Source organism: Chamaea fasciata, unplaced genomic scaffold (assembly GCF_029207755.1).
Source record: "Chamaea fasciata isolate MVZ Bird 193981 ecotype frontalis unplaced genomic scaffold, bChaFas1.0.hap1 SCAF_3, whole genome shotgun sequence".
Classification (NCBI taxonomy): Eukaryota; Metazoa; Chordata; class Aves; order Passeriformes; family Sylviidae; genus Chamaea; species Chamaea fasciata.
In genome coordinates, this window is record NW_027094088.1 from 73,426,667 (window position 1) to 73,493,357 (window position 66,691).

The following is a 66,691-nucleotide window of genomic DNA, read 5'->3' on the forward strand; positions in this document are numbered from 1 at the left end:
TTCCTTCTTGACATGCATACAAGCACACACAGAGAGAAAATCATCAGCTCCATTAAGAAAGGGTTGGCAAGTGGCTTCCCAAGATCTCCCATGTATTTTCACCAAGAGCTCTAGGAACAAAGCACTTGGAACACTAAGCAGAAACAGTCAATCAAAAAAAAAATTCTTTTTCTTTTGTTTTGATCAGAGTTCTGTTTAGACACCAATGATCTGGGAAGTAGTATCTGAAAGCCCACATTAAAACAAAAACAGAACTGGGAACAATTTTGCACCCTCTCTGGCAAAGGAAATCAAATCAAATCTACAAGCCTTTCTGCTTGTAGAAAGCAATTCATCCTGATAGAATTTGTAACAGACAGGAAATTAACTCTAAACAATGAAGCTCGTAATGAAAACACTGTGAGTGACAACATTTACATAATACAGAGAGAGCCTCACTGACCGTCTACCAACAGTTAAGGTCCATCCCCCACTCGCAGGATGCTCAAGTAAGAAAAAAGCAGCCCAGGTTTCCAGCTGCTAATCAGTGTTGATACAAGAGCAATGCACAGCAGCAGAAGAAAAAGATGAGATTAAAGTGAATATTGCACTAATGAGCATGTTCTTCCTGATGAAAGATTTTAATGTAGACTGTAAATCTTTTTTTCACATGCTTATCACAAATGTCTCCATTTGGTAAACTGAATAGCAGAATTATATGGGTAGGTGGCAATGAACACGTATTTAGATCTGCAACTAAAAAGGATTGAGGTGTTTTGACTCTAAATTCCACAAGGTGCAGCTTCAAGGCATCTGAATTTCTCCCATTCCTGTGGAAGGTCTATAGTATTCTACATAGTTACAAGATCTCATTAGGCTACGTCTGTAATAGGACGTATTTCAACCCAACAGGAGCCAGTCTGCAGCCTGGAAGAGTTGATGCTGGGAACCCAGTCACTGCAGAATGTGCATTTTGTGGGCTTACATCACAGCATCCCAGCCTGGTCTGAGAAGAACACCATGTGTCCTCCTGGACCAAGTTCCTGATTTCATTTCTTGCAAAAGAAATCAGATCGAGACTGTGAGAGCATTCTGCAATGCAAAGCAGCTGCTGTCAATGGGGATGAGGAGGAGATTCAGCTCAAGAACACTCCTGATAAAAATTAAAACATTACTGCACATAGTCTTTGCTACCTCAATTCATGCCATTCAAACTGCTCCACGAGCAGTGAACTGCCAGGAAAAGCTGAAAATATCAGATTATTCTTAATTTATCTCACACTGGAGATGAAGTGTTATATTCATAAACAGGTTGATGTTCCTCATTCAGTTTACAGTCAGGGGCCTCCACAGGGCATGGGGACTTCATTGCAATGAAGACTTGTAGAGAAGCACCTCAACCTTTTTATCCAGTCAGCTAAGCAGGATTAGGCTCAACAGAAAGAGACATGACTGATTAGAAATGTAAGTCCTTATATCAGCAGATAAAAGAAGCCACTGAACATAGGTCCTCTCCAATCTGCCTGAGCACTCTGCAAATTGAGCACCTCTGTCTAAAGGAAGAATCACAACTTCTCTTTTGCTGTACTTCAAAGCCAGCTGCTGCTGGAATAATGTGGAACTCAGGATGTGGGTGTTCTTGTGTGTGCCCTGGGAAAACTCCACGAGCTCTAACACTCAGTCTGTGTACTGGGGTATGGGTTTGCAGATCCCAAGAGGGTTTAGGAATAAAGTGAGATCCAAAATACAAGTCTCTACATACTGATATTCAGTACGGGGAAAAAAAACAAAACTAACCAAGAAAATCGATTTAATAAGCTCCAAAAGAATTTAAGGGCTCCTAGTATTAGACATGCATATTCAGGAGCACAAGACTCCAGCATCACTGAAGCTTTTAGAAGCTGACATAGGTATTCAGTGTGGGGTTTTTTTTTTTAATTAAAGCACTCAGGTATACCATAACTTAAATTATTTTTCTGCTCAGGATATAATTTTAGTATCGGCACCCTTCTTATTTCTGCCTTAATCATGGTTTGCAAAGACTTTACAAAGGCTACTTGACATTTTAAATGCATAAATTTTATCCACAACCTGTTAAGCAAACCTGAGATGTTTTTGATGAGAAGCAAAAAAAAAAAAAAAGGGAGGAAAAGCCAGTTTTCAGATCTTTTGGACTCTCTTAGTATCAGACAGCATGTATCCAATGTATTTTTTTTTCCAAATGAGAATACATGAACATAAAACTGGGTGAAACTTCACATTGCAAACTGCAGGGAGCATAGAGTAATGCAATGCAGCTATGTTTTTATGAGTTATTTTAAATTTAATTTTAAACTAAATTTGAACTAAGAACATGAAGCTCCTTTTCTTTTTAATTGTAAAATTAATTTTAAATTAGTTAATTTTTAAAAACTGTATTACTAATATTATATAAAAGAACAACTTGAAACATCCTGTAATCATGCTGCAAAAGATTATTTTGTTTACAAATCATTTAGTAATAAAGACTGAACTTCAACCATGGTAAAAATAGCAATTAATTGACTCTTATTTGGAGTCACATGGTAGCTTACAGAGGAAATTATATGTTTGTGTGACTGAAAATAATGAATAATACACAAAGGAATTCATGCAATTATATGTCTAGTGTCCTGTACAAAGAACCAGTGAAGGCACAAGATCCTTGTGTTAGAAAAGCTACCAAAATGCCATCTGCAGTTGCCAAATGCTGGGGAAAAATATTATTGCAGCCAGAAACTCTCAAAACAAACCTACTTATCTGAACTAACCCTGAAGCATGAGTGTAAAAGTGAAACAAAACAGACATTGCTTGTTGGAAGTACATGTATTTTTAAGCAAAATGTGGATACAAATGTCCAAATTCGGAGAATGAAATTAAGATGGGAACACTGTGAGGAGTTCCAGTTCCATCCTGACCTGCAATGAATCCAACTGCAGTATGTCGTATTGCCCTTCTTTCCCCATCTCAGACCTGTCCAAGTCCTGGCCACTTATTCCAACCTATCTGTTGGCATGCACCCCACACCCCCAGCAAGTGTCCCTATATAAGGAAAGGTGTTTCAATTTACCTCTAGACATTTTAGGAAGTTTACCTAGAATTTTCCATACCCTCCTGTCAGTAGTTGGCTCAGTGCCAGCACAGAGGCATGGATTGGGCTTAGAAAGTGTCACTAAAAGTCTGTTGCTGATTTCATTGGGCCAAGGGCCAAATAGCCCACCTGAACTATTAAGTACTAAAGAGAGAGAACAAAGAAGCTCGAGGTGTTTTCAAGGTGTTGTAGCAAGTGCATGAGACCTAGCTCTATACTATGCTCGGCTTTGCTTTTGTTTTTGTATCATTTTCTTTCCTTATTAAAACCTTCTTGATTTTTCAAGACACACTCAATCATGCCGTCTCGCTAATTAATTTATGCCATTTCTCTGCAAGGGCTGGACCCTCAGAGGTATTGGGAACCCCCATACCTATACATCTTGAACCAGATAGTTTATCAGGCTGCAAACTTATTTTCCACATACACACACAGAGGTTAGTCTGCAGCTCTTCAATGATTTTTTTACAGTCTAAATCACCCTGTCACCAAACACTCATTTCAGTATTATTTTCTAATACCTTCTTGTCCTTCCTAGATTTAACGATGGATCCCACATCTACTAATCTGACAATAAATTAGCAATTTGAAGCCACCACAAGGTAGCCAAACATTGGGTAATCAGTGACAGGGGAAACCTTTAATTCAGAGCAGTTGATGCTAGAGGCCTCAGGCCATCTCTCCTACCACCATAACGTTCATTTTGGCACTGGAATGGAAAAAGGTCCAGGCTTCTCTCTCTAAATGAAGGGAATGGAGAGTTACATCACAAAGGCTCAAAAAAAGAAGGCTACAAAATTTTAAGCTAGGTTTTAAAGATCTTGTTTGCTATAACAAAGGGTTGGACACAGGAGTGCTCCCACTCTGTTCCCAAGATTCTTCACATAAAGTCAAAGACAAGTCCCCTAGGGCTATCAGATAGAATAATCCAGATTCTCTCTGAGGTAGTCCTTAAGCCAGTGTCTTTTGGAAGTTTGTAGGATGTACAAGAGATGGGATCAGTCTACTATAAAAACTTTAGTGTTTCAGGTACACTTTTCCCTAAATATCTACTGCTGGCCTAGAAGGTGGTATGGGATTCACTCTGCCTTTGACTTGACCCAGATGGTGACACTTAAATTTTCATATTCTTGTCTCTAAAAATGCTGCATAATGATCAGAGTTATGGAAATATAAAACCAAGTTGGTGACACAGGTTTAAAAGACCTCTCCCTTGTCTCCATTTCTCCTGTCTTACATAATGAATATTAAGGATTTTTTCTTAAAACAGGAGCTTGGGAAGAAGCTACAATAAGTTTTAGAGCTAAAAGTACATCCTGGGATGAGAACAGGGTATTTTATGAGAACAATGTAAATTAAATTAAACAATAAAGAACTACCGAATCATTAAAAAAAAGGATGCTACAAAAACTACAAGGTAGGATGGATAGGATATGTAAATAAAGATCTTGTCTATCAGAATGAAAGGATTCTTCTGGAGAATCAAGAAAATATCATACAGGAAAAGAAAAACTGGGGAGGGTTCTTCTCAAAAGCTTTCAGTAAAATTCAGCAACAGAGGGACTATTAAGGGATTGACTATAATTTTAAGATTAACAGCTTGGACATTAGAATTTAAAAATGACTAGGAAGATGAAAGAACAGCAAGAGTGAGTTTTCTGTATAACAGGTGATAAACAGATACAATTAAGGCAGCATTGCCTAATATAGGGGGGACCCATGGCAGCTGGCAAAGAAAAACAAAAACAAAAACCGGGGGTTATAAAAGATGCAGACAACATGAAAGCTTGGGCTGTAAACTCACGAGCAAAGTTGCAGAATTAAACCCTTAGCAAGCCATGCAGCAGCAGCTGTGTGCACACATGCAAGCTGTGCATTGGAAAGCCTGAGAATACAGCAGGCTGTACCTTGAAAAACAGGCATGAGAAAATTGTCCTCAATTCACCCAGGGAACAATTTGTACGGTTTGGGGAAGAGCTAAGCTGCTTTTAGAGATTGAGATGTGTACTTCCATCTTTTTAAAAAGGTTTATTTTCCCACCAGGCCCAGTTGATGCAAGTGTGATTGGGCAGCTGCTAAAAGGCCTTGCAGCATTAGCTGAATGCAGCTGGTTTGGGAAACTCTCTGTAAGCAAGGACAGGTTGTGGCACACAAATCTTGACAGAAAGATTTGTGTGCCCTTCCCAACCACTGTGGCCAATGAAAATATGCAGCTGAGGAACAGCAGAGCTTCAGTCTCAATTCTCACAAAAGCCAGATCATTCAGCTGCATTTGGAAGAATATGAAGTGGTATGGGTGTTGTGACAGACCACCCGTACATCCTGAACTCACATTCATTAATTTTAATCAGTTTGTTCCTTTCAGAAAATACTTACAAAATACGCAGCATTCATACAAACTGGGTGGTGTCTCTGTCCTCCAGGTGCAGCAATTCCTGTGTGATTTCCAGCACTTGCTGCAACTGTTCTCATGTCACTGCCCACAGCTGCAGCCAACTAAGGCCCATAAGCCAATGAACCCCCACAAACTGGAGATCACCAAGTACAGGGGCCTGCAGTGGGACCCACACCTGGATCACACACCGCCTGTAAAAAAGGAAGAGCAAGGTAGGATGCAGAAAGGTTGTTATAGAAGCACGTCCTGCCTGCTGGACCACACTTAAGAAACAAGAAAATACCACATTCACAACACCTGCCTGAGTCTGGATCAGCATTTATATTAAACAAGCCTTTCCCAACCCACATAACAAATGGAATAAACAGTGGAGGGGAAGAATTCAACTTCCCAGAAGTCAGCTGAACCCTTCTAACTGCTGGTATTACGAACAGACCACCCTACCTCACTGGCTTTCACCCAGCAGGTAATCAGTTACAGAAGCCAACAGCTTTCCCAGCTTTCTGCTGGGAAAGACAGAGAGTAGACCTGTTCAGAGGGTGCTAGAGCAGAACAGTCAGCATGTTTCTCTTCAAGAGCTGGACATGGTGACTGAACCTCCTTTCCCATGACCCAAAAAAAAATAAGTCTGTGGCCAGGTGTAATGCAAGGTCCGATTGTCCCCCAGGTGATCCCATGGGAGAGTAGTCAGAAGCACATTTGGGGATGCTCTTGGCATGATTTAAGTTTCATTTTTCCAGACTTAAAGATCTGGAAGATGTTTTTTCCGGATATCAACCATGGATCCCTTTTCCTACCTAAAAAATCCATTCTGCTAAAAAATCCACTTGCATTTTATTTAATTTAAATCAGCAGCCAGGAAAATTCAAAGCAAGTATTTTTCCTTTGAATCAAGTTTCTAAACAGCTTTCCTAAACTGCTCCCCCATCATTATCATCATCATCATGTCCCTACTAATGGTCATGTTACCAGCACTTTTTTTTTCTTCTTTTTTTTCCCCTTGGATCAAAACTCCATTTTCCCTTATTCACTCTTCCACTCAGCCAAGAGACCTCCATGGTAACACTTCCCACATCTCCAAAAACGCTTTACGCGACTTCTTCTTAGATTGCTTGTACCAGGGGGAGGGAATCTTGTGACTCAAGCTCCCCTCCTGCTATGCTTCTTCACCAGCACACCAAGGTGCTCCAGGTCCCTCCTTCCCAAACCCACTCCTCTCTAGTTCCCCCCATGACCACCTTCCCAGTTGTTGCCTTGTCTGCCACACAGACTGAACTATTCAACCATACTTCTAAACTGAGTCTGGTAAACATTTTAGTCCCAAGCAAAATAAAACGAAATCTTCCTCCTCATAAGTGTAGGAGGGGTTTAAATAGCTCATTTGGTAGATCCAGCTGAGAACTGGGATGGAAAAACAATGGGAAGTAGGGCAGCAACCTCCCGTGGAGGAGGGTGAGAACGCACAGCTGGGGGAGGCAGAAAAAAGGTAGAAAGCTCTCCAGCCCTGCCGAGGAAATGCAAGGGAGAATTGCACGTGCATCTTACAGGCTGAGTGAAGTAAGTTAAATACTATTAGTGGATAGGTCACTTTAAATAAAGAGCGGAGTGCTAAAGAAAACAATGCAACAGCAAGTGAATAGAGGGTGAGTGTTTTCATGAGGACATGGTTCATATGGTACATTGTTTTCTGGCAGGAAAAGAGGAGGGAATTATTTCATATGTGCTTTGGGTTTCAGTAGCTAGATGCTTCATATGGGTAAATAGGAAAATGTTGTGGGTTTTTTTTTTTTTTACAACTTCTTCCAGTAGTCTCCCTTTTGTTTAAAGTCCTATAAAACTAGGAAAAGACAAAAAGGAAAACACATATGTCCATATAAGAGTGGATATTAACATTACTAACTGAATCTGAATATTTCTCACACAGGAAAAAAATACAATTGGATAAATCAAATCAGAATAAATTTTAATGTAATTTTGTATGAGAATATTTGAGGGTTTTTTTAGTTTTGTTGTAAATTTTGATCACTGTGCTCTGCACTACAGTAAAACCAACACTGTATTAACAGAAAAGAAATCAACCTAAAAAAACCTCCAGATTTTTAGCAAATACAACATATGAAAATGATATGTTTGATTGAAAGTTAGAGTGAGTTCCAGAACTGCAGTTAGTGTTTCCTTGTATCAAAAGCTTTGTCATATAAGGGCAGGAGAACTGTGAGGGTCTCATGTGATTAGTAGCCGCAGTCACCCGCAGGCAAAATTAGTGTAGGGCAAAGAAAAAGTAGTGAAAACGCTATTGTAGAGTCTCCCTGTGGTTCAAAGGCAAATTTTGAAAGTAGCTTCAGAACTTTTAGCCCAAAACGTTTTACAGATGGCCAGTTAGTCTGTACCATATATGAGAAAGAAGACTGCAAAACAAGGCAGTAAAAGTCACCCTTGTTCTCTACCTGCAGACTGGCCTGCAAACCTAAATCAGGCACCTGTAAGCAACCAGAAGAGTTGATTCCAACAAAACGTTTACTTTGCCACGTGGCTAGAGGAACTCTGCTGCTCAGTGAAAGTTTTTCACTGCATGCTGTAGTGCCTCTCCCAAAGGGAGAAGAGCTTGCTGCCACTTGCTCCCTGCCACACAAAAAAAAGCAGCCCACAGCACAATTGCTCCAATAAACAAGCTTTAATCATGCACATTATGCACAACATAATACGTGTGAGCTTGTCAGCAGGCGACAGCTCCATCTCTGAATAAGAGCCCTTTCCAAATTAGGAGGACCAAATTACACAAACAGACAGCTGTTTGCTGACCTACCTAAAACGATTTAGTGGTCTCAGCCTAGTTCCTCATGGGCAGGTGTCTGCTTTGAAGCAAACATCAGCACCATTTGCATTACTGACAAGCTCACAAGCTCACTAGCAAACTCAGCAGGCAACCTGGGGCGGGCCTTGCCGGGGCTTTTTCCGTCCTTGGCCCCAGGGCTAATTCCCCCAGGCAGGGAGGACAGAGAGAGAATGCCTGGAAGGACAGTCAGCCCCCAGCCAGAGGCCAAAAGGAGAGTATGAATTTCCGGCCATCTCAGCCTAGCCCACAAGGGAAGCAACAGAAAGATCAAGAAGAGTGTGGATTAACACAATAAAAGTCATCAAAAACTGATATATTTTTAAAAATAAAATCTAGGACATCATGGCTTTGTTTAGTGAGAACCTTGCTTTTCTATGTCTAGAAATTCCACCCTGAGTTCAGTGATAATGGGCTTGATTCTCCATAGCCAACTTACTTTCAGCATGTTCAAGCAAAACATGGGTAAGAATAAAGATCACAAGCTTTTAAAAGCTTGCTTTTCACTCACTGTTTGAGGATTTCATTATAATGCACTTTTGTAGGGAATTTAGTCCACTGCTTTATACCAATTCTGCCAACCTCATGAAGAAAGAACTTACATAGTTGTCAGAAGCCTATTATTTATCTTAGATAAGTAGAGAGATAGAACCAAGATATCCTAAATGTCAGGGCATACTTTTAAGCCACCAATGTGAAAACTCAGACATTTTTCCATACCAGACTTTAAGATGTCAGGCTTCAAAATCATCCAATTCTCTAATCAGTCTGCTTGTATCAACTATCTTGGTGATGAATTTCAGAAGTTTCCCTTTTCCTTCCAGTTTAGGACAGAGCACAGAAAAGAAAGAAAACTGATATATCTGGCATAGATTCTCCACTCTTGGTCTTTTTGCTGGCTGAAAAGAGCATCAGAACCACTGACACCCCAAAATCATAGAATGGCTTGGGTGCCTTGTCCTGAGATTCAGTGTCTAAGGAGGAAACTCTGCAGGCATTAACATAAATTTCAAGTTACTTATTTGAATGCTGTCATATGGGGTTAACTGGTGTCACTACCACCTTCACTTGCTCCAGAAACTCTGAATTTGAATGTCAGGAGCTTTTGTGATGGATGCATCTGTAAATAATTAGCACTGCTTTGTTGAACGCTAATTGTGCAGCTGTGCTGGGTGAAGTCTCAAAATAGATGTTACGAACTGAAAAGGACCAAATTTTCTTCTTACTCCAGCCTGACCCCATAACACCAGAGCTGTTAAATCAGAGCATGGTATGGCCTCAAGGGCCAAATTCACCTCTGGGTGAATCTTTAATGAGTCATGTGTTTATTAATCAGCCTCACAGGGTGAAAAGCTGCTGTTTGTCTGGAACAATGATGATAACCGGTAGTCTCGTTATCCAGCCTTGGATTCACCATGTGGCCTACCAAGAAAAAAAATCAAGAGGGGAAAGGATATAAGCCACACAGAGTTCACTCAAACAGCAAGAGTATTGTTTTGAGTTTCTCTTCTAAAAAGAGTATACCTGCGGAGTCCATTGCAATGCTCCTTTCTTTATCAACACTGAGAATTTGTGATGCTGTACACAAATAGGTTGTCTTTTCTCCATCAGTTCATATCTCTTAACATGAGATAGAACACACCCTACCACCAGGGTGAAGACACTTGCTACTCCCATAACACTCTCTCTACACCTGTTTCTGAGATTTTGCAACTTCCAGCCCCTCCAGCTGCCCTATCAATATCAGTTCTCAATTGCATTCTTGTGCCCTTCTTCCTTCATCTGTCTTAGTACTGATCCTCAATTACTCTTCAAACTCCTAAAATATCAACTACATACATCTTCAATACCAGTGCTTCCCGTGTAGTCCTCCTAAGAACAACCATTGCACAGTAGCTCTATCCATATAACCACTTTCTTCTTTCTCTAATCTCAACACCCTCTAACATGCAGTCATGTTTTCAAATGAGATGGATCATTTTGGCTTCTGAACAAGGAAAACAAAGAGCAAGATCAGCCTTCCCACTTCAGCTTCCTGAGAATAGCTTCGCTTTTCCTTCCTGACAAGTGTCCAAACATAAAGTGTTCAAGGAATTTCAAAGCAGTTTTTAATGTTCTAAACACCTTCCCAAGCTTCTTTTGGCTGAAAGGACTGTAAATTCATGAACATGTTCACCATCCCATGGCTTAATTTCTCAGTGAACAGTTATTTGTGAAAGCAAATCCTGTTATGATGTACTGTTCGTTACTCTGGACTCTTTTACTTTCTCCTGCACTTACCAGCAATTTCACCTCCTCAGCACTGGATTTCCCTCAACCCTTCTAACACCTCTTACTTCACCACATTACACAGAATAGCAGTTATTGGAGCATCTCATCTGCCGTATCCCTCTATTTCTCCCTCAGTCCATGATATTCCCCTCCAGATTTTATTGATTTTTTTCTTCATTGTTTTCCACTTTTCTTCAAGAAATTATCACCATATGCTTGCTCTGTTACATTCTTTTTTCCCAAGTGGCATCTTCTTTTGGCCATTGTTACAACCAGTATAGCTGGCTAGGTCTGACTTAGTATGGCCTTTCTCATGTTAATCTAAACTGAAAGTACAGCGTCAATCTCTGTTTCTGTCTTCTTCCAGCCAACACAATATTCTAGCCAGGTGCTATGGCATTCTGTCTGAAGTATTTAATCTTTGTCCTAAATGTTACATAACTGGAACTGAATTCTTGGACTTGATTTCTTGACCACAGCACGACAATGCACAGATAAATGGCACTTGAGTTTTCTATCTCATTCAGGTTCTAATGATTTCACAGCATGGTCCTTGCAGCTTTCTCCTTGACTATACTAGATGCTTTCAATTTGTGGAAAACTGTAAGTGAGATTACTCCTGAGATTATCATTTTGACTGTCATTCCCGTGTGTTAACTTGCTGCTGCTATTTCTTCTGCCACATGAAACTTCCTTCTCAGACTTCATTCTTCAACTTTTACTGATTTCAAGGACCAAGAAAATTTTACTTCTCTCAGCCTTGCTGCTTCACACCTGTTTCCTTAATGATGCCAGTGAAGACAATCTGAGGGCAATGGCTGGTTTCCCACCCTTTGCCCCATTCTGCCCATTGGTGGCACAATGGCCTGGTCAATGATATTGCCCCATTCCAAACCCTGCTCAAAATCGGTTTATTTCATGGCACTCACTTTCAACAGTTCAATTTGTTCATATTACAAGTATTGAAAGAAGTGGGGGGGGGGGGGGGGGAGGTGGAGAAGTTAATGCTTTTTAACCAAGAAATGGGGAAGGGGAGGCACCTCGCATGAGCCCACTGATGATTTCTAAGCTGAAGCCTCGTGTATTCCCTTCTCTCAATTCATACATATTTTTTTAGGTGGTGTTCCCATAGAAGAGAGAGTATGCTATACTATACCCACAGGTAAATGCACAGACAACAGCCTGACTGTATTTATTACAAAAAGATGTGCCCACATGGGCACATAAAGAAAGAATGCAATGTCATTAAGATTACCATTATGACTCTGTGATGGATACCCTGAATTGGCCAAGCTTCATATGGCCACAGCAGCTGATGGCTGTCACCCCTGCTGCAGTGTATGCTGTGGAGTCTGAAACAGGCATGCCCTGGAGCCTTGGCCTGCCTTTCCACCCCGGGGTTTGAGCCATGCTCACTTACAGCCATGTGGCTGTTCCTGGGGAAAAAAAAATCAGAATAAAGGTTGCTCCTGAGGAGATCTAATGGTGTAGCTCAGGCAGAGGCTCTCCATCAGCAGCAAGATCCTAACTAACATAAGGCAGAGCAGTTTGCTGGGGTTTAATTCAAAAGACATTCTTTTAGTAGTAAAGTCAGGAGCTTGAGGGGGTAGAGAGCTGCATGAGTGGCAAATAAGAAAGCAATGTTATACAAAACAAAAAAAATCTTTGTAGTGAGAACTTGGGTGCAACCAGCCTCTTCAGCATCTCAAGCAGTGTAGAATGCACTAGAGCATTTACCAGTTCAGAAAACAAGGACCACTAGAAAAGCTGATTTGCTAGGCAATATGTTATATCTTCTGCAGAACCCAGCTGAACTAATTAAGAAGATCATAGTCAAAGATTTTTTTCCCTATTTGGAATTAATATTCCTATTTTCTTTCATTTCACCTGACCTGAAATGATCAGCAGCTCTTCATTATTTTTATTTCTGTTCTTATCTTTGCTGTCATCTTCAGATGTCTCCTGATCAGCACAATACCAAGCTACAAATTAGATTTGTTTTTGAGACAGAAGTGTTGCTTAGCTGACAGTGCAAAAATCTGTGCCACATTATACATTTAAAAAAAAAGATCACAGTCGCAGGGGAAACCCCAAAATAATAAAAGGAGTCGGCAGAGCAAACGCAGGTCCAATCAACATGATTACTACTACGTTTCTCCGTTTCTCCTTTATTCAGTGTAAGATTTCAGGTTTTACACACTCTATATTGTTTACACTTTTAGATACATTCTCATTGGTACATGGCACAGGAAAGAATGCAAACACCTATTGTTTTATAAACTGTTTAAGGTAGCTACTATGTCCACACCAATTACTACACTTGTTAACTACCATGAAACCCTTTGACCCTTGCAACACCTTAAGTGAATATTTCTACTGCGACACACACTTGGCACTAATTTCTATCTGCGCCACAACATCACAGGCCTCAGTGCCACGGCCCAGAGGCCTAGCATATTGCTCAGTCTGGATGATTCAAGTACAACTCATCTCCTACAAGATCATATATCCCATTAAATGACTTAACATTTTGTACATCTGAAGGAAATAATAAATATTAATCCATGCTACTTTCTTCCCATATAAGAAAAGAGTAAGTAAAGAATTACTCTACCAACATGTAATTTAACATCTCCTCTTTCAGTTTAAAACCATAGGTCCTTGTCCTGACACTATCTGACTGTACAAAAAGTTGCTCTCCCTCCTATTTATAAGCCCCCTTTAAGTACTGAAAGACCACAGCGAAGTCTCCTCAAAGCCATGTCTTCTCTAGGCTGAGCAACCCCAGCCCTCTCAGCCTGTCTTTGTAGGAGAGGTGCTCTAGCCCTCTGATCATCTTCACAGTCTTCCTCTGGACTTTCTCTGAGAGTTCACATCTTTCTTGTGTTGAGGATCCCAGATCTGCATGCAGCACCCCAGGTGGGGTCTCACGAGGGCAGACTAGAGGGGCAGAATCACCCTGCTCAACCTGCTGGCCATCCCTCTATTGACACAGCCCGGGATGTGGTTGGGCATCTCACTCTTCTGGGCTGTGAGAGCACTCTATTAGATAAATTTGGCAGTGCTGGGTTGGGTGGAAGGGCAAAAAGTATCCAAAAAGAAAATTACCTGACTAAATATCCATCTCTAGATTTCCTTCTTCAGTGATATTTTCCAAATGCATTTACAAATTTCTTTTATACACTTATTACACTTACGACTTTTATAATTTCTTTTTCTCATGACATAGGAAGAATAACCAATCCTAAATTTTCACATCATTAGCATCATTACAAGTCCCAGTCACTGTAACTTGCAATCATGGATGCCTCCCTTCTTGATTGCTGTTTGAGTGTCTTGCAAAGTAATTTCACCAGAATCACCACTTGAACACTCTGAAACAAATCTGTAAGAGATAAATCTGAACATCCTCAAGAGCACGTGTATGAGGATCCAAAAGGAATATTTGAAACCTGAAATAATTGCAACATACAGTCAGAATTTTTCCAGCTGCAGCATATTTTGTTGATGTGATTCCCAGCTTGCAGGACAGAAAGCAAAGGTGTTAGCAAGAAAAGTAAACAAGTCTGGAGCATGTATTTCAGTCAGAAAAACTTCCAGAGCATAGGTATGCAATTTTCTCCCATTTAGATTTTGGAAAATCCCATTAAATCCCAGTGACCACAGTATATCAGATGGGCTTTATGCGTTCCTTCAAATTTGACTTCTTCATATTTATCCTTCTGAATTTTGTTTAAAGATATCCTCATGGGCCTGGGTAGTTAGACCAGCTTCACACATTTTTGTTCTGTAGTCAAATAAATGCCAGTCAGCTTTACCAGCTGCAACCATATAATTACTTGATTGTTGGCTGGACCGGTAACAATAAGTTAGGGTTCAGAACTGCATTTACTGAGTGACTTGGGCTGCCAGATTTCTGCTGTAGCCATGCCCACAGTAATCATGGCCCAGTTGCTTCTTTCCTTGAGACTTTAAACTAAGCACACATTCCAAGGAGCTATTTTTCATAGAGTTGTCATTCAAGAAGTTGCTTCACCAGCATTCTTGGTTCCAAGTCATGACATCTACACAAAGCAGGTATCCAGTGCCATGTGGAAACATCATAAATGTATGCATAAATGGTTGTTTACAGATATTTGTGCTTAAAATGTCCCACTTTGTGCATGTTGTTGTGGAAACTGTGTTTGCAAATAAAACTTGTCCCTACCTCCCTGGAACACTGGTCCCTTGATGGGACTGACTGCTGCATTTTTAAACTCTTTTTAGATTAATAATGTTCAATAATGCAATTATTTGTGCATGCTTTTGTGCTCTTTCCACACAGTACTCTATTATCTCAATTCAAGACTAATCTTACCAGTATAAAGGCCAAGAACTTAAGGTACTGAGTAACTTAAGTCTTCTCAATGTCTTTTGTCACCAGGTCCTCCAGTCCATTCAGCAGTGAGCCCAAATTTCTCCCAGATTTCTTTTTACTGCAATGTACCTGCAGAAGCCCTTTTTGTTCCTGTCCCTTGCCAGATCCAGCTCCACATGGACTTGGCTTTCCAAACCTCATCTTTGTGTGTTTAGACCATGTCTGTATATTCCTTCCAAATCACCTGTCCTTTCTTTCAATTCTTCCTTTCATTCAGCTTGTAAGCTCCAAGCAGTTCCTTGTTCATCCATGCAAGTTTCCTTTATTGTAAAAAATAAGGTGCAGCAGAGCATCTCCCTTCACTGGCTCCTTGATCATCTGGGTCTGGAAGTTATCACAAGTGCTGTAGTATTGTGTCCTGCTGCATCATCTCTCCTACAGATCTCAAGGTGATTTTCTTTCTCAGAAATACAACATTCCTCAAAAATGTGTGTTATAGCCTTAATTACAGATTACTGGATGTGCATCTTTGAATGTTGTACATGAGGAGCCAGACTATGCTATCATTAATAAATACTTGGGATCACCAAGAATGCTGATGCTAACCGTGTACACAAATAAACATATAGAATGAAGTAATTTCCTTGCCACTGAAATTTGCCAACCATTTATATGTCAGAACTCTCAACCATTTAACGTTCACTATACTCACATGTACTACAGAGCTGCTGGTACATCTCATGGTATTGCTGTGAGATCCTGAAAGAAAGGATGGCTGGGTTTGCTTGTATTTTGGACAGATGGCAAAACACATAATAGAGCCATTGACTGCCACTGGATAATATAAATGGACTTCCCCAAAAGATTCCAATGCTAGTTTTGTCCCATTCTAAATTAAAAGAAGACTATTCTACTATGTGCCAAGATCCATTTGTAGATCAGCTCAAGACAGTATGGGTTCACATCTGCATACTGAGTAGCAGGAAAAACAAGCTGTATAATCAGTAATCTCCTATAAAAAGGGTCCTTAACTTACTTCCTTAACTGATATATTCATTTCTTCTTTCCCTATTCGTTATTTGAGGCTCATTGAAGAAAACACTGTAGAAATACATATTACAAATATTGACATTTTCTACATGTAAATAATTCCATGATGATGGGAAAGTAGCAACCCTTTACTGGCACCAGCATATAAAGATGCTTACACAAAATACTGGACTTAGTGTTGAGTCCATCAGTTGCCAGACAAGGTCTTAGATCAATATGTGTTATCTGTGGAACACATGCTACCTTCCTAGAGATGCAACTAATTCCTATTCATTCATAGGCATCATATGTCTGGGAATGAAAACAGAAAATATCTAATGTCATTGCGTAACAGATAGGACATAATCTATCACATAATAAACAAACAAACAAAAAAATCCCTCTGAATCTCTGAATTCCTTAAACATGGTCCAGTATGTGAGGACCAGTAACTCACTGGGAACTGCAAACTGTGGACACAGGAGTGGGGTTCTTCTCTGCACAGATCTCAAAGCCTTTCTCCCACATGGCACTCTAAATTATACATATATGTGCATAAATCCATAAAAACTGAAGCTCAAAATCAACAAAAAATATATTTCCCAATCGCCCTATCCTAGTCAACATTGTAGTTTTTAATGCCCTATTCTTTCCAAGCAGAATTACATGAAAATATCTCTGGTTGTAATTAGTAAGGAATTATTTCTAGACACACAGAAGCTAATTCAACTTATTCCTCATATTTAAAATAACTTTTAACATTTATAAAATTTCTCCCAAATAACATTTGAAAGTAGAAGTAAAATAGCATTAAATCTGCTTGATGAGAGTTGATATTAAGACGCATTTTTTTAAATGGTTACATAAACATGTATAGTGGTTTTTTTGGCTTTTCTAGGGCTTGATTCTGAGAAACAGCACTTTTAATCATTCATGAACAAAACTCAAAAATATCTTGCTGATATCAACCATGGGGACAAACCCTCTATAACAACCTGTGGCTTGTCTGTGGACCTTAATTAGTCAGAGAGATCATGATATAGAGCCTCTTCAAAGAGGATAAGAGTGGTAGTTCTCTATGGAGGAACAGAGCAACCTTTTGTACCTGGTAATTTAAGGAGCAGCAACAGGCTAATCCGCCGCCAGCGCAGGGCAGAGCATGTGGTGTGGTTCTCAGCAGAACAGCAGGCCCCTAATGAGGTCTAGGAGTGGATAGCAGCTGGTAAACTCAGCGCTCAAGTAGGAGGCTCAGAGAGCCTTTATTTGATAACAAAAGGCTGCAAATTGCTCAAAGGCCTGAGCAGGCAATGAGAACATGTTCATATGGTCAGCCAATATACAAATTTCCAAAACAAATATTACAATATATATGTTTTCATTGCAGCAGGACGTGGTGCAGTTTGTGAGGACTGAGCATGTCAGAAATAACTCATGCATTGACTTCTTGCTAAACTGAGCTCCCCTCAGAAATTAGACCAGCTTTGCTCTCTGTATTGCAGCAACTGGACTACATAAATACATCTACGAGTTTGTATTTTCAGCTTAAAATAATCTCAAGTGAGCTAGGAATAAATCAAACCACTATAAATCAAATAAGTTTATTAATAGAGTTAATAAATCAAAAATATTTTACTGTATATAATCAGCTGCCACTTGAGCCTAAGAATTCTTGAAGTGTAACAGATGGAGAAAGATGAACTGTATATCAATTACAGGATTTTGACAAAGGATATCATAAACCACAAGTTCAGAGATCAACTGTTTAAACAAGGTCAGAAGTTGAAATTTACTCATATTTTTAATGCATCTGGCCTTATCCATTGTTTCCTATATAATATTAGTATAATTCCACAGGTACACAATTCTGTGGAAGTACGTGTTATAAGCACATTTCAGTAGTAGTGTATGGCTGACAAGAGACAAGTTGTTATTGCTCCCACAAAACCCCATGGGACTCAGCCCCCACCAGAAGATCAGTAAGACTTTCTGCGTATCACAGCAAATACTAAAGTAATTTGTTCGTTATTTCCTGAAAACCGTGTAAACAGGAGCAAAATCAAATTTTGATTAAAAAATAACAGTATGTGTTGCTTACCATTGTAACAGAAGAATAACACAATTACAGGCAAGTAACTTAAAGTAATTTTCAATGAAGCTCCAGTTAGTACAGACAAATGCACTTAGGGAAATTTGGTTGAGGTTTTGTACGACAGTACAAAAAAAATGTCTTAAATACTTATTAAAATTAACAGTGATCAATAACATTAATCTGCGACAAAAAAATACAGCAAGTTTTTACCTAAAATTTGAGCTTGGTTTTTTTCTTGGGCTGTGAGATTGAAAATAACATCAAACATGGACTCAGATATTCTCTTGCACTATTCCTAGTAATTAAAATCTAAAAGCACAATATTTTTTCAGGTTTGGAGAAGGAGATTCAACAACTGGCAAGTGAGATATCAGATATAATATAGGAACCTCAGGAAATCAATTTCTCCTTTAAACTCTCCACAGTGATTATACAATCTCTTCGCAGCCACATGAGTTAGACTAACCAATTTTTTTTTATTTTCCTGGGGATAATGGTAAACAGAATATTTTTCTAATATTCTTCTTCCCTCAAATGATGAAACTGTGGAGTGGAGCACTACTCATAAATGAGGCATTGAATTCTCACAAGTAAGAGTCCCCTAGCTCTGCTGCAGATATGAGGACAGTTTAAAAGCTGCCAGGCAAAAGCAGTGAATAACCTCAGTCCCGGCACTCAGCCTGAGCTGGCAGTTTCAGCCCTGGACACTCATGCAACTGGAGAGTGGCAGCACCACAGTAAAGTGCAGAGCCGCTGTGCCCTTGGCTTTCAGCAGGCTCAGAGACCAGGGAGGGACATCCCCAGCAGCTCCCCTAAGAGATAAGGCAGGCTGCTCTTTGTCCTGCCCCTTTTCACTCAGGAGATGCCTGCTCTCCACTGGTTTTGGCAGGTGCCATTTAGGATGAACACATTAAAGGAATAAGTTTACACTAAACAGAAATATTTTACATCTGTGTAACAAATGTGGTTGTTGGGTTGGTTTCTCTTAAGCAGAATCTGCTGGGCAGAAATGCAACATAATAGAGTATTTTACAATCATACTGGTGTAAGAAAAAGAACCCCAAGGCAGAACATAACTTAATTAACTCTATTGCAGGAAATTATGATTATCAGAACTCATTGAAGTTAGACTAGTGTGTAATCATCTACAGCTTTCAGAAAATACATGCTGCTTTAACTTTGATGAACTTGACTCAATAGCACACCGTCTGAAAAGGTTTTCATTTGTGAGTATTCATTATGTATTCAAAGAGCTTTCGTGCAAAATAAATTCTCAGGGCTGTAGAATCAGACCCCTGCAAGACTTGTAATAATGTTGTGACAAAAGCAAGATGTTTGTCATGTTTTCCTCCTTATAGCTACTTTTTAAAGCAGAGACTGGAAAGGTTTTATACTGTCTTTAACAACAGTGCCAAGCAATGGATAAATTTGAAAAACAAATATCCAAGAATCTATAGATATAAAAAAATTATCATTTGGGCTGTGTATTTTTTACTTGGTGAATTTCAAAGCTTAAGACTAGGTCTCTAAAAAGGCAAAGAAAACATTAACTTGACAGGTTACATTAACATCCACTCACAAATATTGTTAGCCCAATTTAAAATGAAAAGCTGACCCATGAAGCCCCTTCAGTAGACAGGATATATGTAAATATCCATGCATAATCCTGCAATGAAATAAATAAATGCAGGTTATGCTGCAGATTACACAGGGACGGAATTTAAGTCTTTAAAAAGTGCATTATGTAGATTAAATATTGGGGATAAAAAATCTAGGTTTGTTAAAACCCTTATTAGCGGTTCTTGATTTGGTTGCTTGAGATATAAAATGCCAAGAAATATATTGTGATATAGATAATCTTTTTTTTACACAAGATAGATACAAAAAACAGAAGTTAGTTTTAGTTCAATTATTGAGTTCATGTAAGAGAATTTGGCCAAAAAAAACTGCATAGGAAAGATGAGAAGCAAAATCAACTGCTTTTTAAATTAATACATGTTTCTGAATATTCTGTCAGTATGAATATAAAGTTTTGCAATTTAAATCAAAATTACAGGATGTAAGAAAATACATATCACACCTTCTACTAAAATACAGTGTTTAAATGGTATGATAGATTATTTTATGATTATAAATATGCACTTTTATGAAAAAATGTCATGCAATTGTTCTATAGGCAAGCATAACTCCACAAATGAACTGTGAGTTTCCTGATGTTGCACATGAAAGTAATTTCAACCACCTCACACTCAAAACCTACCAAAAGGCTACAAAAAAATCTTTAAACACTCTAGGGAAAAAAAAATAAAGAGAGAAGTCCAAGATTGTCTTGGTCTTTTTATAATGCATTTATCAGCTTCATTGTTTTTTGACAATAGTCTGCAGTTATGATAGACAGCTTGTAGCACTTGAGGGGGATAGGAAAATAATGCAAAGTGAGTGGCTCCCTAGAGGAAAATTTGAGATGGGGCCAATTGCCAAAAAGAGAGTCCAGGTCTGAATAAAACTATAAAAACCTGGCCTTATTGACATTAATGGCATACTCCCAATGACTTAATATGGCAGGATTTCAACCCCAGGGAGAGGGAGCAAACACCATCAAAGCAAGGAAAAAGAATTTACTACTTGTTTTATCCCTCATCTTTTATAAAAAGAGAAAATAATATCTGTTCCTTGTGGGGTCTCCTCAGCACTGCTGCTTTTTGCTACACTTGAAAAGTAGGAAAAGCATTGTGCACTTTCTGGAATTATTTTTCTTTCCCAAAAGCTTTTGCCAAAGCGGCAACTCTGAGACCACAAGGCCTGCAGCAGACAACTGATGATCCTGTGTGTTTCTTTTGCCTTTTCAGTTGATAAACCAGTTTCAGATCATCCGATGTCAAGAGAAAGCAGCTTTTTTTGTTTGGTTGGTCAGCTTTGCTGGAGGCCAGGCCCGCGGAGCTGGCCATGTAGCAGCCCCTTGCTCTCAGGAGGAGGCTCTCAGCCCTCTTGTGGCACCGGCATCTGCTTTGTGCGCAGGGATGTGCAGAGAAGCTTAAGTAAGTGTGGGAAAACAGCAACTGCTGATCAGGATTTGCCATAAGGCAAGACCTAACACGTAGCTCTTTCTGGTTCATCACAAACAGATGGAAAAACACATAATAGACTCCAGTTAAAAGTCTTCTGTTCTATTATCTTTCTTAAGAATATACCACTGAGAAATTAGCAAAGTTGTTCAAGAACACAAGAACACTCACAGAGAAAGTAGCCACATAATTGCAGAGCCTTTTTTGTGTTAACAGTTTTCACACAGATATGGGAGACAGTGCAGTAATATGTGTCCAGTGTAGTTCACAACGAACATGGTAATCTTTACGGCCCACAATTTTTAAGCAATGCGGTGATGTTTAGAGCACAAAGGAAAATTAGGCTTGTCACACTCACAACCCAAGGCCTCCTATACTGAACAGGGGAGGTCCTTCTGCAGCAGAGCCCCCTTCTCCATCCTTTTTTTCCCCCTGTGACCTTAAAGGGTGGTGGCAGGAAGAGAAACAAACAGCATGAAGAGACTCTGTATATTTGTGGCTGCTCAGCAGCTCAGGTAAAGCCCCTCCAGACACAGGGAATTATATATAAGCTTCTCCATACCAGCTAGGATTATTCCTTATGCCAGTTTCAGCACAGTTTCATCGACCGAGTTTGATACAGAAACCCTTGGAGTTAAAATCTCCCAAAGGCATAGCATGCTGACAGCCTTTTCTGGTGAGGGGAGAAGTTTGGGCGAGAAGGAGAAGAGGTTTCCCTACTGTAAGTCAGGTAGGTTTGCTGGTTTGTTCCCTGTGTGATACCCTAGCACTTCAAGAACCTGAGAGGTGTCAGCTGAGAAATAGGTTCCAAAAAGCTGGAATGTAACTGGTGTCCCCCAAATGCAATGTTTACATAGAGGGGGTAAGTCGCCTCTATCTCCTATAGTATAGAGATAGAATTTACAGGGAGATTCAAAATGAATTAAAATTATAGAGGGATTTTAAATTGTAGAACACAATTAGACACCTTAGCATGGTTTTATTGTCCTCTAACCTGAAACCTCTGCACTCTAAACATCCACACCCCAATCAAACATCCAAACCAAATAACCCACCCATCAACTACAAAGGAAGCCTATTACAACTACATCAGGGATAGGTACCTATATATGACAAATGTACCTGTATCACCCAGCAGGTGACCTCCACATACTGCCACAAGGTAGGATCAGCTCTGGCAAAACTCTTCACCCATTGCCTGTGGATGTTAACCAACCTGTTGGTTGTGATTAGAAGTATCTTCCCCTTCTTTGCTTGCAGAAAGACCTGACATAGCCTGTCTCTCTCCTGGTGGGAAGGAGTCCTCCTCCATGGCACTGTCTGACAAGAACATTTTCTTCAGCTGTTTAAAACTGAGTATGCCAGGCCACTATGGATGGTCTCAGACTGCCTTGTATGACACTTTGCACACACCTTAAAACATATACTTAAGCTTTGTTGGAAATTAGTATATTAATTCACTTTCTCCTACCCATACCATGCCTTCAGTCTGCAATAGGTTCTCAGGATAACATCCTACACACTGCTTCATACTTGATTCCCCCAGGTGTGGTCCACAAGGCCCCAGGTGTGGATGGAAGGCACATTCACTCCGAAGAAAATCCTATGTTGCATTCTGCATCCTAATACACATCTAAACCAGGAATCAAGTTAAAGGATTTGCCCTCATTTTGTCTTTCCTTGTTTATTTGGAGAAATCAAACATGCATCAGTGCTTCCATACGGACAGATGAAGAGCCTCAGTGTCCCTCTTCTTGTATCCACCTGCAGCTAGATTAACTATTTTGTTCCCAGTGGAGTTACTATCACTGCATATCAGTGGAAGAGAGAATTTGGCCCATTCTCACATTCTCACAGTCTTAGTAAAAAATCATTTTCACTCACAGACAAGCCAGCCTCCAGTGACAGTCAGAGAGGAGCAGAGATGTTTGTCTGGCCTGGTGAAGTAAGAGAATACAGACAAAAGTTAAAGATTGATGCCACACAGCAACTGTTCACTTATTCTCATACATGCTTATTGTACTGCACTGGATTAAAGCAAACCTGCCATGGGAGTGCTGCAGTTGTGGTGTAACTCTGTGCCAAGTGGTGGAAGCAACAGCAGTGGCTGAGCCATCTACTGCTGAGCTACAGAAAGGGCAGTCTTTGGCATGCTTTTGCCTGAGGAAAGGTCCAGCAAGCAGATGGAGAGATGGGCTGAGGCTCTGGCACACTGCTAGCCAACACTGTGGCAGCAGCCTCATTCAGTGTGGTGCCCAGCAAGAGCTTCAGAAAGTCACTCTGTAACTCAGCCAAGGCTGAACAACTTGTCACCACAGGAGTTTACCTCCTATGGCTCAAAAAAGTTAAAGAAGGAGGATAGTAAGATAACGCTTAGTATTTAAGAGCAGGCAAAGCCCAGTAAAAAAGCCAGGTGAAAGAAGTGACAATAACAACTTCAAGACTCTAGAAAAACTCAAAAAAAAAAAATTTCGTTAAAAACAGTCTTCATCCCAACATCCAAGGACAGGCCATCCATGAAGGTAACAGAAGGGCAGAGTTGTGCTTTCAGCCATCCACTGCCCTGGAACATAGGCACAGCTGGCAGCATGGGCACAGCTGGCCTTCCAGCCCAGCCACATGCAGCACAGCTGGCTAGCAATAATGCCACCCAGCCAAATGGGAGTCATACACTCTGTACTCCCTGAGCTCTGCCCGTTGTCCTCCCACCAAGATAACCATTTGTTTGAGCATCAAAGCTGACAAAGTCCCCCACAGGGCAGTGTCCCATGCTTGGCATCTTCCAAAGATACCCTGAAAGAAAACATCTTTTGTGGAAGCAGGTGGTAGGCTTTTTTTTTGCCATCATGAATGCCATCAGAGGAAACAAAAATCTAAGTCATTAATCTCTTATGAATAGCAGCACTATTTTATTACTTTGATATATGGCAATAATTCCAGGTTCTGGCTGCTATTGGCATTACATTTGAATGTACAACATTAGTACATTTCATTACTGCTTGAAGAATATCCACAGACATAATCTTATGGTTTTTTGTTTTGGTTTTTTTGTAACTTTACATCCCTACACAGTTTATCTCGTCTCAATCTTTGGATATTAATTCTATATTAGTGCAAAACAAATTAGCTTTTAGTTATCAACAGTTCACATTATTGTTGTGGGTTTCAAATAATTGCCAGGAAAATTGCAAGGCCATCCACAAGAAAAATCTGCAGTCTTGTGACCCACTACTTTATGGTTATGTAAGTGACTCATAGTATGTTCCAATTTCTGATATTTCCTCTTAATGTTCTTTAAGATAATTACATGCAGTTACAAAGAGGAGACATCAAGAGAAACTGTTTGAAATAATACAAATTAAAATTCTAAAAATTCGGATCAAGAAAAAAAAATGCCAGCTGAGTCTACACCTACTGAATTTTCTTAAACCCTTGTCTCCCAGGAGACTGATTGAACCTAATGAAAATAAATTACATGTTGCACTGATTAAGCTGCAGTTATTAACTGCAATGTCATTTATTAGAAAATTATCTAGCTTCTACTAAGCAGTTATACTTGTTTCAGCAGGTGATTAATGAATTTGATTCTAAAATACAATCTTCTTTCTAAGGTATTCCACATCCAGTATGCTAATTTCTAAACACAGACTAATGTTTGCAATTGCTTGCATGCTCTTTTTGCCTTAATAGAAGGTCACCAAGGGATCTAAAGAATCACCCTTCCTGTTTGTCCTTTTACTTCTGCCTGTGCGGCAAATAATGAAAAAAGACCCTAAACTTGGCTGGCAAGTTTTCTTACAAGCAAGGTGGAACAGAGGCACATTGGTACAGGGGTGTGCATGGGAATATTCTGCTTTATAGAGGCTCAAAATACTCTTATTTGACTTTCATTTTCATTTTCCTTCTAAATGTGCTATTGAAATTCATTTGTAAGCGCGAGACAAGCTTTTCAGTAAGCATAGAAAGTATGAAACAATAAACAATGAATAATGTTCAGCTCACCATCCTTCCCATAAAGTCAAGCACCGGCTTCTTTGAGCAATTTGCAAATTAGCAGAAAACCACCAGTGAGAGCAAACTACACAAACACAGAGCTGGACACAGGCCTGTGTAGAGCTACACGTCACAGTAAAACATGTTCCAAATCTCTTACGCAGCAAGAATGTAAATTTGCAGTATCCAGTCACTGAATTTCCAAGCACAAAGAACTCCATGTTATCAGCAACACCACTTACAAGTTTTATTTGTATGACTGGAAAGAAGGTAATCTTTAATATGAGCCTGAGACCCTTCTGCTTTTGGTAACATACTGTGATCACTGAAACCACACTAGAAATTAGTTAAATCTTATTTTAAAACAAGTGAACCAGAAATATCTGTGAATTTAAAGAATTTGTGTTCTTGTCCAAGCATCTGACATTTTATTTTTTCACTTTGTTTTGTTAAAAAATGTCACCTACTCTGGAATGTCCTTTGCATAAGGCGCCTCTTATAGAGGCAATATCTTGAAGAGGTTATCATTCACAACCTCTTTCTAACAACAGTCTACAATTCTACAGTGGTCTTAAAAATCATTCTTCTCCTTGGTTTCATTGTGCTTTTCAGCCCCTCTTAGGTTAATAAACTCACATTTTGAGGAAACATTTTCTCACATTTTGTCACAATTATTCTGCTAGCATAATGTTCCAGCAGGCAGGTAAAATGCAATATTTTACATTGTTTTTTGGTGTTGCCACATTTAGATGTACCATCCTGGACCTACATCTTGACAACTGGTCTTATGAAGAAGACAATTTGTTTGGAATCATGGTCTTAAACTTGCAGGTCCCTGGCACAGCCATGAAACACATTCATCTTTGCCTATTAATAGCAATTCTCTTTGCTGTAAGAAGAACAACCCAAAGATATGTTTTGCCATATGCAGCAGCATAGCATTCAGGGTAGCATTAGTCAGTCCTCAAGTTTTCTCTAAGTTAGTCCCTAACCTCTGCCAATATTCCAACAATAGTCAGTATTTGTCACTCTATTACATAATTTTTGCAACTATTAGAGGAATTAATATTAAATGTCAGTCTGTTGCACTAGAAATTAATGTTCTTTTTTGTTCAGCAACAGACATTTTGCAGGATCACAGAATCACAGATTAAGCTGAGTAGGAAGGGACACTCAAGGATCATGGAGTTCAACTCACAGCCCTTCACAGAACCATCCACAAAGGTCACACCATGTGCCCAAGAGCATTGTCCAAACACTCCTTGAACTCTGTCAGGCTGGTGCTGTGACCACTCCCCTGGGGAGCTTCTTCCAGTGCCCGAACACCCTCTGGGGAAAGAACCTTTTCCTGATATCCAACCTGAACCTCCTCTGACACAGCTCCAGGCCATTCCCTGGGGTCCTATCCCTTGTCACCAGAGAGAAGAGATTACTGCCTGCCCCTCCTCTTCCCCTCAGCAGGAATTTGTAGACTGCAGTGAGGTGTCCCCTCAGTCTCCTCTTCTCCAGGCTGAACAGACCAAGTGACCTCAGACACTCCTCATACACCTTCCCTTCAAGGCTTCCCTTCTCATCCTCATGGCCCTACCTATGAGATGGTCTCTGATATCTTTAGATCTTTCTTACATTGCAGTGGCCAAAGCTGTACACAATATTCAAGGTAAGGCTGCACCAAAGCAGATCACACACAGTTCATAACAATAGAAACTGATGTAATGTAAAGAGGATCAGGTGCCTATTCTAAGATATGACTTGGTACAGTCTCTCAACATATCATAGCAATAAATAAATAAGAAAGAAACTATTCATTGAGTTCTGACAGATGCAGATCTGAATGTCAATATGGACTTAAATATCTTGGATTTCATTTTCAGTTACATGATAGAGAAATTAGTTTAACACAGGCATATAATTATTTTATTCTCACAGCAGTTCACCTGAGAAGTGGATGAAATTCTTGGTTAGTTCTTTTCACTATTAGTTAGTTTCTTTTATTTTTATTTTCCTGAAGTGCCTGCAATATCGCGGGGGGGGGGGGGGGGGGGGGAACAGCAAAGAAAGAGCAACAAAGATACATTGGCAAAAAGCATTGTTCTGATATGTGTAAATTCATAGTACCAAATGAACCTGATGAATATGTAACTTCTGCCTTCATCGAAAGTTTTTATAAACAAATACAGCCTCATTGTAGAGTCCAATATGTTTCAAATTGGGAAAACAGTGGGTCATTCAACAATTTTCTTTTTTAAATCTCAAAACTCCAGTGTCATAAACAGTTTTTGTAACGCTTCCTACGATGTTATGTTGACCTTCTTATCAATAGAGAATAGCTGAACATGAGTCTCTGCAAACATGGCCAACAGTATAGAAATCATTGATGAAGGAATTTCTATGAAACAGTGAAAGGCAAAATGCTTATTTTCTCTTTCAATACCTTGTTTTGTCTCTCCAGCACTCCAGGATTCCTCTTGTTGGTTTTAGTATAATCATGTCATTTTTCAATATTTGCACCTCTTAAGCAAAACTAATTTATGAGTGCTCTTCTATCTTTCTTTTGGGATATGATTCTGAGAGCATAACATCATTTTGAGTCCAGAATGTGTTACACTTCACAAATCACCTTGCAGAGCATTATTATGGGTGGCATCTTCATGTGCCACAGCGAGGAGCGTAACAAAATACCCTGAATACAATCAACAATTTTTTAAAAAATCTTATCATGAGCCTTTACTACAACCTTTGTCTTAAAAAAATGCTCAGTTTCTCTAAAGCCTATTTAGGATTTATTTTAACCTTGCTACACATCAAAGTACAAGGATGAAGCTTTGTTCTTGCTGTCAAGACAACCACTGCCTCTTCAGCAGAAGGGGAAGAAAAATCAAAGACTTGTAGAATGCAGTTGAATTTGAACCTGAAGGCCACTGTCTCTGAGCACACCTGGTACTCCCCACAAGAGCAGGATACTCAAGAAAATTGAGGCTTCAAATGAGCTTCCATATAATAACCTGTAATTTCTTTTCAGGGAGTGGGCAAAAAATGTTAAAGCAAAATTTGACATGACGGTGCCTTTTCTGAAGCACAAGGAGGGGTTCAAGATGATCTTCAGCATGCTGCAAGACAAAAGCCTCATTATACATAATAACTGCTTACCAGTACCCCAGATGGATAACAAGCTTCCTCTGCCAATTTTGTCCTATCATTATATGAAGAGGTGATTAAATTATTTGTCAAACCTTTTCCTGTGCAATATGGAGTTATTTACCTCAGGTAGAACAGAGCAAAGTTAGGTCAAAAAAGAGGGCTAACCAGCATGGCAAGTTTAAAATGGCAACACTTGTTCAACTTGCCTACCACGTGCTGAAAATATTCAAGGTAACTAGTGGTCTGGTGTGTATTTTAAAACTATCAAATATATGTTGTGACATCACAGGGCATGCCAGCCTTCAGGCCCCACCTTGTGAGTATTGCCTGCTTCTCCTTTGCAGATGGAGGAACTTTGCCCTATTTGATGGCTCCCAATCCTCCCTGCGTCTCCAGAGGAGCCTGGTGTGGCAGCAGCTGTTGGGGTCTGCTCAGAGCAGGCGAGGCTGCCTGGGTGATTCACAGCAGCCTCTAAGCATGACACTTCTTTGCCCCTCTCCAGGGGTCTGGAACAAGAGTAGCCATGCCACAGGCCACACTAAAAATACAGTGCAGATGGTTGCAACAGAGCAGCTGGCCATGTACCCTGGTCCTGTTTGGTTTACTGGTGCAGACACAGCCAATCTTTTCCACTTTATTATTTCAAAAGACATTTCTCCAGTACTCAGGATGTTGTTATTCCCTTGTTGCCCATTTGCAATCTTTCTCTGGAGGGGCAGAAGGTCTAAGCCTATTACCTGGGTTTCTTTGCTGCTGGAAACATTTGCAATCTCAAATCCTGCAACAGGAAAATTGTGACTGAGAGCAAAAGACATATGTCAAGTGACACTAGCTGAATTTTCTATGCTGAAATATTCTTACTTGAAGCGAATGTGACTGAGGTTTATTCAGAGTTCAGACACTGCTGAAGAGAAGTGAAAAGAAGGCCATGAGAGACGGTAGCTTGATAAACAGCCCCACTCCTGGTGAATTCAGCAGGAGGTGCCACGTAAGGAACAGTTTCTACACAGTACCAACCTACTGTGCTGTAAGAAAGGAACTACCTGAATGCCAGCAGCTGAAATGGGATCAAGGTGAGTAAAAGCAAAGGTCAGGCTAATGTAGCAGTGCTCTGACAGTGTCCAGCAATGATCTGTGCACACCTCTGGTACAGCTATATTCCAAATTAGAAAATAAGAGGTGTGGAGTAGGAATCCTCATCTGACAACTGAGTGGGGTATTGCTCTTTCCACCTGCAAGGGAACATATGACCCTGACTGTGGCTGGGTCATATAAGAGGTGTCTCCTCTTAAGTTCAGCAGATCAAATTTACCCTTCTCCTTCCCTGTACACAATCCATGCCCAAGCAACCCCAGTGACCTTTCCAAGACTCACCTTAGCCAGCAGGCAACTACCACCTCACCACACTGCATAAAGGGAATCATAAGTTTTCCGACTCATTTGCATGATCTCTTGGCCAGCTGAAAAAAAACTGCTATCCAAAGCAGGTGCTGGCAATAATTGATTCTTTCTAAACCCCATGAGTTGAGTGTGAAAATGGTACTACATATGCTAATTTCTCACAATAATATGTGCATGAACTATTCTCTTATTTTGCCACATGAGTGCTTTGTTTTGAAAATCCCACGCTGTGTGGTTTCACACAGGCTCTGCTGTACTCTTCTCCATACTGTGATTCAGGGCTAATCTTTTACAAGTGGCAAATAACTATTTACTCCTCATGAGACTGTCATAGAGATGCTATCAATTTCCTGTCCTCTTGATAACATCCCCATCCTTCTCCAGGGGTAACAACTCCCACTGCCTGTCTACTTGCCTAACTGGTTAAAAGAATTATGGTAAACTCAAACAAATTGTTCTCTAGCAGACTGCTTGCTGTGTTTCTAGAATTAAATGCACACCAACAACTGTCATTACAGCTTTTTCATGCTTTCCAACTGTATAAATTGCAGTACTAACTTACCCTATAATTCTTGGTTTTATCATATCTACTATGTCCAGAATCCATCAAAACATACACTTGTTTTCCCAGACTTGTGTTTTGAAAGAATTACACAGGTCTTTCTTGAAAATCAGGACTAAAACGTCAAAGATGCAATGGCTGTTTCATGAAAGTGTTTGCTTGGTAACTAATCGTTTCTCAGCTCTCTGTATTAATTAATTCTAGTTTGCTGGTATTAAATTCCATAAAAGTATTTGGCTTATTGTGTGGGAGCATTATATGAGCAATACACTCCAGGATTCTTGTGATTCCCTTATGAAATACATTTACCATGGTAGGTACAGAAATAATGTGCACACATACTTCTTGTTTTGGACCATGGGGTTCTGCCATGGACGGATTAATTCAGAATTTGTTGATTTGCAAGAAGTTTGTTCTTCATTGTAAGTCAGGTAAAGTTAGGAGAAATGCCAAAAATGACAGAGGAGGAATTAGGTAACTATATTTCAGGATTTAGTCTTCTCATAGTACAGGGCTATTATTGTATAAAAGACTTTCTGTAGAAATTCTATCTATGATGGTACATGATTACTAGGAATATATGACTTAGGAGAAGGTTGCTTTTTGTCTGGTAAACAGTAATAAACCAAACTTATTCATCCAGAGGTACAAAAATAAAAAAATTTTCAGCATGTTTTGAAATCCTTTGATTCTGTGGAAGTAGCTTTATGATATCTTTTATGTTTCTGTATGTTCTCATATTCTGATGATTAATGATGTCTATAAAGGGTATGTAAATATAAGAGTACTCCAGACAAAAACTAATGAAATGATGGTTAACTGATGGTAGAAAACTGTGAAGTCAGTGTTTTTAGGTGATGCAATCTAGGTTCTCTTCTGAGTTAGGCATGACCCATCCAGAATGCTACATCACAGGCTGCTATTAACAAGCATCTTCAAGGGACATCGAGCTGTACCCTGAAGTATCAAGTGTTCATGTCTCAGTCATTCAGATGCTCTCAGTGCAGTCAGAAAAGTCCAGAAAAGCAAGCAGTTGCAAGCAGAAAAGCAAGCTTCTAACAGTTTTCCACCTGTTGGAACTGGCCCTCAACACTCAACAACTTGCAAAAATGACTGTACAGCTGAATTTATTGTGCTTGTTACCAAGTTCTTACTTTAAATACTATTTTGGTTCTTTTTTCACATTCAAAATTTTAACAAGATGATTCAGAGTCCCACTCTCCCCATAATAATGTGATCAAACTTTTCCAAGTAGGAGTGCAGCAGTTCAGTACAGCTTTTAGAATATGGGTCACAATTCTTTTTCTGATCTATGAAAGACACATTAATAAGATCTTGGCATTCAGAGAAACAATCTTTTCTCTTTCTTTCATTTTCTTTTAGTTTTTGGTGTTCATTGGAACTTTTCCCCTCCAGCTTTTAAACTCTGCAGGAAAAAACCTTGGAAGAAAATTAAAACTTCTTTTTTAAACACACTGGAATTTGCTGATATTTTCAAGCTTTTCAGTATTACTCCATTCACAAGTTGAATGTGTGTGCTGTTTTATATCAAACAATTGTTTTAGTGGCATTTCAAGTGTCTGGCTGTGTTAATGTCTGCTAATTAAATGTTTCAGAAAAAAATACAGCCTAAATTGTGCAAAACTTCATCTACATCTGCTTCTTCTATGAAAAGATGTCCTTGGAACAACTCCAGTATGTTAAATGGAAAGTAAATTATTACAAATAAGACAGTAATTTACCTGTAAGCTTTAGCATGCGCTACTGTGTATTAAATTTACCATTCAGTTGCTATTGACGGTCAAGAAGACAAGGGTCTCTGTGCCATGAAAAAGAAAGTACCATTTTAGGACTATTTAAATGGGTTGTGTTCTGGTGTTTTTGGTGTCTGGAGATTACCAAATATTTCAGTCCCATCTTCAGAGATTTCAAAGGCGGGATAAAGAAGCTGTCATGTTCCCCACTCTCTTTCAGCACAAAGGGTCGTTACAAGCTGTATATGCAGATTCCTGCAGATTCCCTCAGGACACGGCTCTCAGAAGCAGCAGCATCACTATGAAGCCTTTGAGGGAGGTGATGTGACAACAGCCTGTCACAGTCGTCAGACAACACATTTATCTACATCTTATCACTTCAGCTATGTGTGTTAATCACACAACTTCTCAATACTTTGCAAGCAATTGAGAAGCGAGAGATATAAATATAAACAAGATACACTTGACAGACAGGCACTATGGAGAGCCTGTCCTGTCTGGACCACCCATAACAGTGCGAAGCACAGACTACCACACTTGTTTTGGACTCCTCAAGGCTGTGATCCACTCAATCATAACCTCCCAGACTCACCACTGCACACTTTCAAGTTATAAAATCTTCCTAATGTTACATGGATACAGACAAAATGGGTTTACACTGAAATTTAAAAACAAATAAATGAAAATGTGATAAGGGTTTTTTTTTTTCCAATAGAAGCTGAGTTGAATTTTTGCACTGTTGCCTCAATTAATTATCTCTACACATCTATCAAGATAATAAATGTAATGCATTTGGATGGAGAAAATTCAGCTACTTGCTAGGTACATACAACTTATCGCCAGGAACCAATTACATATTGTAAATCCTGATTATTACGTAGTCCACTTTGTTAAGCAATAACAGAATAAAACAAGTGGATTGCTAAAAACAAGAGAGATTTTTAATTCATTATTAAGTAGTTAAATATTTAATGATTTTTATTATAACATCTGATATGACAAATCCATTTGCCCATATATTTTGATGAATAGGTTTTTAGTTCTAACCTCAACAAAGGCAATTTCGTTAGCAGCAAAATCAACAACCATCAGCCGATGTACTTCCATACCTCTCAAATATGATTCCACATAAAATGCCTTTGCCAAGAAAATGTCAGACCCCTGCAGTAATTTGTGTTTCCTGACTGATCTCACTCCAGAGCTAAAAGGAGCTGACTGAAGCAAGCATCGCTTTTACAGCAAAATGCAAATCATAAAATCATTACAATGGTTTGGGTTGGATGAAACCTTAAAGACCATCTAGTTCCAATATCCCTGTCATAGTCAGGGACACCTTCCATTAGACCAGGTTGCTCAGAGCCTCCTCCAACCTGGCAATTTAGACCCATAGTTATGAGAAACCACCATTCCATTCACAGTCTGTGGTTTAACTTCCTCTCTAACATTAGCTCATTTTAGCTGCTGGAAAGACTCAGCTCTAAGCTGAGACCTACATGACTAAGCACTTATGCCCTGGCTCTCGTTGCTGTCAGCCAAGGTTTAGGGAAGACACTCAGGAAGACCAGAATGTAACTTAGCTCCCTTGGGACAGACACCTCCGTGTGGGCAGCTTGCCTCTGCTGAAAGAAAGGCTTCAGTGCAAGAGGGGGAATGAGCAATGGAGGACAGGCAGAAGGCACCATAAAGAAGAGCAGGGAATAAAAGAGAAAGTAAAATTATTGCAGAGAAATAGTGAGTATGGGGATGTTTAAAGAATGAAAAAGCATCCAAATCCTTAGAAAACCAGACTCTCAACCATTGAGGTGATTAAAACTAAACTTTTTATTCCACCTTTCTGTGTTTCACATCTGGGACTAGATTTAGTCTTTTAGGAAAATGCCTTGAAACAAAATTTAAAAATCTATAAAAACCATACCTTTAGGACAGTTTAGGACCCAAGGCTAGATACTGGGTATTGCAACATTTAGAATTTATTGCTGCTTGTTCAACTGAAATTTCACTTACTTGCACCTACTCATTTCACTTGTCTGGCAGCCACAACACACAAAGTTTGCACTGACAAAGCAGACTTATCACTGACCAAATTGTTTACTGTTCAAAAAGCACACCATACAAAACAAAGTTTATGTGATTTAAGGAGCAATTTTCAGAGCCCAAGTCTGGGGAAGTTTTCATGAAAACAACAGAAGAGCCAAGTCAAGCTTCAGTATTCTTCATTCACCCATATTCTAAATTAAAATCAAAAGTTTTTAAAATTTGGAAAGAATTGGAAAAAAAGACACTTTTTTCTTCTTGTCCACCTTCTTGGGACTATTCCTGCCAAAACAGAATCAAACCTATGACAGACACTGAAGCAGGAAAAACATCTGGCCATTTCCCTATTTTTTGAAGGAGAATATGAGGCATTATTGGTAGCAAAGTTTCTTCCAGAAATATGTGTACTAAATTCAGCAGGCACTCATCTCCGTTTCTGTTAAGTTCATGACAAGCCGACAGATACAGGTGTCCTTTTTGTACCCATCATTTGCTGTACCTGTACTACCATGCCAGCACAAAAGTGATGACAAGGAGACTGCTGTTTCTGAGCACTCTCACATGATGTGGGTCAAGTAAATAAAACTGCTGCAGGTTACAAAGACTGCTACACAGGAACTCTCCCACCTGTCACTCAGGTTCAATCACCTGAGGCTCTCTCACCTTGAGATTATGTATCCAGGCTGCTGTCAAGCACCAGGTCTCATGCCTCCACAAGGATTATGTCCAGCATTTTCCTTCTGTCCCAGTGACTACAATTTTCTTGCAGTCCATGACTGTAGCATCTACAGGCCCCACCTCTTTTCTACATTTTCCATCTCTAGCAATCTCCTTTCAGTCCAAATAAGACGAAGGCAAAAATAGCATCATCCCCTGTCAGTTATCTCGAAAATTTCTGTCAAAAGGGTGGCTGTGGTGCTACACAGGCAGTAACCTTTTTCCTTCTTTTTTGTTTTTTGCTCAAAAAACAAAGGTATTTTTCATTCTGATTTTGACTTCTACTGCAGCTTACAGATAATACATAACAACTGATACAACAAGACTAGCCCTGCATCTTTTTCTTGTAGAATTTTATATGTACTTACACAAAAGATGGCAGAGAATCAAATCTCTAGTGGAGCCCAAAGTAACTGGAAAAACAACGCGTGTTGCTTTATGTTGTCTGCGTGTTTTCTACTGTATTACTCTTAAATCATAGCAGTTACAGGTAATTAGTAATTTCTAGTTTCTATTAACATTAAAAAACAACATCAAGAACAGCTCCCTTTTAACAATGGCACATTTCAACTAGCTTGCCCAGGATTCTTGTTTCTATGGCCTGGGCTTGACAGACTAAGAATACACCCAGCTGGTTTTCAAACCAACACTTTCAATAGTCTGGGGAAGGGCTGTGTGACTTGTCATAAAAACAGCTGCCTCTGTCTCCTGAACCAGCCAGGAATAAGCTGAAGAGAACAAAACCTTGAATGAAAACACCTCGACTTTTCATGCAAGGACAAAAGGTGGTCATTATGCATACCAGGAAGGTTCTTTTATGGCTGGTAATTACATATAAATTGGAGAGTTATAATAAAAAAAAAATCATTTCTCTCTTCATTTATTTAAAATGTGATTTCTACAGCCATTATATAATTACTGGTATTTTCAGTAATGTTATTAAGAACAAATGAGCTAGTGCTTCTGAAAGAATCACAAAGATGTGAATACTGAAAGTTCCTTATTAGAACTGGTAGTCCGGCATGAAGCAAGTGGCAGGGAAAAGATCTCTTCTTGAAAACTGCAAACTGAACTTTTTTCAGTGTTGAAAAAGGATTAATTTCTATCTTTCTTCTATGAAGAAATAAATTATCCCTATCATCCCTGACATTATTTTAAGCTCTCAACTTTTCTCAGTTTCTCATTTGTTCAGAAAATGTCTGTGAACTACTGACCTCCAGTAACAAGCCAAAAATAAGACATAGAAAGATCACAAAAATTCTGAAAAGAACAAGAACAGCTCCCTGCTGTCACTACTCATGAAAGTGTCATTCATGACACTTAGTCAAGCACTCATTCCCATGTACAATATGAAATGTTTAAATATAAGCAACAGTAGCAACAAATTAGTGAAAGAATATAAAAATAAATAAACATCTCTTAGGAAATACACAAATCTCCCTTAATTACAGCCTAGACAGATTTTAGGGAGCTAACTTAGGTTATATACTTCACCACAGTGCACAGTTCTAGATATCTTGGAGGCTGAAAATCAGTACTAAATATTATTAATGTAGAAGAGTGATACAGGTGTGATACAGGTGTGATACAGAGAACAAAGAAGGGAGAAAGACTTGTATTTCAAGGGAGAAGAATTGGAATCAGGTGCATAAATATCATCACATCATCACCAAGTCCACCAGAAGCTGTATTTATTTTAAGGCAAATTATTTTCTATTACTGGTAGTTCTTCTGTAAATGGATAAAAACAGACAGAAAGTACAAGAAATACAAAAGTAAATACCCACTTCCCCAAGATGTTTTGTGATGGCAGAATGCAAAACAGCACACATCTCCTCAAGAGCCCTGAGGCCCTGATGTCCAGGGGATTCCTGCTGTCCTGAGCTACCCTGGGCCACAATGGCAGCAGAAGGCTCCAAACAAAAAAAAGTAACATAACTCAAAATGTGGGAGAGCAGACAGAAACCCATTCCAGTTCCAATAGCAGTCCATCAAACCTGTGTCTCCTTTCTCTGGCCCATGCTGTCACACCAGATGTTTCTGCCTTCTGAGGACTTTCTCCCAAGGGCAGAAGCTGTTTCTCTCCCAGCAGGAAGCTACAGGTTAAATCTGAGCTAATGGTAAGAAACAAAGGCATCAGTACTGGGATGAGGGGGTGGGCAAGATACTTAAATTTTAAGACAAGGTCATTTTTACTTTTTTTAAAAAGAATGTAGGTGATGGGGAGGTTTTTGTCATTATAGCAAATACACTTTTTTTAACACATTCACCCGACTCTTTGAAAATCTGCCACTTACTCTACTGATAATGGGAAGAGTCTCTATCCTTAGCTGACTCAGATTATTAAAGTGTGGGTAATTGTAGGCTTCTTCCTGGCTAATTGTTAAACATCCTGGTTTAGCATAATTTTGTTGCCTTGCTTTTTCTCTTGTGATTACACATGGTGTTAAATACTTTCTGTGAAACTGTCACTTATTTGCAATGGCATCAAAAAAACGGAGTAAAACTGTGTGCATCTTAGTGATTTATCAGAATAGTTTTTATCTTGTATTTTAAAACCCAAAGTATCAGTTTAAGTTTGTCTGTAATCACATACCCAGTAGTTGCTGTAGGGCACAGAAGCTGGTCTTACAGATTTACATGTGTTAATCAGAAAAATATCACAACTTATTGATCAATTCTGTGATACACATGATAGATAATACAAGTACATGAGTACCTGAAAAATATTCACAGACCTCACAGGTTCTTCAATAAGATCTTTTCACTGGGTTCACACCAAACACAGCACTAATTTAGAAATAAATTTCTTTTTCTTTGTTTGATCACAAAATGCACCTTATTTACATGTCTGGTTTCGCAATGAAATATCTACCAGTCTTCTTTAGCTGGAATAAACACTATCTGGTACTTGAAGTTTGACAAAAGACATTTACCTGTGAGTAGAGTTGGGGGAAAGGGAAAGACAGTTTTATGAAAGTGAAGCCTGTATAATAATGAATAATGAAGTCATAATAAAAAAAAAAAGAGAGGTGGCAAATCATAAACAAAATAATGTGTATCTAAATATGAAGAATGAGGTTAAGACGGGTCATTAAAAATTGCCAATTCTTGCTTTGGAGCCCACCTGCCAAGTTTTAAGATGCGTGCTCAGACAGAATCTTTGCATGATAACTCCATTTCCTGTTTCAGTTTGTGCCCATTGCCTCTTGTCCTACACCTAGCTTTTCCTTCTTTAGACCTGCCTCTTAGGCATATGGATGCATTGATCAGATCCTCCTGAACCTTTTTTTCTTCAGGCTCAACAACCACAGCTCTTTTAGCCTTTACTATGCAAGATGGTCCACTTTCTCAGTCATCTTCATAATCTTTCACTGGACTCATTCCAGCAAGCCCCTGTCTCTCTAGTACCGGGCCTTCACCAAGGCTGAGTATAGAGGAAGGATCACCTCCATGCTGTGAATGCTCTGCCTGATCCAGCCCAGAAGGCTGTTGGCCATTTCACTCTGAGGACACACTGCTGGATCACATTCCTTGATCACCAGGAACCTCAAGTCATTTCCTGTAAAACTGGTTTCCAGACAGTTTGTCCCCAGCATGAAGTGATGCATGAGGTTGCTCCTTCACAGTGGCAGGAGATGACATTTCATTTTTTTGAACTTAAAGGGACTCCTTTCAGACTGTTTCTTGAGCCTGACAAGGTTGTTTTGAACTTTTGAACAACCACCTGGAGTCACTTGGTCTGTTCAGCCTGGAGCCTGAGGAGAGACCTCATTGCAGTCTACAAATTCCTTGTGAGAGGAAGAGGAGGGGCAGGCAGTGATCTCTTCTCTCTGGTAACCAGTGAAAGGACCCCAAGGAATGGCCTGAAGCCCCGCTCCTCAGGGGAGGTTTAGGTTGGATATCAGGAAAAAGTTCTTTCCCCAGAGGGTGGTTGGCACTGGAAGAAGCTCCCCAGGGAAGTGGTCACAGCACCAGCCTGACAGAGTTCAAGGAGTGTTTGGACAATGCTCTTGGGCACATGGTGTGACTTTTGTGGATGGTTCTGTGAAGGGCTGTGCTGGACTCCATGATCCTTGAGCGTCCCTTACGGCTCAACTTATTCTGTGATTCTGTGGTTCAGGTCTTTAATGCAAATATTATTGATGAACATTATTGGCCTCCTCAAGCACATCTCTAGTGACTGGCCTCCAGCTGGACTATAAGTTGCTGATCAAAACCTTTCAAGACCAGTAGTTCAAATGGTTTTTCATTTATCTAGTTCATTCTTCATCAGTTCACCAATAAATATGTTGTAAGAGATGGTATAAGATGCCTTGCTGGTCTCATGGTAAACAGCTATGCAAGAAATTCCGTTCTCATTCTTCCACAATCAGACATAGCTCCACTACATGTACCAAGTCTCCAAAGCCTTGAGCAACCTGCCCTGACCAACCCTGTACTGACTCTGTTGCATGCAGGATGCCAGACTGGATGGCCTCCTGAATGATGACATGCTTTGTTATGGCAGAAAATTAAAATAAAATTGAATTGCACCCCACCAAGAAGGGGACCCAGGGCAAGGCTCTTCCTACTGTGGAAGGGAGCTGGATGGGAGGCACAGTGAACCACCATGAAGGATCAAGCTTGCTTCTCCTGTTGGACAAAAGGAGGACAGGAGAGAGGAGGGCAGTGAATGCTGCTGCTGGGAGGGTCGTTTCCACATTCAGCACTGAGATACTGCACCAGCCCAGCTTCCCCCTGCTCAGTAGCAGTACACCAAGGGTGGAAGCCCCTCACAATAGCCTCACCAGCCAGACACTCTGAATCCCCTGACAACTGTGAGCTGACTGACAGCACGCTATCCCAACTGCTAGAGAACATTTCCTGGTGGCCGGAATGAAAGGAAAGCCAGAGGATAAATCTAGAAGGAAACAGGGAGAAAGAGGGGAATAAGAAAAGAGCTGCCACACATGCAGACTTAGCAGTTTGCAAGAGTTGGAGCTTTTTATACTTGTCAATTATGTGCTCAAAGATGCTAGACTTTCAATAGCCTACAGTACAGTGGGGAGAGAATGCAGTTATTAGATTGTGTTAAAAAAAACCCAAAGAACATGAGAACATAAAATAACCTTCAAAAATACAAGATTTTTTTTCCTAAAAAGTCTCAAACTGGTGGTTTCTTGTTATCATTTAAGAAGGCTGAGATTGTTGAGTCAGACATGCTGTATTGTAGCGCCTATGGCAACATTCACTCAGAATCCACTTATAATAAGAAACACAAAATTGAAAAAGTAGCTCTTAGAGGATCCTCATCTAGATTTCTAAAGGTCGCAGAACCAGAGCAGAAGTTTTGAAGGGATTATAAATAATGGGACTGGGAATTTAAAAGCAAAAGCAGAGAAAGTATTACCCTGGTAAGTCCATAAATTGCAAAAACAGGTAGCTGCTGAAAAAATTAAGGCAGTACCTGATATAAAGATAAAAGTCAACATGACTGAGTCCAGTTGAACACAAACAAACAAAACTGAGAAGGTATTAAATTAAGAAGTCAATAAATCCCTCCTTACTGTGGTAGAGTAAGATAAAATCTCAAAAAAATAACATTTTTGAGAGTTTGGGGAAATTAAGCACTTAGTCACTTAGTTGCAGACTGAAAATATATCAGATATTAAGTCCTGTTGGTCACTGTGGTGCTTTACACCAATCAGAAATTAAATTCCAAGTAAGCCACTCCCTTCCCTCTCCCCTTCTGGTAAGAGGGACAAAAGCAGAGACTATGGGTTGAGATAACAATTTACTGAAAGCAAAAAGCAATTAAATAAGAAACACACAGTAACAGCAGCAATACTAACGTTCCCCAAAAAGAAGGTGTTATACCCTTAGAAATGTGTTCACCATCTCAATTCAGTTCCACATGGACAGTGCTTTCCTTTCAGCACCACGTCCTGCAGCCGTGTCTCAGAAAAATGGGAGAGGATGAATGGAGGAAGAAAAGAATGGAGTCTGCAGGGATGATGCTGACTCCAGCTTTCCCACTAGAGAGAGCAAAGCAAAAATGCTGCACGTCCAGCAGTGTTCTTACCTTTTCTTCCCAAAACTATGGCCCCCTAGCAGGTGATATGCATGCTACAGGATAACAGCTTAGCCACACCCATATGCCACTAAGCTCTGCCCCCTCCCTGCAACCAGAAGAGTCACTTCAATATTGTTGGGAGGCTGTACATTTGAGTTGTCCCCGGGAATGCCTCCATGACTACATCATGCTCCTCTATCCACACTGCAGGGCACTTCTGGAGGATCTCAGTAACATCCGTGCTGTCTCAAACACATCTCACCTCTCCTGTGAGGTCTTACTGCACACTTGGCAAGTCTCCTCCTCCTGGGGTCTCAAGAGTCATTGCCACACCATGTGCATCCTTCACAGCCTATATAACAGACATGTGATTACTTTTGTTATAAACAAGGGGCTAGGTAAGAGGACCACTGGAAACAGGACAGACAGGTGAATTAGCAGCCTTTTCAGCCCTCTCCCCACATGCTGAATTATTGAAAAGATATACAGAGCAGTGAAGATTGCTCTATAGGACCGGCTCATCCCAACAGAGAAGGCTCCTGCAGGGATGAGGCACATTGTCACTTCTCATGGTGTTCATTTGTCATCTCCCCAGCATGTGTCCTCAAGCCTGGGCTCCCTCTCCTCGGAGGAAGCCCATGAGCCTGGCTCCACATCAGCAGTGCTCGCTGTTACCCAGGGACATGGCCAAGGCTGGTGGGGAATCAGGGGCCTTCTCTGATTAGTGTATGTTTGGTTAAATCCTGAAGCTAAGGTCCTTCCCCAGGGCACTGATTCAAGGGACAAGACACATGTCAACACAAATGACATATTTGATTTTTGCCAGAAACCTCTACTGCAGTCTGATATCATAATTCTTACTCAAAAACATCATGGGCAGAGAGCAGGCCCTCTTAATACCTCCTTAATACCCCATGATTTCTAATTCATTTCATGGAGAGTGATCTGCTTCTCAGTTTCAAACACCCTGAAGTCGGCCAGTTACAGACAGAGTCAGGCTTAGTCCACTGAGCTGAGGACAGGAGACTCAGGGAAACACAGCAATATCTGGAGATTTGTCTCAAAGGAAACAAATCCCACAAAAGCCAGATCTCTTCTTCTCAGCCATTAAAATCTGAGGACTAATTGGCTAGGCAGACAGAAAAAAAAAACCAACAAAACAGCTGTTAGAACGATCTCAGTCAAGCTACCGCATTACACAAAAGCTGGAAAAAAATAATTTTCCTCCAACTTTTCCTAGGAACTTTGCAATGTTTTTTCTAGAAGAATCCACAAAGGAGAATGAACATCTCTTATGGGGACAAGAATGAATGGGCACAAAGCAAAGCTTGGAGCTGCAGAAGGGCAGAACTGAAAATTAATCATTCAAGCATATTGTGCTCCATTATTGTGCACACTTAAGACATCCTTCTGAATGGGCTTATTTTGAAGGCATCTGAGAAAACCTGAATTACAACAAAAAAAGTTGTTATGGCTGTTATGCTTGCAACGAAAATCTTCTGTGTATATAACTATTTTGTAGAAACAAGGTTAAGATTGTTAAACAGTGTTTAGAAAAACTGAAGATCCTATCCTAGACCAGAGCAAAATACTTGATGCTGGATGTCATTGGACATTCTGGAATGTTTTGCAATAAAAAATGTAGAAAGAGATCACCTGGCATGAAAAAAAATAAGGCTTTAAAAATGGTTTGGAAATAGATGAAAGGGGGAAAGCGCAAGTTGACTTTAGGTAAGTCTGTCTATGTATTAGTAAAGCAAAGGACGCAAATTAGTATATTCTGCCTGTCAGGACTTACAACTTGTCCCAGTAATTCAAGTGAGGACTACAAAGCAGTTTGACTTCTTCAAAAGACCTAGCTCCACTGAATAGCTAACTCAACTTAAACTTTTACTAAAGAGCTCAAACTTTAGTTAATTAAGTTCTACTAACTAACTCAAGAATTTAACAAGTTAAATTCTACTAACTAAAGTTGAGAGTGCAAAAGCACTAATTGTGCTAAGAGCTGCCTGAAGTAAGCTGTTAGTGATTTCTATTTAGGATTTCAAAAATCTTTCACATCCAGGGTCTAACCATACAGTGCTGTAACTCCTTAACAGCATCCGCACCAACCAGCTCAATGATGCTGCACTCGACATCATTACTGTTTGTTTTTCTCATAAGTTTGTTTTCTTCGCCTTTAGTCAGCTTCTGTGACACCTTCCTTGCTTCCAAAGGCCAATCCCCTGACAAGAACTTGGTCAGGGTGTAAGAGGATTTTCATTATTAACAATATAATATGGTCCAGCATGAGTATGTTCCACAGTTAAGCACTTTTTATGTTACCAAGCAGAGTTGTTACTAACATAGTCCATTCTCAATATTTGGGCAAGTTTCATACAGAACACGCACATTATTCTTGTATGAGTTCTTTGTTTTTACACTTTAATCTTCTTCAGTAGGGAAAATAAGATGTTTGCGGTCCCATAAAGGAACTTGCAAAATTATACATATATATATACACACACACACACATATATATATATACACACATATATATCTACCAGAAAAGAAATCAGAGGTGGGAAGTAAGAAACAGGGTAGGTTTGAGCCAGACAAGGAAGGCAAGAAATGAGCTAGAAGATGAGGGGAAAAAAGGCAGATGGGAACTAATTTGTGCAAGACCTTGAAGCAAGGAGTCTGAACTGTATGTGGGAAGTTATAATACAAGTGATTTTTTCCATAAACATTCAAACTGAGGGAATGATATTTAAAAGCCTTAAGATATGAATTTGGGTAACACTTTGTCTTCCTGAGAAAATTACTCAGGCAATCCAAGACTCAGGACTATTTTTCATATTGTTTTCCCCATCTGTTGAGTCACTAAATAATTATGCCATTATTGTGCTTGAAGCCTCACTTATTAGGAACTACAGCAACACCTGGTTATACCGACACTAGCTGTGGTTTAGTAATGAAACTTCCTGCAGTTGCTTAAGTAACCACTTCTAGTGAAGGACAGATAGGATTAAACATTCTCCCACTCTTTTGGAAACTCACTGGTCTTTACATTATTAATGCATTAATTTAGGAATAATAATTCTTCATAGTTACCAATGTGCTGGCCTCAGGACCTGACTTCTGGGTGACATTTAAAAATGTCTTGGTGAATACATACTAGTTTTCCTCTGTGTTTGAGCAGGCTTTTTTTCTCTGTTGAATTTCTAATCAGCACCTGAAGGATACCAAAAGGGTATGTCTCCAGTCCAGGAAAGGCCTCTGGAAAGGCTGCAATGACATTGCCTCTTTCATCCTCAAGGTCATGGATGAGGCAAATAAGCTCTAACTTTGCATATTTCTTATCTATCACTTCCTAAAGGAGAAGTCAGGATCTAAGCTAACAGACTCTAACAAAGGTTCCCACTGTCAAGGGACAAAACAGCCTATTTTGCATACTGTTGCATCTGGAATTTTCCAAAGAGCCCTGAAAACTTAGACACCAAATGTCCATTGCAATCCCTCAAGAGTGAGACACCGAGCTCCTTGAGTAATGCTTCAGCCAACAAATCCAATTATGCTGAGGTCCAGGTGATGTGACTGGAGCTGACTGTACTCTGACAATGGCTCACACTGGATGGGGGCAGGAGAGCACAAGAGCAGGATAACATTAGAAGCCATGTGGCATTCTGCGCTTTGATAGTGGTGCACTGACACTTCTGCAGCTCTCTTACCTCTGGCAGCTTTAGATGCCAGGCTGCAGATAGGCAGCCCAAAGACCTATTGGGGGGCAGTCTAAGTGCAAGTCTAAACATGCACCCTTCTGTAGATGTTTGTCTTTTTAGTAGCATAGCTGTAGCTGGCACCATTAAGTTCAAGAGTGCTAACACACAGGCCTGGATTGGGAAAATTGCCAGGCTTTTGGGATGCTGCCAACAGTACAGGATCTAGTAGAAAAGATAAATGAAGTTTGTCTAAACTCCTATTACCTCTACTCTACCTATTCTTTAGCTAAAACGTACCTTTTTGAACTGACTGCAATTCTGTCACTCAGTTGCTTGTTATATTCGGCATCTTTCGTAAGCACGATAGCAATTCTGAAAGTCCTGGAAGGGTGCAGAGGAGACATCAGGAAAAGCATGCACACCACAGAAGACTGTGCCAAAACAAATGAGTTTATAAACATCAGTTTGCTGCGTAGTCTATCTGAACATTGTACATGCCATGTCTTTCACCATATATTCTTCAGACTATAAATAAATCAAATTGACATATATTCACAATCTAGCACCATCTGCTGTGTAAAGGAAGAAGGCATTTTAAAAGCAAAGGATCTGTTTGTTTTCTTACATGATACATCTTAACCAGTGAAATGTATTCCTTGTTTTATAAATGTGCAGCTTGACTCTAAATATGACAAGCATTTTACAAGAACCATTTGAGAAAATCCTTATAACTATGGATTCTCATTTGCTATTAGTTTCTGCATCACATTAAAATTCCTTTATTTCCAAAGCATTAAGCTGAGAGCAAGAAGCAAGGTCTTACCTGAAGTGTGGTGAATCAGACACTCTTTATGGAAGAGATGCATATAGTCAGAGATAAGAGTTATGGTTTTTATATAAATTCTTCTCATTTAAGATAAAAATTGAATGTAATATTTGAGACAAATAATTATCTGCATCACTGTGAATGGTTTTATTTTGGTAATTATATTTTTCAACTGTTTTATATACCTCCTTACAACAGGTTTGGGGTTTTTTTTCATTAGCTATGACAAAAACCTAAGACATTATTCCAAACAAATTTCATTCAGGAACAAAAGCTATACATTTCTTTCCTATTTATTCCTTTATTTAAAAAATATGTATCCTTCTGAAATTCTAAGGTTCTCTATCTATTTTTAAACATTTTGGAAGATCACGGCAAAGCATAGAGGCATATTCTAAAACTTATATCGGCTACCTCAAGAAATTAAGCTTAAGCAACTTTGTTGCCCCACATGAAACTAAAATTAACTCATTCAGGAATTTAATTCACCTTCCTTTCTTTAATAATTAAGCTGCCTTTTTTGATGTTAGTATACAATGTTATAGAATCACTGAAATAATTTAATATCACAAACTTGGTTACAATTTAGATCTCTTAGACTAAAGCAATGAAAAACCGTTCTGCTTCCTCCCTCTGCTTTGTCCAAAAGGCATTATTCTTAGCTAGCTGGCTGTCAGCAACACAAAACAAAGGGATGTTAAATTAAGTTTGTGCTTTACAAACAGAAAGAGAAAAAAAATGGACCACAAAATTCCAGTGAATTCTGGCCTGCGCAAAGCTGAAGTAGTTTTCCTTATGGGCACTGACAAAGACAACTGTCACTGTAGGCCACAGGGCGCTGTGAGCTGCAACCAGAATCCTGCCTGAACACAGACCAGAGGCTGAAGGTCCCCACAGTCCCTTGTTTTTATCAAAAATGTCAGTTTTGCTTGTTTCTACAAGGAGGGAGGGGCTCTCTGGAGAAATAACAAGCACAAACTGGAGGCCAACCATCAGCTGTGCAGCAACACTGACACAATTCTAAGTTGTTGCTCAGCTGCAAATGTGCATTCCCAGCAGGACTCTTCAGCCGTGTGCTGTAGCTAGCAGGATCTTTGGTGGTGTACCACTGGAAACCACAGAGTGTTCCCTCAGCCTCTTCCATTTTTCAAGAACTATACTAAAAAAATACACTGTCTGCTTTTTCGGTTATTTCTTTTGGTGAGCTACTGCAGAGCTTAGACTATTGAAAAACAGGTAAGTGCAAGTCTTACATAGAAAAATAGGACTCAGAGCTGAAGCATATTTTTAGTCCTCCAATTTTCTGAATAGAACAAAAAAAAATTGTTCATGCTGTAAGAACCGCTCATATGCTCATAAAGCTAAAATACAGGCCTCTGCTGCTCTGACTCACCAGCAAGTTTTAAAAACTACAAAGGAGTATAAAGATTTCACCTCTTCCCATTCCTCCTAAAGTTTTTTCGTTGCAACTGCTTAGCCATCAGCAATGAAACTAAAGTGATGCAAAGAGCAGAACAGTGACAAATTTTTGCTTAGCACTCTGAACCTCACTTCACTGATGTTGTCTTTTTAAATCACACTTACTCCATTTCAGATCAGGACTTCAAATTACCTGCTACTAAATCACTCTCTTCAGAAGCAAGCAGTCTACAATTTGTAAAAAAGAATATAAATGCAATTATTTATATTACCCTTTAATTACCCTTGAAACAGGATAGTACATTCCAAATAGAACAGATTTTTAAAAATCAAAATTTAAACATCAAAAAGCCACCCTCATATGCAAATCTACATAAAAAAGCTTATGAACTTTGCTCATAGCAAAGTTCATAACATTTCAGGATATCAGCTCTAAACACAGATGAATATACACCTCAGATCTAGTGATCTGTTTCTTCAGATACGGCTTTTTTCAGTTGTTAAGAAACTTTCTCCTGTTTCTTGTAAAATATAAGTTTATAGCATTACATATGCTGTAGGGAATCATTCCTCATTGGATTGACTTTGAATATACCTGAAAGCGTTTTTGTTGCTTGTAGATTTTATCTGCTATGGTCCAATGAACTCCAGTGAGCTTGAACATGACCTTGACATGTTGTACTTTACCTTCAGGTGAAAATTCAGAAAGTAACTGCTCACAGTCAAGTGCAGAATTGCTCTTTTCAGACAGAAATCTTGATCTTCACCATTCCCTGACCTGAAGCCAAGGGCAGTTAGATTTTCCCCCACCCTCATATCTCCCTGGCACATAGGAAGTATGAATCCAAGCCTTGCTGCTCACTTCATCAGATTCAGGTGTGGGCATTCTTTTTTATATTGAAAATACAGCTTACAAACACAGTGACTATTCCAAAATGTACTTCCAAGTACATAACTTCTAGTGAAAAAAAAAAAAAAATGTTCCCTGGAAATATTTTCAGCATGAATGTACCCAAACAAATTCCTTACTTTTTCTGAATCAATAAATCATTTCTTTGCAACACCAGAGTTGCAGCCATAGAAAGGGACCCTTAAGAACACACGTTTTCATACCTACCGCAGAGTTTTCTGATCAGATCATGTGTGTGCATGTGTGTGGATTTAAAATATGAGTTTAACACAAAAATCTTTGAAATTATATTCCTCCAAGTGTATAAAGCCATTTCCTTGTTTAAAGTGATCAAGTCTTCCCTGAATATTGTTCTATCAACCAGTTCAAAACTCTAAACTCACTTGCATTACAGACTACACCTATCCCACTTACATGTCAAAAAGCCTGGCAGATTTTAAATCAGTCCCACTAACTTCACTGGGGAGAGCAGGTGTTCAACACCTTTGCAAAACCAGGTAATTTTACCAAGTTTAGAGAATTAAGACCTAGACCCCTGGTCTGTGAGACCCTGCACTACAGCTTGGTCGTTCACAGCACCATTCACCTCCCATGTGCATCCTCAGGCAATGGATACAACACTAATTACAGCAATAACTAGTAAGAAATATGACAGAGTTTTGTGCCAAAACCAAGTTTGGTGGAAAATCAAAATCACCTTCAAGATCCTTACAATCCACTTCTTGGCAATTCTTTGCACTCCCTGCCAGATGCATCCAGACTTCTTGATGGTGACTCTATGAAGAGGCTAATACAGGGTAAGTCAATAATCATCAAAACTGCTTCCCAAATTTAAAAAACAAAATGCTACTGAAATCAATTGCTTTTACAAGAATAGCTGAGGTTGAGTGTGAATCTTTGGAAACTGAAAGACCAGTTTTCAAAATGCCTAGACTAAATTCTAGTAACATCCAAAAGCCATATCAATTTATTTATTATTCTTGGCTCTTGACTTCCAACAAGTAAATAATGTTCTATTCTTCACTCACAAAATGCAGCCTTCATTATTTCCTGTTCATCTTGACTCAAAAACCTGAGTCCCCCCATAGAAAATAAAATAGAGAAATCTTGACGTTTAATGTCTATGGCCCTTGACCAAAGAACCATCTCCGTATTTTAAAGGAGTTAATCTTTCTTCAGTCTTAGCACCATTCTTTCTGCCTACACTTTCTACATTTTTTCCTGCAAATGTGGTTAATTATTTTCTCCTTTATTATAAAAATGCAGAGGACATACCTGCTTCACTGCAGCTATCAATAATTACAAATTCAGAAGGTAAAACCTGTGAGTTTGTTTTTGTTTTTTCCCTAGCTTCAAATGGTAGCCAGCCAGAAGCAATGGTAGACCTAGAGACGCTAAGAACACAAAATCCAGCGGTTATTGTGCCCAGGGTGGCTGTGCCGTCAGCTCCGCACCTACCCTGCGACCTGAAGCTCTCTCACCTCCCTCCAGACCCAAATTTGCCCGCAGGGAAACCCAAGGACGCGGGAACCGCCATGAGCGGCACATGACTTAATGAGCCCAGGAGCTGAAAACCGCCAGGCCGCGAGCCCACGAGCCCACGAGCCCACGAGCCCACGAGCCCACGAGCCCACGAGCCCACGAGTGGACGCTCCCCGCAGACCCAGCCCGCTCCCGACCCTTCCCGCCGGCAGCCGAAGGGGTGCCCGCACCTCCCTCACCGGCACAGCCGCGGGGCGGGGCCGCGCGGCGCGGACCGACCAATAGAAGCGCGGGCCGCCGCGGGGCTCAGCCAATCAGCGCCCGCGCTGGCAGCGCCGACGGGGTGAGGGAGCGGCGGGGCGCGGGACCCTGAGGCCGCCCCGCGGGAGAGGGAGAGCCGCGGCAGCCGGAGCCCTGAGCCCGCGGGGCCCTGAGCTCCATCCCGAGCAGCGAGGCGCCCGCCGGAACCCGGGGCTGCGGCTGCTGACCCGCCTGAAATGCTGCTTCCCCTGGCCCTGCTTGCATCCCGGACTTCCCACACCGCCCAGACCACTGAGGTTTCGGGAGAACGCTGTCGCCTCATCCCTGCCCTGACAGTGACGATAAAACGAAATAAATCAAAATTAAATAAAAGAACCCCAAACGTGGTAAAATTTAATAAAATAAAATTGAACACGGGAGAAAATAAAAAAATAACACCAAGCGGGCAGAGCTTCCCGCGAGGGGCCGTGGGAGGGCAGCGCACGGGTCGGAGGCAGCTCGGAGGGGCAGGAGCATCCCGAGCCGGACACCGGGGCTCGCCCGGGGGCCCATGCTGGAGCGGGCGTCTCCGCTAGGAACGTCGCAGGAATGGGCCCTAAAAGTGACTGTGGCAGAATTTTTTCGCGTGACTCCGCCTGAACTTTGTATTTCGATTTAGCCGCTGCATAGCAATTATTTAAAAAAAAAAAAAAAAAAAAAAAAAAAAAAAAAAAAAAAAAGAGCAGACAAACCATACGATGGAGGTTTTGTATTTTGGTGTTTTTTTTTTTTTTTCCTTTCCATGACTTTGGTTATTTGGGGTTGGTTCCATTTAGTTCGGGTTTGGGTTTTTTTCTTTACACTAAGACTGATTATTATATATCCAGACCATTAATTCACACAAAATGACTCTCTGGAATACTCTTTTTTTTTTTCTTTTTTTCTTCCTCTTTTTTTTTTCCTTCCTTTTCCTTTTTTTTTTTCTTTTTTTTTTTTTTCATGTGAGGGTGGCCCAAGTATTACGATTTGATGGGACACGTCTATTAAAACTCACAAAGCCTACAGTCATGCAAATATTTCCCGTATCACAGTTGAATTATTATACCCTTTCCACAACCTCACAGCACACATGATGCACCCCTACCCGGCCTCATCTCCACGGTGGGTGCCTTCCTTTGGGAAAGCAGCAGACAAATATACTGAAATAAAGAACTGGCAGGAAATATTCCAGGTCCTGCTGACGGTGCTATAAATGACAACAGGATTTTCGACTCTGCCACCAGACGAAAAAGATCCCCCTCTTTGCAGGAGAGGGCTTTTCCATTTGTTTTCATGTCAGAAAGACAACTTGCATCTTAGGATAAAATGAATCGAGTAAGTGGGTGCACAAGCCCAAATAAGGAGGGCGAAAAAAGAGGGGGGGAAAAAACACAAAAAAACAAAAAGAAACAAAAAAAGCTACAGCGTTAAACCTTTAAAGGGAATTCAATGGCATTTGAATTCCTGCTTCCTATTGCTGTCAAGCATGGTATAGTCTTAACTGAGCAAACGAAGGATCAAATTTGTATCTGAAATTCTCACAGATACTGGAAGTAATTTGTTTGTATTTTACATTGCATCGCCTACACCCAGACTGAAATAGCGCTCCATCCTGAAAACTCACGGTCTTCTAACTGCATCGAACAATCAAAGAGATTTACCGTCTGCTTCAGAGTTGAGAGCTACGCCAAACCAAAAAGCGGGGCTCCCTCCTGACTGCCTGCCCGAGGCCACACGGAAAGCCCCAGCTCGGACCTGAGCGGGCAGACCCGCACAGCTGGCAGGTCACATCTGGTGGGTCACTGTCGGCAGTATTGCATTCTTTTGCCTGGTGAACTGGAGGAGCTGCCAGGGGAAACAGATAATTTTCTGGCTGTCTTTTTTTTAAAGTTGAACTCGTTTCAGGTTTTTAATACCAAAGAATAAGAAGATTCTTGCCTCAAATAAAAGTAACAACGGTTCTAAAGAAGACCGTTTACCAAAGTAGCACGTTTGACCGAGTGCAAACAGGTAAACATAGACTAATAATGTTCAGCCTTTAACAGCTCTGCCCTCGCCCTGTGCAAAACAGAAAAATAAAAAAAAAAAATCCAAAAGTTCCAGGCATAGAAAACAACGGATTGGATTCGGGATTTTTGCCCTTTGGTTTTGAGAGAAGCGAGAGAAGGAAAATGCTCGGGCGACATATTCAGGGGCAAATTGTTTAGAGCTTGACCCAAAGACGCTGCATACAGATGGACCTGAGCTTCCTATCATCAGAAACATTGTGAAGAAACACGAAATCCTGCTGACAGCACTTCAATGAACAGCTAGGCAAACAGTAGTTTGTCAGTAACTTTATTTCTTTTTTTAAAAAAAATCGCATGACAAACTGGAACCAAGACCAAAATACTGTATCCACTGTACATCGTTCATTAGAAAACAAACATACACCACATTTGTATTCTACCAAACAGAGAGTGTATTTCCTTTAAAATTAAATAGTGCGTGCTTTTAGAGTCATGCTTTTTAATATTTATTTTACATTTGTTACTCAAATATTATCTGCTATAAATAATTGCAACTTGATCAAATGGTGCACCTGTTATGCGAACCTCTTCCATGCTGCAAGAGTAGCTTTTCGTTGCCCGGTTTCTTCTGTCTTTCCAAAAAGCTGTTTGTATTGCTTTATTAGGACCCGAGCAACCACAGATGAGGTGTCAAATAAAGTGTACAGGTGCCAGAGGCGCTTGCAGACCCGGGTCTGCTGCTGAGCTCCACGGCTCACACCGCTGGAACGAGTGATGGGAGAGCGCATAGAAAAAAAAATCGTTTCCAAAAGGCACAATTTTCTCAACAACAAAGGTACAATAAAAATATATGGCCACTGAAATGCGGGCGCCTATCGGGATTCGGTGCCTCTCCAGCGGGATCCCGGGCCCGCCAGGGTTTCGCCCTCCCGCCCCTGTCCCGGCACTGCAGCTGCAGCGCCGGAGGCGACTCAGCGGAGGGAACCCGGGGCCGCCAGCGCACCCCTGCCCGCCCCGCCGGCGGCTCTGCCCGCCAGCCCGCGCTCCTCCGCGACACGGCCTCCCGTGGGACCGCCCCGCGACCCCGAGTAATGGGGAGGGGGGGCTGCAGCGCTCCCCTCATCCCGCCCCGGCCGCCTCCCTCATCACTGCTCGCGGTGCCGGCTGCCGCTCTCCGCGTCGCTCTGGTCGTCGGTGAAGCAGACATCCACGTCGCTCTCGTTGTCAGTCTTTTGCTCCTGCTCGGGCTGCGCGTAGCCAGAGTCACTCTTGTCCTCGGCCGCCTTGCCGAGGCTCTGCCCCGGGTGCCGGGATTTGACATGCCGCTCCAGGTCGCGGCGCCGCACCAGCACCTTGCCGCAGTACTCGCAGCGGTAGGGCGTGTTGCCCTCGGCGTGCAGGCGGATGTGCTTGTTGAGATTGCTGGGGTCGCCGAAGGGCCGCAGGCAGACCTTGCACTTAAGCGGCTTGTAGCCGGTGTGAGTCCGCATGTGGATTTTCAGCCCGTACTTGCGGGAGTACAGCTTCCCGCAGTACAGGCACAGGTGCCCGGTCTTGGGTTTCCCTCCGGCCGCACCGGCCGCCCCCGCCGGGAGCGTCTCCAGCCTCCCTCGGCCTTTCTCGGCCGCCAGCTCGGAGAGCTGCTGCGTGTGCATGGCGATCTCCCGGTCGATGCTGGCCAGGGAGCCCAGCTCTGCGGCGTGCAGACCCGCCGCCGGACCCGCGAAGTACGACACCGACTCGGGGTACTTGAGGAGGCCGCCAAGGTGCAGCTTCAGCGGGTAGTAGGGCGCGGCCCCGTAGAGCAGCTCCCCGTTGTAGACGGTGAGCGGCATCACCGGCAGTCCGCACTCCCCCGCGTACGCCTTCAGCCCCTCGAAGGGCGGCAGCGCGAAGCGCTCCAGGGCCCCGCCGGGCAGCGGCGGGTAGCGGGCGGGCGGCAGCGCGGCCGCGGGCAGCCCCCGCTCCACCTGCCGGAAGGCCGAGGCCTCCTCCAGCGGCGACAGCAGCGGGAAGGCGCGCAGCCCGCCGCCGCAAGCCAGCCCAGCCGCCGCTGCCTGCGGGGCGGCCTCACCCGGCAGCGCTCCGCACTTAGGCGGCGCCTCGGCGGCGGCACGTCCCGCCTTCAGTCCCCCCAGCAGTTTGGAGAAGCCGAGGGCGGCGGCGCCCCGAGCCTCTTCCCGCAGCGACCCGGCGGGGCGGAAGGCCGAGCGCGCCCCGGGGCACAGCGCCAGCCCGTTGCCGCCCGCCGGACCCAGCAGCGGCCCCGGCCCGCGGGCGGACCCCACGCTCATGTCCAGGGCGCGCTCCTGCTCCTCTTTGCCCGCCGCCCGCTTGGGCAGAGCCGGCTTGGCGAGCGGCGGGGAGGCGGCGACGGCCTCCCGCTTGACGGCCTCCCGAGGGCCGCAGCCGGGCGGAGGGTGGCCGCGCAGCGAGGCGGCCGGCAGCTCCTTGGGGGTCAGGCCGAAGGCTGTGGCAGCGGGCCGGCCGTGGTCGTGATGGAGGAAGGGCCGGCCGTGGCTCAGAGCGCAGTGGAAGTGGACGTGGGCCTTGAGGCTGTTGGGGTACTTGAAGGTCCTCCAGCAGTACCAGCAGATGTACCGCTCCTCCCCTGCGGAGGCAAGCGGAGGGACCCGTCAGCGGCGGCCGCGTATCCCCGCGCCTCCCCGCGCATCCCCGCGCTCCCTCTGCATCGTCCCGCCCCCGCCGTGCTGTGCCGCGGAGCGGTGCGGGCTCTGCGCGGTCCGGGCTGAGCTCCCGCGAGCGGGGCGCCGTAGGGCCGGGGGGAGCAGCTGCTGCCGCGAGTCGTCTGTCGGAGGGCCCATCTGTTGGCGTTTGCAGAGGAGGTAGCGTATGTCAGGGAGTCGGCTGCACCGAACAAAGGCCAATCTAATGATCGTGAGCCCCTCATTACGCGGCGAGACAATATCCGATATGTATGGGCCATATGTAATCGTTCCCTTTCAAAGGACAATGCCCTTTGTGCCCCGTCCCATTTCGACTTCCCTCAAGCGGAACAGACCTCGGTGGCCGCGGCTGCGGTGGCTGCCCGACACTGCAGAGGCTCAGACTCCGCTTTCGCCCCTCCTGGCCTTGCTTGCCAGGGTACTCCTAAGGAGGAGCATCTCCCCAGCCCCGACGGTGAAACGCCGCCTCTGTGGCCACCTGTCTGTCTAGGAATCTTTTCCTTCCTTCCTTCCTTCCTTCCTTCCTTCCTTCCTTCCTTCCTTCCTTCCTTCCTTCCTTCCTTCCTTCCTTCCTTCCTTCCCTCCCTCCCTCCCTCCCTCCTTCCCTCCTTCCCTCCTTCCCTCCTTCCCTCCTCTTTCTCTGTCCCTTTGTACCCATCTTTTTCTCTCTCGTTTCTCCCAGTCACCATACTACGCTGATAAGCTCCTGAATTTCCCTTTCGGTTCTTTCCCACCCTGACCGTCCCCAGCTAACCCTCGCCCCGCGGTTTAGTGCACGGAAACACCTAAGGTGAGGCCAAGCGCCGCACGGAAATGAGAGTCCTCTCCAGGCCTGGGGGCAGCTCCTCGGGTTTCAGGGAATCCCGTGAGGGATGACGGGGGTGAGACTTTGCATCGTGCCCCGCGTCTGTAGGGACACCCGGGTTGGGCGGGTCGCCGGGGTGGATGCGATGGCCGTGACCAGTCTCCCGAGACAGCTTTTGACAGGGATCAGTCGATGTCCGCTGCGGGTGGAAAACGGAATCTTCGCTCTCCGCGGAAATTTCGTGCGCGGACTCGCGTGGAAGCATCGCAGGCTGCTGCGTGTATCTCGCCGCCTGTGTCCTCAGTAGCGTGTCCTCCTGCCGTGCGCGGTCTTTCCTCACTAGCCGTGGAGAGGCTGTCCCGGGATCTGCAGCATCCTGAAGGCGTTGGATGCTGTCCTTCGCCCCGTCGAGGAGGGAGAGAGGCGGGACTGTGTCTGCTCAGACCCCGGTGAGGCAGAGGCCACGGGAAGAGGAACCACGGTGCCAATCTCACTGCTGCACATCGGAAAATGGGTAAAGGAACGGTACGGATGGAAAGGATTATGGATACGGACCGCCAAGGACTCCCTTCCGCTGTCTTCGTTTGACTATGGAGGTATCTTCAGCGGCGCGGCTCGGCCCTGGTATCCTCGGCAAAAGATGGTCGGGACCGTATCCCGACCGCCACCGAGCCCGGCCCGGCGCTTCCCCGGCTCAGCTCCAGTTCAACAAGAACAGCTCGAGGGGAAGGGAGGGGAAGGGAAAGACAAAAAAAAAAAAAAAAAAAAAAAAAAAAAAAAAAAAAAAAAAAAAACCACCACCCTTTTTCTCACCACGGTGACCCAAATTAAAGGGGTCAAACACAGAAGAACTCCAAATTTTTCATTTGGTTTGGATTTTTCGTTTTGCATTTTTTAGGAAAAAAACCCTCCGAATTTCTTCTGCTGTCTTTTTTCGGTTGGTGAGGTTTGGGGAGTTTGGTTTGATTTTTCCGCTTTTTTTTTTTTTTTCAGCATACTATAATTTTAAAAGAAGAGCACTTCAGCATGCTGATACACCCTTTCTGAGTCTGTATTAATCAGTCTGAAAACTGTGGGGCCGAAGACACAGCAGATCCCTAGGGTCACTTTAAAGATCAGTCTTGCTTCGACGGGGCGAGGAAGATGCCGCACGCCGGGAGCCTCTTGCAGACTTGAGCTCTCTTTCGTTTTTCCCCCGAGTAGCGCTGGTAACCATCCGCAGCAAGGGCTGCTGGAGAGGAGTGGGGCACAACCCAGCACCGTGTTCTCCTTGCTACCGAAATTTCGCCAGGCTTTTCGAGACGGTGACCCTCGGCAGATCCATGGCCTCACTGCCCTTCGACGTGGCGGGGACAGAGAGGTGACCAAGAGTTTCTTTTCTGGGTGTAGTTTTCGTACAAGGAGGGGTTTAGGCTCTTGCACATGGCCCGAGTCGATGAGATATAACAGCCAGAACCTGGCTTTCCCGCAGCCATCCCTTCGGGCCGGACCCTGGTCACCTTGCAGAGCGGCCAGCCGTGACGGGGGGTGGGGGGAGCCCCTGCCCGGATCGTGCACTCGCTCCCTTCCCGGGGACACCGCCAGGCTGAAGGATCTTCTGCGTCTTTTGGAGCAGCTGGGGATCCCTCGTCTCCCGCGGAGCGGGCTCAGCCCGAGGGGAATGCCCACAGGCAGCTGCCGCCACCGACGCCCCAGGGTGCGTCCGGATCCAGGACTAGCGGGAGGCGGTGGCCGTCGCCAGAGAAGCCCGACAAGTGAACGCTGCTGAAGTGTTTCGTCTTCTTTTCCCTCGCCCTTTTTTTAATGTGTTGCCACCTTATCATTTTGTTAACACAGGTGTAATTCCAGCTAAGAATGGGTTTGCGGATTGAAACAAGCCATCCCAGATGGATGTCTTCCCCTTCCCAACATCTTTGGATATCCTTATCTCAGTGTGATTTGACGTCGACTTAAGCTTTTACCTAATCTATTCTAATTTACAGGGACTGCCCAGTACTGCCCAGTAGGGAATCTACCCTCAAGAGAACCTGAAGAGTCTTTGAAACTCTGAGCCCGGAAGGTAAACCCGATGTTTTTAGAAACTACTGAGCCAATTTGCTGTCTCGCATATCAATTATAGAGATGTTTCACAGAAACCCCATTTGCCTATCAAAGAATCATTAAATCGGGCCGATGACAGAACAACTCGACGCACGGGGGCCTTTCCATACGCTACCGAGTTAATAGATTACCCTTTAAATGTAAGCAGATGGAGTCTTAGTTTAAAGGGTGGTAGGTTAAATTCACGGCAGCTGTACTGGCATTTATTTTTCTGAGGGCCCAGGTTTGCCAGCCGCAGTTTGAGTTCCCGTCAAAGGTGTCAGTTAAAGAGCGTTTGTTTTGTTTCATTTAATTTGATTGCTCTGAAATGAGTGCCCGCATCTATATACCTTTCTCGTCGTGCGTCGGCGTGGCCGTGACGGGGATGTCAAACCACTGCGCCAGAGGGTTGGAGTACCAGACGGTGAGCTCCTCTCCCGGCTGGACATCTCGCAGCGCCCGGTAGAAAATCTGGAGAGGGAAGAAAGGAAACTTCTTCAGGAGGCTTGAGAGGGGAGGCAAGTGGCGGAGAGAGGTGCCATGCCAGCCCGGAGTCGCGAGTGGGGTACCTGTCCTCCTGGCAGATCCGCAACAGCTTCCAGTGTCTGCTCTTGGGAGTTTCGGGCAGCTCGGATTAACCCTATCCACTCCAGAGCTGAGCTCCCGGCTTCATCCACTAATTCCCCTCTGACCATCCGCACCTGGAAAACAGGCGGCATGGCTGTCATTTTCACGTGAAACGAAACACAAAGAGAGCAAAAAGTTTACCCGTCCCCCTGTCTGCCCGCTCTGCCTGGCCCCTCGATCTGCTTTCCCACACTAGGCAGGGGGCTGAGCATCGCAGCTGAAAGCAGCCACGAGGGCATCTCCTTTTGGCGCCCGTTTAACGCTTCCATCCTCACCCACCTTTGAGTAGCACATTCCCCGGCTTGCAGGTGCCGTGGGAGAGATGCGGCTGCCCTAGCGGGGGTTGCAGCTCTGCAGGGTAAGGATGGAAGAGCCCGTGCCCGGAGAGGGGAAATGAGATTTTTCCCTTGGGTCACAGTGATCCAAACGCACCTTGTCCAGTCGCAGCTGTTACACTTCGCTTAACGCTATATAAAATGCCCAGGTACGATTTTTTTTTTTTTTTTGAGTTTGTGCAATCTCTGAGTCCGTGCAAAACCATTGCAACATGCAGGACTTGTCGGGAGATGGGGATGGGGGAAGGGGAGAAGATTCTGCTTAGCTACAAAGTCCCTGTAGCCCCATACTTCATAATCTGCTTGCACATACAAAGAGAAAATGAAGTGCCCATTCCCTGAATGACCGTGCAATAAAAGTCATCGGAACAAAGCAGTCTAAAGCGAGAAACCAAGGGAGCCAGATGAGAAATAAATTTGAGTGGGCTGGCAGAGCGTTTAAAAACAATTAAAGTGCATTAAAAATCAGAGCGGAACGCGTGAGCCGCGGCTGCCCGGGGGGCGAAAGGAGGGGTCTCATCCACAGCCCTCTGAAGAGCCTGATGGACGGGGCGAGAGTACTTCACCGCCTCCTCCTCGCACCTTTGCTCGGACATGGACTGACCCCGAAGCCGATAGCCAGGTCGCCGTCATCCCTACCGCTCCGGCTGTGCAGGGTGTTCGCAGCTCCGGAGGGGGAGGTCCCCCCGAGGCTTTGGGGGGAGGTCGAGATGCGCTGGGCTGCCCCAACACCTGCGACCTGCACCCCGACGCCGTCCCCGCGGTAGCCCCGGCCCTCTCGCCCCACACTCCCTTCAAGCCCAAGCCAAGGGACTCGCGGCCGGGGCACGAGCCCGAGCCAAACGCAGAAAAAAATCGGTACATCTGCCTCTGCCCTGCTCCTTCCTGGGACAAAACCCGAGGGCTGTGACAGCCTCCTGCCCCCGCCTCGCCGGGGCTCCAGAAGCGAGGCCGTGGCACGTCCTGGCTCTACCAGGGAAAGGGGCAATGCCCCAGTGAGCGGAGCCCCGGGTGGCGGGGGCTGGCTGGCGGGACCAGGGCCCTCCGACACATGGCACGGGGCTCAGGCGACGCTTCCAGCACGTCTATGTCCAAGGCGGGGGGGCATCCGCTCCTCCGGGAGAGCCCCCGTGTCCTCCGGCCTCGCCTCGGAGGCCGGCCGGGCTGGGGGCCCCGGCGCTGGGGAGGAGGGGGAGAGGGCACGGGCGGGCAGGCTTTCCTGGCAAAACCACGGGGAGACATCTCAGGACGTTCTGGAAATGCTTCCCTTTGCTTTCCTGGCTCGCTCTAAGAAAGGAGGATCGAAGAGAGACGGGGGAAGAGCAGCCTCTTCTCCCAAAGCTGGCTTCCCCCGAGTCAACGAATAATCAAGGTCCAGCGGTGCAGGAGAGACCGTAGGAAAATACCTTTTTTTTGGGTCCTGGCTCCTTGCGGTCTGACAGGTACTTGCCCAGTTTGAAGGTGCCCGGCACAGGACCCAGCCGCAGCCCGGCCGGGATGCAGCTCTCCGCGCTGACGCTGATGGCCGGAGCCCTGCTGGTTTGCATCGCTGCCGCTGGGTGTGAGCGCTCGGGAACCCCAACTACTTAAGGGGGCCGGAGTGACAGCGGCAGGCGGCGGGAGGATGAGCACAGGCGTATCTCCGCCCGCAGAGTGACGCGGCGCTGTGGGGACGCCGGCTTTTCAACGGGAGCAGGAGGGGTACCCCTTGGCAGGGGGATGCTCTGGGGCGCAGAGTTTGGTGAGAGAGTTTGGCTCCTCGAGCAGCTGCGGAGTCCCATCCAAGAGGGTCACATGGAGCCTTTCCCTAACCCTCCTGCATAATCAGGCGGAGTGAATGGCTGGCAGACAATGGGCCAGGCGACCTTCCCATTCCTAAAAATCCAATTTGTCAAGGGCAAAGAAAAGGCGCTAGTGAATCAAAGGTCTGGAGGGACCATTAATCCTCAGCATGGGGTATTGTCCCCGAGACAGTTACGATATTTTAAGTGACAAATCCACTGTATAATTTCTCCATAAATTTTACTTCCTTTTATTGTTCCTCGACAAACCAGTTTTGGAAAATAAGTGACTATTTTAAGTCTACTTGGCTGAGCCTTTTGAGGTTTAATATACTTCAAAGATTTTTAATTCTCTTCCCTTGGCTTTATTGTAAAGGAGATTAAACAAAGAGATGGGGAATGTTTTGAGGACTTGTTAACTTCTATTGATTCCCGGCGTGTGCCATACAGAAATTGGGCAGGTACTTGATGGGAAAACACCAGAAAATACCTACACTTTTTTTTTAAGAACGACCATATTACCATTTCAGTGGTTTGGTTTCAGGCCAGTAATCTGTTTCAGAAGAGCTTTGATCCTTAAGGAGGATGAATAGCACAAAATATGAGCCGCCGTAGCCCCTGTAAAACAGAAACCGCTGCACCTGCGAGTGATGGGGAAGCTGTGTCTGTAGTTCGTGCGATTAAGAAACAGAGACAGGAGGAAATAGAGACATACAGCCACCAGGAAACAGGCAGGCACGGCCACCAGAAAACACAGATATCTAGCAAACAGTGTACATCTGGATTCCTCCTTTAATACATCCACAAGTTCCTCGCCCACACGCAAAATCTCCTGCACCGAAACCGCTTTGGGAGGTGGAACCTACAAAAAGCAACTGTAAATAAAGCCAGAACGAAGATATTCGAAAAGAGTGTGCACCTATGACCCTCCTCTTCCCATAAATATTTTAATTAAGATACAACGAAGTGCTAGGATTAAGTCATCTTGTAATTCAGGCTGGATAAATGTCCCAGGAACTTTCCGGGAGCTGAAAAGGAAAGGTGTGCGACTTTTTTCTTAAGTGCATGCAACAGTTCAGATGTGCCTGTCAGACCAAGAAGGACACTAACAAATTCAATTTTCCACTTTCGCTTTTACATTCCTGTCTAATTCCTGTTGGCGGGTTTTCTCTGCTCCATGCCTCATAACACTCCAAAAATAAGTTTATTAAACCTTTCTCCTTTGGAGAAATTGCAAAGTTGCAGATGAGATTTTATTCACTGATAAAATTTTATTTCAGAAACAATCAGATATGGAGGGGTTGGGGGGGCGTTGGCTTGGTTGGGGTTTTTTTGTTTTGTTTTGTTTTGGGGTTTTTTTGGTTCGTGGTTTTGGGATTTGGTTTTTGTTTGGTTTTTTGGGGTTTTTTTTGTTTGTTTTCTTTTTTTTTTCTCGTGGCGTTTTTGTAATAGTCAGCCCTAATAAATTTCAAAAGGAAAGCCAAAAAGCCACGCTTAAGGTACATCCGCCGACAGACGCCAGGTAACTGAGCGGGCTCTTCTCAAGTAACCCGCTTTTTGCAAGATAAACCTTGGCACGTCAGTTTCTATGTGATTGTGCGTGGGAGCTTTACTTTGGATTTATTTGCCGCCGTCACGAGTGGCACCGTGAGAGCAAAGGCCACAGGGACGCGCACAGGGAACGAGAGCGATTTTGAACGGGCACCTCTCACCAGCTGTCGGTGGCAAAATTCTTCTTTCCTCTCTCCCTGCCCTTCGCTGCGCCGGAAAGCCCTGAAAGCTCAGCCTGGCAAGTCACCGCCGCTGCTGCGATGATATTTGCCCGCGCTGGCCGCCGTTCGCTGCGGGCCCGCCGCGGCAAGGCGCTGCCAGCCCGCCCGGTGCCGGCCGCCCGCCTTCCCGGGACACCGGCGGCCGCTGCCAGGGCCGGGGCCAGCCCTGAAGTGTCAGCGGCTGTGCGGGAGCGGCGGAAGCGCAGCGCTGCTCGGCGCGGCCCGTTCCGCCCTCGGCGCTGCCCGCGGGCGCGGGGAGGGAAGCGCGGGGCTCCCCCGGACGGGCGACACCGCGAAGGGACGGGGACAAGCTTGGGACCGGGCGCTGCCGCCCACCGCTCCGGGGGCTGCTGGCCGGCACTGAGTCCGCGATGGCTGGGAATGTATTTTTAGGAATGGTCAGCGTTGGTGCGCACGCGAGATGAATGTCGCGCCTGCCCCACCCCGCGCCTTCCCTCCGCAGCATCAGTGACCATCGATCGCATCTCTCCGGGGTGCAACGCCAGGGACTGTCCCGGGAGCAGGGGTGGGTTCGTTTTCACTTCGGCAGGGTTGAGAAGAGGAGGGGGGAGAGGATGTGGGGAACTGAAGATGACCCCTTTGATCAGCGGCATGAATGGGGGAAAAAAGATAAACAAGAAGTTGAGAGCAATAAATTTAAGCCATGAACATGTCCCTGTAACCTCTGGCCTGGCCACTCGAGGATGAGACCGGCTTGAAATTCCAAGGACCGCAGAGGTAGAGAGAGGGCCTTTAAGGCGACCAAGGTACCCTACTGCTCCGCCTCGGGAGCCGCTCCCTCCCAGGCCTTAATGAGTCAAAAAGCGTGAACGACACGCGAACAATTTTATCAATAGGACCATGTAAAGGCCGACTGTGAGGAAAGTTATTTATTAATATAGCCGATTGTGGCTGGTTCCCATCCACTCAGAAAAGAAAAGCCCTTGCTCTGGAAGCATTCACACCAGTTCTCCAATTTTTATTCTGTCCTGTGGCTCAAAGTTGAAGTTCCCCAAGTGAAATAAATTGTCCACAAAAGAGGAAAGGAACCACATTTTCTTTTATTTTTCCTTCCCTAAAAAGGAAGGGTGAAACCGATCTAATGTGCCCACTGGAGCAAGATGCAGCATGAAAGGCCGGGTGTTAAAAGTAAAAGCAGCCTTTGGAGCAAATGGGATGGAAAATTAAATGAAATTAAATAGCTTGAACGACCGTATTGTCCCTTATTAAAAAGACACATTAATTACATGGTTTCAGCTTTATTCAAAGACAATGTTTAGACTCAATCAAAACATTCCACTATCGCTCTTTATATACTTAAACCGGGCTACTAGAGGCACCATTAGAGATCACTTTTGCCCAGAGATGCGATGAAAGTTATTTTCCTTGGCGGCCCTTATTTATGCCCACCGCTGAACTGCCGGTGCCCCTGAGTAACACTTTGGCACACTGTTCTCCCTGATTTAACAGGTTGCCCCATAATGAGGCATGAATGTTAAGGAACAACAGTCATCCAAAGAGGCACAGTTGCAGAGAGCAATGTCCCACCAGGGAGCTCCATTCAAACCATCAAACCGCTCCGGCACAGAGAAGGTTCAACACCACATTCAGACCAGCATGAATGCCTGTATACAGGGCCCGGCTCATTATGCCGCAGAGCACCGCAGCGGAGGCTGGAACAAAATGCTGCAAGTTCATTCAGTAGGCCATACTCCGGCGGGGCGGCCCAGCCGGCGGCTCCCGGGGTGACCTTTTTCCCAAATGGCTTTGCCCCGACAGGGCCGCCCTTCCCCGGGCTGCGGGACGGGACGGTCCGAGACTCCCGTCCCTGACCGAGCCGGCCGCGAGGCTCCGCAGCAGGTGGATAGGGATGCAAGGCACAGGGCGGAGGGCAGGAGGGAGGCTTGCTGAGACCCTGAAACACGGAAATCCACTTCAAACCGAATAGACCATTATGGTCTGAACGTCTCTCTCTTTACGCTTCCCCCCCGCCCCCTTCTCTTTTTCTTTCTTTTCTTTCTCCCTTTCCCCTTTTCTCAGTTTCTCTTTTCCTCCTCTTCTCCTCCTCTTCTTCTTTGCCCTTCCCTTCCCCTCCGTTTCTTCCCCTTCCCTTGTTCCCTGCCTTCTCCCCTCGTTCTCTTTTGCATTTTCCCAGTATCTTTTCCTCAGTCTCGCTCACCTTCTCTAGTTTCAGCTGCTCTTTCTCAAACCCCCTTTTCTCCACCACCCCTTCTTCTGTTCTCTTCCTTCCCCTCACTCTCATTCCTGCCCCGTGACGCCGCCCGCAGCAGCCGCTGCCGCCCCGCCGCGGCGCTGCCGGTGCCCGGTGCCCGGTGCCCGGTGCCCGGTGCTGCGGGCGGGCGGTGCCGACCGGCAGGGCCGAGCGGCTGCGGCCGGGCCGGCGGCCCCCAACCAGCTGTGCGGTGCAGACGAGATGCGGGTGGGATATTAAAGCAGCTTTTGAATAGTAATTCAGGTTCTATGGGAATCCGGGCAGATGACAGGAGCTCGATTTGGTATTCGTATTGTTAATCACGAGCGTCAGCCCAGATCGGATTCAAACACGTTTTGTGCTCGTTAAAAATTCCAGTGTAGGGGCTGAGATTTTTTTTCTTTTTAGCCCAACTTCAATTGGAGGCGAAGCTTGCTGCATAAAGTATTCAAAGTCTGTCTAAAGTTGCCTTTTAACCGTATTCCCCTTCTCCCGCAACCCCCACCGTATCTCTTGGTTCTTTCGGTTGACATGGTGCAAATAAAAGTCAGTAAACTTGTTGCTGAATTGCAATGTTTCGGTGTACCTTATAAATTCATACCTTTTCTCCCTCGATCGCCTCAGAATGAGCCCCTGCCTCAATTCGATTTTCCTTGCTGTTGGGCACATTTAGGAGAAAGTCTATTTGTGAAGTTCATTTCTAGGCAAATGTATTCAAGAGCTGATTGGGATGAATAGGACCGTGTGTCAGCCGCCCCTAATTGGGATTAAAGCACTTCGGACCATATGCAGAGAGTGACAGAAATTCTCAGGTTTCATTGTGCTCAGACTTCCACCCGCCTGGACACTCCCCCTTGGAAAAGGGGGATTTATAAAGATTTCAGGGAGAAACTGAGGAAATAAAGGAGACTCAGAAAATGACCAGTCTAATGTCTCTCTGCGGGGCTGCCAGCGTGGCAACTGCCGGGGATAAGGACTGGCAGAAGTAGGCAGTGGCGAGAGCCCTGGGCCCGGGTTTCCCTTCAGAGGGAAGGGCAGCAAGCCTCAGGTTACCCGTGCCGGGATTGCTTTCGGGTTTAGAAACCCTGCGGGTTAGACGGGAGTGAAAAACCCCATGAAAAAAAAAACTTCCTTGGGTGATTCTAACCTAATGAACGGGCTCCCAGAGGGGAAGGGAGGCAGGGAGAGGAGATGCAGGTCTCAGGCAGACATCACTGCCTGCTCAGGCCAGGCTGACATCAGGAAATCAGGGTTTTTTGGGATGCCGTCCTGCTGCAGCAGGGATGGCCGAGGGCTGTACTCCCTGCTCGGGTCTGCTTGATTTAGTGGAATATACCACGGCCCAGATTGGGTGATCTTCCAACCCAAACCACTCTGTCAGTCTGTGTTACTAACCCAAAGCTGCTCCACCTATTGCCCTGCCTGTTCGTCTGTCCGTCTGCATGTCAGCCGTGCCCTAGCAGTCCCGGCACTGCAAAGCATCCTGCCGCTGCTGCGGACTGACTCTATGCTTGTGGCGCCACAGCGAGAGGCAACCTCCAAAGCTCAGGCCTGGCCTCCACACTGTGTGTGAGGTCGTCGGGGTGCGGTGGCCCAAAATGCGGTGAGAAAAACAATAATTAGATGAGTGATTTCTAAAGTCTGAGGTCAGTTATCAGAAAGACGATGTTTAATCCCATCACAGTTGGACAGAAAAGAGCCTGTACAGCTACCGGCCTTTGTTTGCAGAGGCTACTCTGTGCCACTGTGCTGACGGAGAGCTGGTGGCTGCCTGCTGCTCTCACCCTCTCCATCTCCTCTGGAGAGCATCCATCGTCCCGACGTGGCGGTTTTGCTCCTAAGTACCGGGCTGGAGCCACAGCCCGTGTCCCCGCGGCGCCCAGCAGACCTCGGCAACCCCAGGCGATAGAGACACGACTGTCTGTGGTGATGCTGAGCTGAGTGTCCCCTCCGTGCAGAAAATGCCCTAGTGCCACCTGTAGGCTTCGTGGCGGTGGGAAAGGTCCTGCCCCCGCCACCTGATCACGCTGGTCACTTATGTGGGCACCTTCCCACATCCCGTGGGGCTGGCCGGGTGGGAAGAGGAAATGGGGAGTGTCCCGTGAATTTCTTGGGCATGGTGCCCCGTATTCAGCGTCGAACAGAGCACGGTATGTGACATGCGAGGCGAGGCTGGCCTGGAAAGCAGCGCTAAGACTCTTAACAGCAGGTATTGCTGAAGTCTCAGATCAAGGGCTGAAGTCGATTCTCTAGGGTGGATTTGCCCCTGCATACCGCTCCTGGAAAGTGGAAGATCTGTTTTAGAGGACATTGACAGAACCCTCTGCTCCCAGTCTCCTCCCGCACCGCCGGGTGCCCGACGCTCGTATTCCTGCAAGACAAAGAGAGGCGGCAGGGTCGTGCGTGGCGCCGTGCGGGGGACGGGGCACAGCGGTGGTGCCCAGTGGCTGCCGCTGAGGCCGGTAGAAGTAGCCCCGGACATAATTTCGTAGCAACTACGGTTGGCTAAGGGCCGCAGAAAAAGGGGAAAGCCCAGCCCTGACGTGCCTCCGCCCCGAGACGGCGACGATATTTAAATAAAAAAGGAAAGGGCATCCCCGCGCCAGCCGCTGCGCTGCTCCAGCTTTCGAAGCGGGGAACCGGGTGGGTTTGCCAGCACAGCCCTAGTCCTGGCGGGGCAACCCGTGTTTGCCCCTGCCGAGCCAAATCTTGGCCCCGCCCTGAGGAGAAAAACGCAGCCCATGGTCAGGGAGGGGGACCAGAGGCTCTGCCTCCGGCTGCCCGGTACCCCCGAGGTGCTTGCGGGAGGGATGACCAGGAGGCCCCACTGCCTGGAGGCTGCTCCTCCGGTTATAGGCAGAACTGCGCGCCACCGCCTACAGCTACAGTATCCAGAAGTGTCGCAGGCACCTCAGAGACAGCAAGGATACGGGTTTGCCTGTGGGTCCGTACACACGCACCCGAGTATGTTTATGTGTAAAC

General features: G+C 43.8%; 1 protein-coding gene and 1 long non-coding RNA gene across 3 annotated transcripts; both read right to left on the reverse strand.

Annotated features, from left to right (window-relative positions):
• Nucleotides 1-36,467: 36,467 nt before the first annotated feature.
• On the reverse strand, nucleotides 36,468-49,030 carry LOC136287783 (uncharacterized). Of its 2 annotated transcripts, XR_010720328.1 has the most exons (6): nucleotides 48,917-49,030; nucleotides 48,339-48,428; nucleotides 47,327-47,418; nucleotides 45,310-45,333; nucleotides 44,784-44,867; nucleotides 36,468-36,844 (listed from the first exon to the last, which is right to left on the reverse strand). It is a non-coding gene; the product is annotated as an uncharacterized lncRNA (long non-coding RNA). The 2 variants fall into 2 exon arrangements; XR_010720327.1 differs by lacking the exon at nucleotides 45,310-45,333.
• A 3,526-nt stretch (nucleotides 49,031-52,556) lies between these two features.
• PRDM13 (PR/SET domain 13) lies at nucleotides 52,557-59,491 on the reverse strand. The gene is made up of 4 exons (XM_066180516.1): nucleotides 59,351-59,491; nucleotides 57,552-57,683; nucleotides 57,333-57,453; nucleotides 52,557-54,022 (listed from the first exon to the last, which is right to left on the reverse strand). Exons 1-4 carry the CDS (start codon nucleotides 59,489-59,491, stop codon nucleotides 52,557-52,559), a joined length of 1,860 nt encoding a protein of 619 aa, XP_066036613.1.
• Between the last annotated feature and the right edge of the window lie 7,200 nt (nucleotides 59,492-66,691).

Bases quoted from the DNA above. Each gene is read 5' to 3' on its own strand.
- PRDM13 (XM_066180516.1), bottom strand. From the start codon at position 59,491: ATGCAAACCAGCAGGGCTCCGGCCATCAGCGTCAGCGCGGAGAGCTGC. The intron at 57,684-59,350 runs GTATTTTCCTAC...CCTGTTTTCCAG, and splicing joins AGCCAGGACCCAAAAAAAAG to GTGCGGATGGTCAGAGGGGA. The intron at 54,023-57,332 runs GTATATAGATGC...TTGCCTCCGCAG, and splicing joins GCCGACGCACGACGAGAAAG to GGGAGGAGCGGTACATCTGC.